Source organism: Centroberyx affinis, unplaced genomic scaffold (genome assembly GCF_046629955.1).
Source record: "Centroberyx affinis isolate AG114_WGS23_722 - 3 ecotype Tasmania unplaced genomic scaffold, CSIRO-AGI_Caff_v1 ptg003230l_1, whole genome shotgun sequence".
Classification (NCBI taxonomy): Eukaryota; Metazoa; Chordata; class Actinopteri; order Beryciformes; family Berycidae; genus Centroberyx; species Centroberyx affinis.
The window spans coordinates 1-72,089 of NW_027281265.1; the positions used below are offsets into that span (position 1 = coordinate 1).

The 72,089-nt window shown below is 40.4% G+C and overlaps 1 protein-coding gene across 1 annotated transcript; it reads right to left on the reverse strand.

Annotated features, from left to right (window-relative positions):
* Positions 1 to 320: 320 nt before the first annotated feature.
* LOC139660167 (E3 ubiquitin-protein ligase rnf213-alpha-like) lies at positions 321 to 59,911 on the reverse strand (the record flags this gene model as incomplete). The annotated part of the gene is made up of 54 exons (XM_071538239.1): positions 59,664 to 59,911; positions 58,680 to 58,804; positions 55,588 to 56,304; positions 54,286 to 55,002; positions 53,273 to 53,472; positions 51,940 to 52,104; positions 51,470 to 51,675; positions 50,610 to 50,881; positions 50,116 to 50,372; positions 49,033 to 49,239; positions 48,209 to 48,401; positions 48,000 to 48,055; positions 47,716 to 47,875; positions 47,110 to 47,247; positions 46,860 to 46,958; positions 46,647 to 46,769; positions 46,038 to 46,227; positions 45,450 to 45,623; positions 44,538 to 44,690; positions 41,616 to 42,235; positions 41,010 to 41,169; positions 40,699 to 40,916; positions 40,330 to 40,467; positions 26,658 to 26,819; positions 25,139 to 26,432; positions 23,495 to 23,679; positions 23,190 to 23,333; positions 18,797 to 22,375; positions 17,130 to 17,260; positions 16,772 to 16,867; positions 16,503 to 16,624; positions 15,628 to 15,741; positions 15,496 to 15,530; positions 14,737 to 14,887; positions 14,475 to 14,610; positions 13,997 to 14,182; positions 13,442 to 13,566; positions 13,152 to 13,312; positions 11,936 to 12,139; positions 10,916 to 11,103; positions 8,972 to 9,092; positions 8,243 to 8,343; positions 7,957 to 8,136; positions 7,195 to 7,340; positions 6,929 to 7,028; positions 6,358 to 6,472; positions 5,363 to 5,570; positions 3,996 to 4,186; positions 2,979 to 3,101; positions 2,593 to 2,703; positions 1,490 to 1,732; positions 1,050 to 1,137; positions 618 to 652; positions 321 to 424 (listed from the first exon to the last, which is right to left on the reverse strand). Coding segments are annotated over exons 1-54 (14,360 nt in total), but the record flags the coding sequence as incomplete, so codon positions are not given.
* Between the last annotated feature and the right edge of the window lie 12,178 nt (positions 59,912 to 72,089).

A 72,089-nucleotide genomic window follows, 5' to 3' on the forward strand; every position in this document is an offset into this window, starting at 1 on the left:
TTGTTGTTGATTATACGGATGGTTATCAACAAAATCACCAGAAACAGTCCATTTGAACGTAAACATTTCTTAGGATTTGCATGTAGGCTACTGAATAATTCTGCAGTATTCCACTAGAAACACTGTGTCGCCTTGTTCATTTTTTCCCCTTCACAATATGGAATGAGTGCGAGCGTAAATCTAGGTAAATCTTAATGCTGGATGCTCTCCAGTTGACGCAACGCAGCTAGCGTAGCAGATCAGCTGACTGTAAAGGGAGCGTTCACTCGAAGCTTGATGCCCAGTAGCTCCATTGTAGCTTGGCCGTAAACGATACTTACTGCTGTAGCTGTATCGGCATGAATCCAGGCAAGGCTGCATGATTCTCCCCTCCAACCTCCTCTCCACACTCCAGACACCTGCCTTTCTGCATGGGCAGGCCGCACTGCAAGACCAGATCAGATCAGTTGGCTCAGTCTGTCAGACTGCTTTCTCTTCTTACTGTGTCTTATTACTTCACTTCTGCATTTCACTACAAATACATCAACTGGACCTGCGTAAGCATGCAGTCTGACGGACTAAACCCTAACCCATAAATAAATAAATAAATAAATCAATAAAAAGTAGCATTAACTTACCTCATCAACAAAACATGGGTGATTGTTTGGACACACTGTGAAAGAAATCAGCCAGTTAAAGTAAGCTTGGATCACCTGAATCACTGCCACAGAAGATAAACTCAACTAAGAATCAAGGTGTTTAAATAGACTGTACTGACCAGGGTTAAGTTACTCTATACACAGAAATTTATAATTTTTAACATGCTATCATTTAAAAAAGGATTTGAACATGGCGTTAACAGAACAATTTAATACAATATATCAACATAGGCTGTTGCAGACTCAGAACAGTACAAACTGTCCAATCATGTTTTAGAAAATAAAATCCATTTAAGAGACACTCAGATGAATACCACTTAATAGACAAAACTAAGAATCAATTTATCTGTCAAGTGAAGCTCCAGCAAACCATGACAATCGTAGTTTACATATATACAGTATAATACTTACCATACCAAGTGAGCTGCCCATAGTCTTGCTGTATGACTGTCTGGGCAACAGCCAGCATGTCATCAGGCATTGTGGGTATAAAGGCCCGCTGTTGGGTTGAATAAAACAAGAACTGAAGAGTTGGCATGAAAGTAACATTTATCATGGATTATTATTGAAGCTGTGAGTAACTTTAAGACCTTTGTTTACAAAATGGTAGAATATATGATCAGTTGTATTCTTTAATTGAGCAATAAAATCAGGTAACAATGGATATTCTGAATTTTGGAATGAAACCCTTCATATGTATAGACTACAGTCCATCATGTCACACTTAAGCAATATCACACAAGAGGGAGTGCTGATATACTGTATATCAGCACAGCTGTGATTCGGCTGTAGAGCAGTTTACACTGTGTGAAGTGAAATAGTTTAGAGAGGAGAACATGAGAGGTGTTTACCAGCATATTGTCAGGAGACAGGCCGAGCTGCTTCAGAGGCGTCAGCAGATAGTGAGTCCCAGTGAGCAGCACAGCAGCCAGGTGGACAGTCAGCTCTATCACTGTGTTGTCCACAATACTGTGATCAGACCGGACGCTCAGAGCGCCCAACCTGTTGTGTACCAAGGCTGCAGCAAAATCCCTCACTTTTCTGTGATGCAGGTACCTTGAGCCCTGGATGAGCTCTCCAAATGCGTCACATCGCTGATGGAAGATAGAAACATTAAGTGGCAATAAGTAAGATTTTTACAGAACCATAGCCCAAAATGACCATAATGTATATACTGTATATATTTTTATTTGAAGGGAGGGGGGGGGGGTGATAGGGTTGTTGATCAATAACAATGACTCAGCCATTATTTGGACAGATCTCTGGCTTTCAAAACTAATTTTGGACCGTACTCTATTTTGAACAAAACTGTTGTGGAATTTCAAGACACTGCCAATAATTTTGGAGTTGCACTAAAACCCATTTGACTGAGGGTTAAGCAGTTGCGGTATGATGTAATTCATCATACCTGATCTATGCTAACAAACTACTTTAAATAGTCTTTGATTAAGTTGCACAGGGCATGGCTTTAACAATTTTAACCATAATCCATGGGTTGAACTCTCCACATTTGGAACTGCATCCTGTGTACTTTGTACACACGTTCTACTTTGTACACTTTGGTTACGGAGTTGTTTAATTTACTTGAATTTGTTTTTGTACCTATCCACGCACCCTTAGAGTGAGTGTAGCCTACTTCAGCAAATCACCTTAAAGAAATATTCAATTTTCTTTTTGCGTCAAAGTGTTTCCATAAAATGTTGCATGTTTCTGGTTGCTGCAACAAGTCAAGCTTTTTTTAGTTGCCCATGAGTCAATACCACTAATAAGGGATTAATTTCTCTTTCATTGTTCTTAGTGGGCACAACTTCAATTTATGAATATAGTCCTACCTGTATGATACGTTTTTCTGACTGAGATCAGTGATAGTGCTGATCTTCTATCTTCTACTGAAGATTTTTGACAGAATATTTTTTTCAGTTTCTACCTACGTGTTTTTCTTCATTGCTCTTACCTCGGCGCTGGGATGAAGGCCAGTGTTGGCAGATCTGTACAGGGTTGTAACCTCTCTGAAAAGAGCCAGAAGGATGAACAGCGTCCGTTTTCTTGGCGGAGCGGTGCATTTCTAAAACAAATCGAAACAAAACATTGAGCAATTCTTTCCCTGCATTTGAACAATGTCCCTGTTTCTACTAAACTGTTGTGAAACAGATATCAGGTTTAGAGAAACAACTGTGGAGTGTTGATAAGAAACCATTAAGTTAAACATACTGCCTGTAGTGTTAAAAATACAGGTTAAAAATAAAACACTGTAAGAATTGAAGGAATGGATCAAGAATATGAAAGATAATGCATGCTTACTTGCAGCAGTAGGAAGCTTGGTAAATTAAATTAAAATACCTCGCATACTTCCTCTATCTCGTCAACATTGCCCTCCACCGCTGCCTTGGCAACAGCATCACGCACCGCCTTGTAATCCTCTCCATACACAAGATACTGGTCCATGTGGCCTCCATCTTCATTCTGTTAACAAAATGTTGGTGTAGGAAAAGACATTTTCCAATTTACCCAAACACATGGATGTTAAAGTTTTTCATGAGATATCCTGGTGGCTCCCACCATGTGGCCTCGCTGATATCCCAAATGCCAGCTATGTATCTTAGGATCAAGTAAGGTCATTATAATGTTATGAGGAACCTTCTATGTGTGGAACAGGCACTAGCCACTGTGTGGCCATTCCCCTACAAGGCACCTCCGACCATCGAGAGGAATATACTATCTAGTGAAACCTTCTAGAGAAACCTTCTATGTGTGGACCAGGCACTAGCCGCTGTGTGGCCATTCCCTTATTACGCACCTCCAACTATCGAAGGAATATACTACATAGTGAAATCTACTGTGTGTGACCATCCCAATGAGCAGCTTCCAGGGGGAAACAACCTGCGTACCCAGAACAGACCAAAGGTAAGCTGCAGAAGACCAACAGCCCATTCAGTCAGGATAACTCACATATTGATATTAATAATATTTATAAATGGTAATGACATGCAATAAGTTTTGGTTTTGGCTGAATAGAGCTGCTTTATGTTTCACTGCTGCATTAGACTTTACTCACGGAGTACAGTGTATTTGATAGCTTAAATAGGCCGGCTTATTGCGAGGGGGGCGCTTAATATGAGTTGCGATGAGTAGTGTGTATATTATGTGTCTTGCAGCACGACTCGAGTTGTCTGCCTGAACTGCCTTCACAGGCTTCGCTTCATTACTTTTGCTGCTATTTTCTCTATGTCAATCAACAGTTTCATCATTTCTTATTCATTCATCATTATGTATGTATATTAAAAATCTGAGGGTTGGATACTGTCTCAGAAAGCACAAAATGCTAGTAGGTATAATAATGACTGAATGGCTGTGTACCTGCTGATGGATCTCTGCAGGGAAAAGCCAGCTGAACTCCGGTTCCTTCACCAGAGTCTGAATGAACTCGACGCCCTGCGAGCCGCTGAGCTTGCGGATCAGGTAAACACGGTACCAGTCGTTCCCACTCCGCTCACAAAATCCAACCACAGCGTTCAGGAATTCTTCAGCTCCATCTGGGACGTTGTTCTCTGCCGGAGCAACACAGACCAGGAGAGTCTTCATTTTGTATACTGACTGGATGTCTCATTTTGGCGTCATTGTTTTTAAAATGGTGAATTCTGGTCACCAAAGCGGCTTGCTGAATTTTTCCAACTGGCCAAAGGGCTCGTTGGCTGACTGTCTGGCAGACAAACGTTTTGGTTGTGTATTTATCTTCAATCAATTTTCCACTGCCACCACCTGTTTCCCTATATTTGGTGATTGTTATTTGTAAATTCATTATTCATTCAAAACATTGTAGCCCAATCCTAAAAACAACCATTCATTCCCCACTCTGTCAATGCATTACCTTACTCTGAAAACTGTGGGCTGAATGGCAATAGCAAGACAAACTGTAAAATTTAAATAAATATGCCAACATACTGATTGCAGTGTAAACAGGTCACACTACATACTGTATAACAGTGATTCTCAAAGTGTGGGCCGCGGACCCCTGGTGGGCCATAAAGGTACTGCAGGGTGAGCCGCGAGAGGTCATTTACGATAAATAAATAAAAAAAATGTTATTTTCAATTTTGTAATTAAGTTTGAAATTACCATAAAATATTTATGATTAAATATTTGCATTAAAAAAAGTAATCAGAACTAATAAAACAAAGCCATGGGATTTAAATTACGTGTTATTCTTCATTTATCTGACCTATTTTTGATCCCGCTGGAACGTATGTTATATCTTGTCATTGGCGGGGAATTGTAATTGAGGGAATACCTCATCATTGGCGGGGGAAGAGTAAAAATGGAGCGGTGCCTATCAGGTTGCAAAAGGAAAGCTGTTAATGGAGAATCAACCTCCACAAGCGAATCATTAGAAGATCAAAATGAATCCGTGAAAACAAAAAGAATGACTCCTAGAAAGTACTTAATTTCTTACATTTGTTGCTTTACAAATTGTTACATGTATGTGGATGGATTATTAATTTGCACTGCATTGCCGTATGCCCATGTTCACATGTTCTGTTTATGAAATAAAAAATATATAGGGAAATACTTCATCTTAGTCTCCTGTGTTGATCAGAGTTGTGATTAAAGGGTTGGGTGGACTGCGGAAGATTTTCAGATTTCAAATTGGGCCGCGGCATTCTTAGGTTTGGGAATGGCTGCTGTATAACATACATTTCACATCAAAATAAAGCAGCGACTCTCACCAGACAGCATGTCACTGATCAGCTGGGCGGCCATGGTGAGGGACAGACGCAGTCTTGCGATGTGCTGCAGGTGTTGAATAGACACTGGGGCAGGAGGCTGGGCAGCCGCGGCCAGGAAGTGGCGCAGGAACTGCGTCTCGTCAGTGAAAAACGGCCGCAGCTCTTCTGCCTTGTTGCCTTGCTGGGGCATTTTCTCCCACATGGAGTCCTAGACAGAAAAGAAGTTAAAGGAGCATTAAGTATTCAATGACTTGTGCCAGCCTCTATCGGCAACCAGCAGGAACTGAAACACCATCAGCAGGTCTCTGGCATCTATCTAGTTTAACCTTTTCTATAATCTGTTGGTTTGGCAATCTTAGCTTTAAGAATACAGCCAAACTCTGCAGTATAGTAGCTAGAAGCAAGTCACGCGACAGACCATCTCACTGGATTTACATCACCTTCAGTTCTAGCTGCTCATATCTGGCTGCAGGTTCGGCTTTCCCAAGTGTGGGAGCAATAGGTGGATGGAATCTTTCATCCAAGAAGCTAATGAGTCTTTAAATATTTTTTTTTATAAGAGGCTATAAACTAAAATTTGAGAGTAAGAAAACAGGAAAATACAACCAAAATAAAATTGCTAAAAAAAATAATTAAACCAACTAACAAAACAAATATTTGCCTGCATGTAAAAATGTGCTTTAAGGAGTAATTTAATACATGATTGCCAGCCAAAGTTCCTTAAGCAGGGCTCTCCACAGCTGAAGGGTCCGGTCACCTTCGGTCTTTAGAAAAGACCTGGGATGTCCAAGAGAACCTCTGGTTGCATCTTGGCTCATAAGGGGTTAAATAATCCCATATGTACGTAGGACCCAGACTAAGATGAGCCTAAATCGTAACCATAAAACGTTATGCTTATTTATGGATGAAAGTCTCTGTATGCCTTTATGAAACAGATAATATGACAGTGCTTTGGCTTTTAGGGGTTAAAGATCTCAGTTTGAAACAGACTTTACCTCCAGGCAGTTGATGTACAAGGCATAGAGCTCTGCTTTATCTCCCTCATCCACAATTCTGCTGTCTTCAACAGATGACAAATGCTGTTGCAAATATTTCTCGACTTCATCAAAGCTGAAACACAGTAGAGTAAGGTTGGTGATACACTAGGTACAATGCAGATGAGCATCCAACAAAGTGGCTTAAAGTTATTCAAATGTTTCCTCACAACCTAATCCTCCTATGTGATTACAGCAGCAATGCTCTGGCAACTCTCTGGGTACTGTTGCTGCAAAAGTTGCTCTCTGTATCACTGCTTTTAAGAACTGACTTGCCTGAGAGCTCTCTACATTGACAAATATCTGATCCACAATAATATTAATTCTATTCTTTACATTTCAATAATAATAACTTCTACACAATTTAACACATATCAAAATAATAAAAACACTGAATAAAAACAGTAAGAACACATAACAAAAAAAGCAAACAAATCATAAACTGCCACAACATATAACATACATGTACATATCAATTGATAAGACCAGACAGGAATTCAATAGCTGTTCTATTAATCTTTGATTCACCCACCTGAACTTCAGCAGCAGTTTGAGAATCACAGATCGCACCACTGGGTTCTTGTCCAGGGACTCGTCGAAGGGCGACAGATCCTTGGTGTGAATCTGATGTTCTGGTGTGTGAAAGTTAACACAGCATCAATAATAGTAAAATGTGACATGAGACACCTTAAAAGCAAGATTTAAAATATGAAGAGATTTGGCATCAATCTTTACCTTAAATAAAGCATGAGAGATTTTACTGTTAGCTATGTTTCATGATGGAGTAGGAAGTGGTACCTGTCTCAACCATCAGATAGGACAACAGGTGGGTGATGACGCCCCCTGTTGGTGGGGTGTTGTCCTTGAAGCACACAGTGGAGACCAGGTCTATGAAGAAACCATTGCAACGCCGGCTGAATTCTGTGTTTTTCTTGATGGAAGCCCTGCAGAGTCACAAAAAACAGTTTTTAATGTTGTTTGTCAGTTTGTATTTCTTTTCTTTTTTCATTTCATTTGTGTGTAGTGTTTTATCATTTGTGCAAACAAAATAAGATGAACTTAAGAATGAAATCACACTTTTAGCTTTTTTTGTGTAAGGGTAAAATTACTAAATTACTTGACACAGCTAACTAGCAACTGATAGATGTTTGCTTTTATTTCAATTTAGTAACATTTGCGGTATCAGCACTGCCACAAAATGTTTTATTAATTGTAGTCATGATTAATAACACCATGGAAGTACAAGAACTTTAAAATATTAACTTTGAGGAAGTGATCCATGGCACCTTACTGGAGCTTTTCAATGTGTACATTGCTTGGGGGTAAGGGCTGAAGGCAGGTTTTGTGTGTCATTGTTTAGATTTAGATGTGTTCCTCATCATTGTGCCTGCAGGAGGTGCTGTTTTACACACACATCTTACACAGTGTATGCTTAAGGCCAACACTCCTGGGAAACTCCTACAGTCAACTACTCATTAAATAAGTGTGCTAGTCAGTGAAAGTACACTGAATTAAAAATTCCACCTGTTGACACCAGAGAAAGAGAAAGAGAATTCTCACCTGATATCTTCAGAGACTTCTGGGATAAAGTTCTGTGGGATCTGTTGTCTGCACATGGGACAGGAAGTGTGTCCTGCATCAAGGCTTCCTCTGATGCAGGCTGAGCAGCAGACATGAAGGCAGGGCAGCTGCACTGGATCCTGAGGTTCTCTCATGCACACCACACACTGGAGTCCAAACCTTTATCAAAATGTGAGCAAACTGCATCAAATTCAAATACAGCTAAAGAACGTTCTTAACTATTTGATTTAAACAAAAAAAAAAAATCATATCAACAGGCTCTTACTTGCAAAGCTGTTCGCTCGCTCCTTGCTTGCAAGACTTCAGTACCTCAATCACAGCTTGAAAAGCTTTCACTGATTTTAAATCAGAGTTTCCCCCCAGAACCTTAGACATAGGACAAAAATATAGTATATGAAATTATAATAATGCAGTGATATTTTTACAGACTTTAGGTAAAAGTTGATGTTGTCCGTAAATGCATCATGAGTGAAAACATGGGCATTAACAAAATGCAGTTGTATGCAGGAGATGCATGCAGGAGATTACATAATATAGACATTTGTATAACAATGATATTTTCATGTCATTTTGAATAGGGCTTGACCGATATGGGTTTTTTGAAGGCCGATACAAATATTTTTGTATTGAAGATGCTAACAGCTGATATTTTGTGGCAAAATTCATTATCTTTAAATTGGACCATTTTCATGCCAAAAAAAGAATCTCTGTTTTCCCCAGAATTTTCAGGTGGAAAAGCCTCTGAAACAGCATTTAGACCATCATGGGACACTAAAACTCTCCACTGAAACCCAGACTAATGAAATTGTTTTGAGTGGATTAGCAGCTCGTCAAGGCTGGTTGAGGCAGGTTTCACTGCAGGTTTTATAGACTGCCCCCCTCCATCACATTGGAGATGGACTGATATCCAATTTTTAATAAAAGGCCAATATCAGCTCGATATATCGGTCTAACCCTAGATTTGAAGTGGATACAGCATTAAAAATCAACTCACTCTGCCTAAGGTGCGAATGTGATCAAGGACCAGGTTCCTCAGCTGCTTCTCTTCATTATCAAAACCCAGCAGCATGTGTTCCACAAACAACGAGAGGGTGTAGAGGCGCTTCCAGCCATTGCTACAAAACAATATTATCACAGACCATAATCTCAGTCACTTTGTTTGTTCAAGAAATAGGTCCAGATTCACTAAGATTATGTTAGGAGGGCAATTTCTTGCACTTCAGTTGCTTGAGCTAAATGTGCAGGTTTCATCTTATTCACTAAGATGAAAGCCCTTGAAAAGAGCACAGCACAAGCAAATAGGCTCCTTTATAACAGCAGTGTCTCTGATCTGATCTGAGGTTGTAGGATGGAAACCCTCTGCCTGCTGTCTGACCTGCTGCTGCTGCTGATGCACCCTGCAGCAATGACAGCAGCCGTTCTGAATGGACAAACCCTTCATCAAAGTCTTTTGCCTCCTTTCATAGTTTCAGACTGTTAGTGCATTTGGTGTAATCTCAATTTGCATGGCCTTGCCTACATATTGCAAGCAATTGCATGCAGGCAATTGCTCCATCCTCGTATTGCTTGACCTTAGTGCTGCATTCAACACGTTTGATCTCAGTATTTTAATTGATCGGCTAAAGCATTTTGACAGAAAAAAATCTCTGTAGATCTGGGGAATTCTATCTCTAAATCAGCACTCAATTTTGGGCCCCATTCTGTTTTCAATGTACATGCTCCCTCTTGGCCATAGAATTAGAAGACATAATGTCTCTTTCCATTGTTATGCTGATGATACTCAGTTGTATCTCCTGGTAAAGCCCAATGCTGCTGGTTGCTTGGACTCCCTAAAGCATTGCCTGGCAGAATTAAATCTTGGATATCACACAATTTTCTGCTATTGAATTATGACAAGTCAGAAGTGGTTATATTTGGCCCACCTAATAACATCCAAACTATTTATGAATCTCTTGGCCCCCTTTTAAAATACTCTTGGAGTCATCTTTGACTCAGACTTAAATTTTGAAGAACAAATTAAAAAAGTTGTGCAATCATGTTTCTGTCAGTTAAGTAACATTTCTAAAATCAGGTCTTTCCTTTCATATGCTGATTTAGAGAAAGTGATTCATGCACTTATTTGTTCACATATGGACTATTAATTAATTGACTGTATTCTGACATAGCCAAAAAGCTCTGTCACATCTACAGCTTGTACAAAACGCTGCTCCCAGGCTGCTAACTAAAACAAAGAGGAGAGAACATATTACCCCCGTATTGGCCTCTCTACACTGGATGCCTATTGTGTATAGAATTGATTTTTAAATTTTATTACTGACCAACGTATATCTCAGAACTTTTAACTCTCCTTGAGCAACAACACTCGCTGAGATCTACTGAAAAAGCTCTGTTGTCAGTTCCAAAGTCTAGACTTAAGACCAAAGGAGACAGAGCTGGTGAGGACAGTGAGGGCCCCCAAATATGGAAAGGCTTGCCTGAGACTATTAGAGGGGCTGAGTCTGTCACTGCTTTTAAATCACAATTGAAAACATACTTTTTTAAACTTGCTTTTCCCTAATTGATTTATTCTCCTTTTCTGCTGGCTTTTATTATTCAGTGTATTTTTATTCTATTTCTTGTATTTATTTTATGTAATTGTTTTAATTTTCTGGTGATCAGCACTTTGTAACTTTAAGAAAAGTGCTATACAAATAAAAATATTCTTATTCTTATAATTATATTAACTATTAGATGGGTAAAATAATGATGCAGAAAGGTGCAAAGAGGTTTTATTTTTGGATCAACACTATTCACTCACTGTGCATGGTTAATGAATTGCATGGCTTTCTGAATTGAGCATTTAATATATCATGTGTTCTTCCCTATGCAAACCTTTAGTGAATCTGCATGTGAGTGTTTCAAACCCATTTCTGTAGAAAAACACCAAACACCCCTTTACCGGATATTGTGTAGTCTTTCTTTGCATCGCTCTCCATATAGTCTGGTGTTATGTTGGGAGCAGATCAGCTCCATGGAGCCTTGCAGCCTCTTCACCTGCTTCAGCCAGTCCTGGCAATGAGCATCAGTATCTAATGGAGGAGGCTCCAGGCATTCAACACACGCCATTGCTGCATGGACATCCAAAATCTGGAGGAGAGTGATACAGGTTTCAAGTTGTTCAGTACTTATGCAAAATTTGAGACATCCTGTAAACAAAGCCATAGAGTGAAAAATACCAAAATAACAGGAATTAAAATTAGAGAAGGTAGATAGTGTTTCAATTGGGTTTTGGTGTGTGAGGGCATTGTTGAAGGTTCTCTTTGGTTTGGGGTTTTTGCTTAATGAAAAAGGGGTTCCACGATGCTCTTCAGGAAAACCTTTTTAAAAAGCTTTTATTTCAGGTCTAGTTCAAAAGACAATATTGTAAACAACCCTGCCGCATTTTGGAAATGGATCTTCCCCTTTTCACCATCTTGTTCTCCATACAGTTTGGTGCGTTACCTTGAAGACCACAGCATGGCCGAAACACATTGGGGTTGTTTTTAATATGTTCTTTTGAACTATCCATGAAATAATGGGTTTTAGAGTGCTGTGGAACTCCTTAACTCCTTCCTATTTCACCAAAATAATAGACTTGGGAAACAGCAAAGTCTCTGTGTCACACTAAAGCGTAGGAAAAGCCTCAGCATCATTTGCATGCTTGATGCTTGAGTTTGTTTTGGGGAATGTTTATGGTCAACACAGCTGCAGTGTGATGTATGGGTGTGCCATGAAAGTCCATGTGGGCTGGGCATCTAAGGTGCATGACACATGAATAGACATAACAAGATCATCATCATGTAGACCTCTTTATCGTAAACCAAAATAGAACAAGTTGAAGGGTGGGTCTGTATTCAGTTTTCACTTTCGCAAAACATTTGATTTCACCTATTAAATCAAATCTCCTCAGACAAAGTTGCTTAAGTTTAGAATTGTTTACCATCTCTGGACAGTCTCTAACATGTTGGTTCCTCAGCAAAGGAGAAACAACTTGAGGCTGAAGGGAAATCATCCGCGAGAGGTTCTGTAGACGACTGTGGTAGAAATGGTAGGCTCTGTGGATGTGAGGAAGAGAGGGGCTTTCTTCGCTGTTTCTTCGTCTCTGTAGTTCATTAACACAGCTGTTCAGGGCTTCACGCAAAAGCTGAGGAGAACATGCAAATATTTAAGTATATTTACAATATTCAGTTTTAATTGCAGCAATGTTATGAAAATTTAATTTAGGTTATTTCATTCAGATTGTTTAATTTAGTTGCACAATGGTAAAGTGATAAAGTACAATGACAAAATCAAGAGACATAAATGACAAATTTATGCAGATGAGTGGACAGTGTGAGGAGTAGGAGGAGTGTGTGAAAAGACATCAGTGTAGTTTATCAGACAGGTACCAATTCTATATTTATTACAAGATGGAGTCCGCACACTAGAGATTGCTCCAAAGGTGTTTAATTACCACCACATGTAACGTTTCGAGCGTACGCTCTTCTTCAGACATGTCTGAAGACACATAACAGTTTGTTCAGGTTAACTGAGCTGACTCTTCTCAAACTGTTTCAGAGTAGACACTAGGGCTAAAGACAAGACAGTTTACTGTGTTACAGTAACCTACATTTGGAAACAAATTCCCTTATCGGACCATTCACTTTTACTTAGAACATTACTGAATGGATATACAACCACACCACAACCAGATTTTTCTGATTGTTTTAGATTTAGACTAAAATTGCATACAGCCAGTTCTCCAGTGGACCTCCATGATGGCAACAGCCGTAGCTGCAAGATTTGTGACACAACTGCAACTCCTCTATTTCTTTTCTTCTTCTCTATCAGTGTTTATCATTTGTGCAAATAATAAAAGCTAAACTAATTAAGTCACATTTTTTGTTGTGTTCTGTAAGGGATCATTTCTACTGTAAATTACTTGTCAATAGTCAGTAGTGACTATGAGGTTTAATTTTATTTCATTTTAGTAATTTGAATAATCAGCATTCTTCAATTATGCGCAGTCAAAGTGGTGATAATTCAATTCATAATTGTTACACAGGAAGTTCAGATACAGTAAAATATACATTTTGAGGAATTGACTTGTGAATTTAGCCTTGCAAACAGGCCAGTGGTATTGATGGCGTTGATGGGCATGATAAATAAATGCTTACCCTTAATTCTTCATCTGTTGTCACTTTCATTGTCATGGAGACAAAATCCTGCAGGTACCTTTGGAAAAATTCCTTCCTCATTTTGTCATTCACCATTTCATCCATGTAAAGGCCAAGTGGCAGATTCCGAAAGAGATCTTCAAAATGACCATGTGTATGATCTGAAAATAATGTTTTGACAGGACAACTGATGTGTTAGGGGTCAATCTAAGAGATAGGCTTAGGTTTGTAAATGTGCACAACAATTCCATCTTGGAAAGCATTAAGGTATGACACTCGTCCTTAATTACTTTCATGTTTCAGAGTTTGCATCATCAGCACATCCAGAAAGTCTTTGATCCACCAGCTGAAGGGCATGACGCAGCACATGGTGTTGCCAGCTGTGACATGGCTTTGTACCACAAAGACCTTGGAGCTGTGTAAGAGGCAGGATGCAGACATTTTGAATATGATTTTGCAACAGGGGAAGATGACATCCTTTGGTTTACTAGTAATCTGGGCTGAATAGTTTCAAGTTGGCATTATGATTTATTTGCATTTACTTGCGTCCAAACACAACCAATTCAAAACCTTGGAGCAAATCTCACACACCATGTGGCAAGAAGCGGCTAGTAAAAATGGGTTCCGTTACACAGCCTTCTTTTTGAGAATACAAAAAGAGATATATGTGAAAAACATAATACTCAAAAGTTTGATTTTGACAATATCAATGGCAGGCTATGTTGTCAAGATTTACTCCAAGGTTCAGACGCAAGATGCAAGGAAATACATTTGAATCAAAACAACATCTTGAAGCTGGTTGGTTCTAGCTAGGCACCATGATCACATATTAATGAGTTACTCACTTGCTTTCCACTCTCACATAAGGCATATGAAGCATGTCTTTGCGGGCAAATATCTCAAGCCAAAGGTTCTTGATGTCCTCCTCACTATCCATCAGGAGGTCCAAATTGCAATCCCGATCAATGACTGAGACCAAGTTAGCTAGGAATGGTGTGACAACTGCTTGGACTTTCCTCCATAGGGTGTGTCTGTGAGAAATATTAATGCTTAATATAATTATTCACAAGCAACTCTTAGGATAAGTGTGACATTTCATGTATATTAAAGCCAGAAATCAAGTACAGTATGGGTTCTCAGTTGAAACCAATTCTCTGGACTGGCAATAATTGACAGCTAAACAGCTATAGCTGCTAAAATGCTTCTTTTTCATGAAAAAATCAAACTATTCAGGAATGTATGCAAATATAGCAAAAAAAATTGTAAGATCGTATAAAGTCTAGATTGAGGCTGCAAGTTAAGAGATATCCAGGAGAGACCTACATGAACGTTCCCCCTTCTTGAAGGGAACTGACATTTGATGCCTCCCTGAGAACCCAGTTTTTCGGATAGGAGATGTTGGCCTCATAGTCCTCCAACAGCGAGTGCAGACGTTTCCTCACAATGTTCACAAACAGAGCTTAAAAGCAAAATTGCAATCATAATGTTTTTTCAGTGAAATGCATTTTCAATGCATTGTACATAAATGTGTATACAGATAAGGCCTGATATCTAAATGTGATGCCTGAATAACTGAGTTTCCAACCTTGTGTCTCGCTTCCATCTAGAAGTGTGAGCAGGTTCTCAACTCTCTTGGTGCTGAGCTCTCCACTGTCTGCCGCATCTCTGAGCATGCTCACTGCACTCTGTACACAACTCCTCACTAGATCCGTTGTGTCAAACACATCTGCCAAAACCTGAAAGCATCGTAGTCCAATCATGGCACTGATAGGATACTGAAAATGTTCAAAATAGAACTCTAAAATCAAATCAAACCAAAGAAAACGTCAATCTGAACTAATTTAAACAACTAGGGCTTATATGCTTTCAATATATTAGAATAGGTTCTGAGGAAGGCTGTGGAAAAGTGGGTACTACAAAATGGTAAATTGCAACATCACAAAATAACTTCTGGAATGCATTGAAAGATTGAAAATATTCTTTTAAGCTGTGTACATCTGCGCAGAACAGTTTGGTTTAATCATTTATCACATTTGCCCACAGAAATTTAGTTGATGTGAACAAATTTCACAACTTTTTTGGTGGCAACAGTTAAACTTTTGGACTTGTGTTGGACTTAACCATGCCTCAGCGATCAGTGAACTCTATTTCGGTTATGTCACCTGACTGGTGACCATCATCATTTTCTTTTTCTCTGTGATGCTTGATTGTTATTGTATTGTATCAGGACGTCATTGTAAAAGAGGGCACCCACTCTCAATTGACCACCCTGATTAAATAAAGGTAAATAAAAAAAAATAAAAAAAGTTTTTTAGTTTGTGAATAGGTCCTGAATTACACTTACAATGGGCTCTCGATCACTCTCATCTGTCTCCATGACTTGTAAAAGAAAGAAAAGTATTGGTGAGTTTTTTTTTTAGCATTTTAAAATATATACACATTTTTTCTGGTACAAAATCTATTTATGATGAATTACCCTCAGACGGATCTTCAAAAAGCTCGCTTATCCGTAGATTTTTCAATGAATGAACATCAGATACAAACTCTTTAGATGTTCTGAGATCATCTATGTGAACTGACCTCCAAGGACCTGAGGAAAGAAACAAGAGGCCAGATTCTATAAATCATGCTAGTGAAGGATCTCAATGAAGAGCTTTCTTAGGTCTCTTAGCTTGGTTTAAACAGATTTAAAGATTTAAAACAATATTCCACTTAGTTTTAACATGGGGGTTATTTAGCACTTGACCCACATGAAAACCATAATATAAACTAATCACCAAGATTGGATGCAGCTGAGACGAGTTTGTAGCGTTCAGATTTTTACTTCCAATTCATTTGAATTAATTTTTATTGATAGAAGAGAACATAGCGGAGGTATGTATCCCTCCGCTATGTTCCCGCCTATCAATAAAAATGCTATTTGGTGAAATTATGTTCTAAACAATATGACCAAACGTCAGTTGAAAATCACAGTAGCGGGATCTGTTGTTGAATCTGTTCACAAATGTGTTAAATGTAAGTTTTCAGGCTATTTTCATGGCCTCATTCAAATTAATTGGAAGTAAAAATCTGAACACTACAATCATCCCAGCTGCATCCAATCTTGGTGATTAGTTTATATTATGGTTTTCATGGTTTTCAAGTGCCGAATAACCCTATGTTAAAACTAAGTGGAATATTGCTTTGAATAATCTTGGCCCATAAGTCTGCTGCTTTGGACTTCTGCCTATTAGAGCAGTGGAACTACCTGGTTAAACAAAGGTTAAATAAATAAAATAAAAATAAACCAATTTGCTATTGTTCATAACATTGCGTACATAATGTTCACCAATGATTACCAACAGGACTCACCGCCTTGAAATCCAACATAGGAGGTTCCACCCTCAATTCGAGGAAGTTTGGTGACAAAGTACACAAATGTCTTTGTGCTGTCACTATTGGCCCTTTTGTTTATTTCGTTGATGCATGAGTACCTGAAAAATCCAAACATTGAGTGTTAAGTGTAAGAAAAAAATGGCCAAATTTGAGCGGACACAATCTTGTGACATGAAGACAAAAAGTAAACCAAGTATGTGATGATCCTCAGACAGCTACATATTAGACAAATGCCTATCACTTACTTGGCTGATGAAAGAATATTTCTACTGTGGGGACCCTCATCATAGTCTGTTTGGATGATAAGCACTTTGTCTGCATGTGCTGAGCCAAGAAATTCCCTGATGTCAGGACATAGGCATTAGTTATTCACTTTGCGTAACTGATTTGCATTATTGGAAAATTATATACATTTGAGTAAATGTAGAGGTCACCGTACAGTAGTATGGAGGCCCACATCTACTCAATATGGGTCATAAATTTCATCACTGTACATTTTACAAAAAAGGGTAACCATAAGCATGTGAAAAAGTCTAGAATTTAGTAAGAGAAATAGAAACACCTCAGTAGATACAACATGCCCTTTATACTGTATTTACACACCTGATTTTCTTGAGGAAAGAGTACTCTGTGTCAAATTGATGCAGTGATAACAGCTTGATATCATCAAGCTTTATCACATTCTGGAGTTGTTGAGTGTCTGCTGCAGTCAGTAACCTGGAAAATGTTGTAACCTTCACAAAAAACAAAATTGTTAAGAATTACAAAATGTGTCTCCCTAATTTCTAGAGTTTGCCATTCTTATAGGAAAAATCCACCCTCAGATCACTCTCTTACACTGTTATGTATCACCAGTCTGTGATGTTCAATGCATTCCAGGAGTTATTTTGTGATGTAATTTACCATTTTGTAGTACCCACTTTTCCACAGCCTTCCTCATCTTCTTTAGTGATTTCCTACATTTTCCAGAATGTCTTTTGACAACTCCCAGACAATGGGTCTGAACTTCAGCATTCAACTGTGGGTTGTATGTGACCCAAGCTTAAAATTGAAGGTGAATATTTGCTTTTCCACCTTCAATAACTTGTGAAGCAAACAAGCAAAAGCACATTAAAGGCATAGTTCACCCAAAAATTAAAATTCGGTCAACATCTACTCATCCTCATGCCAGTACAGACTCAGGTGAGTGTTTTTTCTTCATACAACTTACCAGGAGTTCACCAGGTTCACTGCCGGAGGAGCTTTCTTCTAAACAATTGCAGTAAATGGGGAGCAATCCTTTGGCTTCAAAAAGTGCAACAAATGTCCATAAAATTACTCCATACAGCTCGTGCAGTATAATCCAAGTCTTCTGACGCCATACAATTGCTCTGTGAGTGAAGAAAGCTCCACCGACAGTGAGCCTGGTGAACTCCTGGTTAAGCTGTATGAAGAAAAAACACTCACCCGAGTTTGTACTAGCATGAGGATAAGTAGATAATGACCGGATTTAAATTTTTGGGTAATTCCATGAATCAGGGGAAGAATGTCAAAGCTCAGAATGAATTTACTGCCACTTTACTTCCAGTTCATATGGAAAACAAGCTATTGAAATTTCAGTGTACATTGAAAATTGAAAATTATTATTTTGAAAATATTGAAACCAATGGTTGTAAATTGTTCTTCCTCTTCCAGTAATCACAAATATATTTGTAAAGGTGCTTCCACTTGTTTCCATTACAAATATCCACTAAATAACCAATGGCAAGCTTTTACGTGTAGGTGGAGATAACAATACTGCTACCGTAAGAGGTTTTAGAGTCAGCAAAAAGCAACAGTTGTGCCTCTTACGCCTAATGTCTTGTGGCTGCATTGCATTCTGGTCTATTGTGACTACTGTGAGTGGAGAAATTGGTATCTCTGCCTATTCTACAATGGATTTCTCCCTGTATCATTTTTGAACATCGATGCACAATGATGGCTCTAGAAAGAAGCCCTTGCTCTTTGATTCTGAGGGACTGACATCAAAACATTATGTTTGCTGTTGATGTTTATGACCAATGAAAATAGATTTTTCCATTGTGGCTGCACTGGGAATATATCAACAAGACATGTCACGTCATCTGTGTTTGGCCAATTATACATGAGAATAGAAAAATACACCACCAAACAAGAAAATGGATCCAAGAATGCAAGGTCCCAGGAATGCTAATAGCTGTTTTTTAACAGTGTTAAAAAGTTTTAGGGTGGATTTTTCCTGTAAGATTTGACAGACTAGTAGAGAAAATTACCTCTAGGAAATAGAAGTGGGACTGTTCTGCCTGTTGCGTGTGAGAGACAATGAAGTCACCCAGAGATCTGTGCATCTCCCCTTTAACATATTCTTGCACCAAACGTTCTCTTTCGTCATCAGACAATCTGGAGTTATCCAAACGAACAACTGAGTCTGGAGTTGCACAGTGAAGCAGAATGTCCTTAGCTTTGTCCAGAACATTCTGAGCATCTGCTTCATCACTCAGTTTCTCTGTTAGTTGCAGGACCACAGAGGAGCATGTGTCTGTGTGATAGCCGATGAAGACATCACTTGGCACATATTGTTTTGTCACGAGGTGTTGACTGCTTGTGGAGACAAAATCATTGACCCATTTCTGTAGTTGTTTGACAGTGTCCCTCTGCTCAATACTGAGGACAGTGTTGATGTCAAGGTAGTGTTTCTCCAACCTGTTAATCAGTGGTATTGGAAACTGCTTGTAGACCACCTCTTTCTCTTCAATGACAATAAGCCTGAAGTTTTTGTGAACTCTGCACTTCACACGATGGGTTCCTAATCCAAGATCGACATACTTTTGACCTCCTAGGGTCACATAGTATTGGTTGAGAGCATCATACAGACTTTCGTACAGATTCTGGAGGTTCAGAAGCACAACTGTCTGTCCTGTCTCCATGCAGACTTTGATACGGTTGATGTTCCTGCAAATCTGAGTGTACTCTTGATCCTTGGGGAAACTTGACCCAAAGATGATCTCTGGATGGATTTGGTCAGAGAGGAACATCTCTTGGAGAATCTGAAGAGCTGCATAGTTTTTTGTGAGGATTAGAAGGTAACGACTTTCTTGGCAATCTGGAGAGATACTTTGCTTTACCAAATCAAAAGCATTGATGCTGCCGTTTGTGAAATCATCTTTAAGCTCTTTGCTGAATATGCTCATTACATTCACATCATCCCCTCCACTGAAGTTTCTCAGGACTGCCCCAGTGATTTGATCTGCAGTAGGGTTCTGCTTGGAGGCTTTGGTAACTGAAAATACCATCTTTACAAGGCTGTAGAAATCCCGCAAACCAAAGAAACCTCTGCCTTCTTTGCATATTGTCATATATGCATTTGCAAAGGGCTCGAAGAGGTGTTTGATCTTTTTAAGAATCTTGACATCAGATGAGCATATACCCTTTGCACTTTTGATGAGCTCAAGCTGGTTTGGATCTCCACGGGACACAAATATTCCACGATTCATCTTGGCAGGGTCCAATGCCCAATTTGAAATTCCAATGAATCCAACCCTTTTGTGAGGTAGTGGCTCATCATCAATGCAGCCTTCTTCCAGTAATGGATGCAGGGTTTTCAATGGCATTTTAGGGGAATCTTCAGCCAATCCAATCTCATCAAGAACTACTACTGAGATGTACTCATCTAGGTTTTTGCTTTCTTGAAAGCGGGCACATTGTTTGAATGTGTTGATGATGCCTTCTGGAGTCGAGTGAGGGCTGCACTGGAAAGACACCAGATGAATCTGCTTCAGTCTCTTGTAAAGTTCAGAATGTGATGCAGGGCCCTGCATTGCATCCGCCACCAGTGTTTTGGACAGAGATTTGGAGCTCCCAGGCTTCCCAACGATAAACAAGGGAATTCTAAGCTCAATACAGATCACCATCATGAAGACATTCTCTTTCAAAGCCTCATTTCTGGCTATTGTTTCACCCATTGGAACACCACTGAGCAGAAGGTCCTGCATGAGTTGGATTTCCTGCCGTACTCTCTCTGGGCTGTATTCACCACGAAGGATTTGGCTGATAGTATTCTGATATTGCCCTTTGGTCTCCAAGCAGGATTGATAGCACACTCCAGTGGCCATTAACAGTGACCAGATAACTCTGTCACTAGCAGGTGAAAGCAGCTGTTCATTTCTGTTTTTTTGCTTCTGGGATTGCTTCTGATTAAATGCTTTCAATTCCTCTGCAAACATGGGATGATTTTTGTGGAACCACACAAACACTTGCATGCAACGTTCAACATCCCTGAGACTGACAAAGCTGCATTCATCTTCCCTCTTCCTCATGAATTTTTGAGATGAGGACAACACCTCAGTTATCTTTCTGATATAACTCCTGTCTATCAAATTGGTATCCACCTGTCTTTGCACTATTTGTTCAATGTAGAGTTGCTCTGTGGAGTCATTGAGCTGCCCAAAGTCCCAAACAAGAGGAATCATGCTAGGAGGTAAGACTTGGACACGATACACCAGCTGGCGGAGAGGTATGGATCCAAGTCTGTCTTCTGTCTCCTCAGCCCTGACCCTGTAGCCCAATCCAGATGCCTCCAGCCTTTCAATCATCATGTCTGTATGTTTCCTGTAGGGGTTGCATGCAGCAATAATCTGCAGTCCTGTTTGAGAGGCAAGTTGTTGTCCCTGCACAGTGTTATCACAAATGATCTCCTTGATGCTGCTGATGGCTTCAGTTGTGTTTGCCTCATCAAAGAAAAGAACAGAGTCAAATCCATGTTCCTCCTTATTGGTAGTTGCAAGAGTTTCAGCATCCTGCACTTTGGCATAAATCATTTCTGATGTAGTGCCTCCATGAACCTTGACCAGTTTCATGTTTTCTGTAGGTGCTCCACACCTTCTCAACTCACACAAGAACTTGATGAGCCTTGTCTTACCACATCCCGTCTCACCCATAATGATGACTGGGATGCCACACCTAAATCTCATATGGATCGCCATCATTTTGAGTATATTATCAGTGGTGAGTTCATAAGTTTCATCAGGATCTGTTGGCCACTTGATACCAAGCACACTGCACAAATGCTCAATCTTTTCAGCTCGAGGGAGTTGATCAAACTCCATATTAAAAGGGACTCTCTGAACTCTCAAGCCAGTGTACAGTTTTCGAGTCATTATGTTTTTCTTGATCACTTTTCTCGTGGAGGGATTAATGGCATCAACTCCATTCTGGTCATTGGTCTGCAGGTGAAACCCAATGAAAGTCATGGACATGCGGTCATCATTGAAGAAGATGTATGGATGTGGTTCAGATTCCCACCTTTTTCTGATGAGGAATGGGGCCAAGTCTCTTTCATTAAGCCCGTTGAGGTCTATTTGTTGCCTCCCAGGGCTCTGGTCAGCAATGCAGAGTGAGGGGGTGGCAAAGTCTTTGGACATCAAGATCATGAATTCAACCACAAAGTTTTTGAACCCATGCAGAGTGTCTCCGACAAACTCGAATTTGCAGAAGTCTGAATTCTCACAGTCTTGCAACTGAAGATTAAGGAACAAGGCAAAGTTTCGCAGCTCTGCCCACGATGGATCAATTATGCCACAGTAGATAAAGAGGATTTGAAGGCACTCTGCATGAGTTCCTTCAATGCCACGGTAAATGAAGGTGTCAAGATTGTCACCGTTGTGAAAACGTGTTAGGTATTGGTATGGTCTTTGATAGGATTCACTCCTGAAACACTCGTCATCCATGAGGGGGTCATCACTATCCAGGTCAGGGTTGTCTCGTCTTCTCATTTCCAATGCCATAACCTCCTTTGGTGGACGACACAACACCTTTGGAAAAACCTCAAAGAATGCAAAGTTTTCCTTTTGTCCCTAAAAACAAACAGAGATACATCAAGTTTAGCATTGTTTGTAGAATCAAGTCTTTGATCTTGTTCAAAGATCTGGAGAGTTACACATACCTTCATCTCCTCCCACTTAAATTATTACAATTCCCTGTATACTGGTATTAGCCAGTCATCCTTGTCCCACCGACTGGTCCAGCATGCTGGAGCTAGGTGGATGGGTTCTAGGAATAGGCCTTTCAGCCTTATTCTGGCCTTTCTCCACTGGGCTTCAGTGTGTTTTAGAATTGATTTAAAGGTTTTGTTATTTGCTTTTAAAGCTCTGAATGGGTTGAACCCAGCTTATACATCAGACCTCTTAAGCCCATATACAATCTCTAGACTTTTTAGGTCTTACGTCATGGGGCTCCTGGCAGTTCGCTCAAGATCTAAGATCAAGGGTTCATTGTCATGGCCCCTAGACTGTGGAATCTCTGTGAATCTGTCTAGTACCGGCTCCAAACTCTGGCTTTTAAGACCTCTTGATTTATCTGGTTGTAGGTGTCTGTTGTGTTTTCTACAACGCCTTTTTGCAGCACTTTGAACTCCATTTAATAACTAAACTAATTCAATAATTTTGATTTAAATCAACAATTTAGGAAAATTAAGCTTTTGCTGGGATACCAATCACATTTCAGTAAATGCCTCTCTTTCCTTTCTCAACATATTTCTCTCCACTTTCTTTATCATTAGAGGGGATCAGTCAGGGTTCATACAATGTAGGATGAAAAAGAGATGTACAAATAGAAACTTGGCATTACATGACTTGACAAAATGGACAACATAGATATATTTCAACTTACAGATCCGGGCTGCTCATGCATGGATTCTAGTAACTCAATGATATACAAGTGTTTGTGGCTACATTGCCACATCAGTCCATCAGAGTCCATCAGGTACCGTAGAAAGAACAGCTTGAATAGGAATTCATTCAAGCCTTTCCGCACCTGGATAATATAATTTGTATTGTTACAAAATATTTAGGCTATATTTTAAAACTACTACTGTACAAAACAAATGTGTACATCTCAAGGGTTCTCTGAGAACCACAGTGTTGTTTAAAGCATCCAAGAAGTTTCACTATCAGGGTTATATAAAGACTCCTTACCGAGGATGTGACATCAAAGTGAAATAGCTTGTGATCTTTGTCTCTTGGCGTGTTGTACAAAGACTGGAGAATCTTGTGGTCATCAATCTCATGTTCAGTTAGTCGAATGCACTTTTTAAATGCAGTTCCTTGTTCAACACTTCCCTCCAGCTTTTCGTACAACCTTTGTACATATAAGGACTTGCCTGTAATAGTTTGACAACCATACATGAGGGCATCAAAGTGGTTGTGTTCTTACTAGTTAATGTAACTGACTTAATGTAAGTTTCTAATAAAGTTATTTCGTATTGTTTGCAGCCTAAATCGTGAAGTGGAATAGACTGGAGAGCTATTTCAATAAGCAGAAATGTTGTTACACGATTAGCTTTAATTAGTCAGTTGGTCCCAAATGTTTCAACACTACTATGCATGTGCCATTGCGGGACACAGCTACAAAGACTCTATGAGCCTGATTACTGCATCATTTGAGCTTAGCTTAGTTGGTAAAGCACAGGTTTGCTGTGCCAGAAATCACAGGTTCTAAGCCACAGTGAGTCAATTTAGCACTGCCATTTTTTATGCATGCTGCCTTCCCCAAAAACAAGTAGGCCTACACTCTTTTAAACAGTTGTAGCCTAATGCTTGAATGTGCATGCTGGTGGTTGCAATGTATGCCGCCAAACATCGTGGCCGACCTGGTCCTTCCCAAAGCACCAAGCTGGTTGCAGTTTATCACAAATTGTGTGCTTGTTTCCTGCACGAGAGGCTGTTGATGAGAATCTTTTCTGTCATGTTCACTTGAAAATATTCCCACAAAAATGCCACCAAATGGTCCAAAACTGCTGACTTGAAGCCAGTTTTATAAATTCTGCCTAGACAATGTATTCCAGAAGCTAATCCCAGATCAGCCTGCACACGTAATATCCCCTCCCTTAAGTGAATGACTTCCTTGTAAAGAACATTACTGGCAGCCAAGGTTTTGCTTCGATGGATTACCAATAATATCACAATCATACAAACTGAAGACTCCTAACAGTGTTTTAGATGAACTTCTGAAAACCACTGAAGCCAAATAAAAAATCTGAAACTAGAAATGCCATTGTTTATCTAGAGACACAGGCAAACATGCTCGAATAAGAAAAAAACTAGGCTACGTTATGCTTGTTTGCTCATGTAGACAATACATTTTTATGGTGCTTTAAAACACTATACTGACTTGTTGGAAGTTTGGCTCCGGTAGTGTCCTGTAGTTTCTCTGATAGGTATCTCTGTCCTGTGTGCAGGCTAATGCTTTAGCATACAATATGTGAAGTAACTATAGGTGATTAGCATTTTCCAAAGATTAAAGATAAACCTTTCAGTAATCCAAAGTTATCCTGTAGATGAATAACTTCTGAAAACAAAATTTCAATCTTCATCATTAGTGAAGTCCATTATGAATCTACAGTGCAAAATGTTTAGCTGTCTGGCTAACTTGACTCACTTCTTGTGTAAACAAAACAAGTTGTGCTCGAAGAAAGAGAGATCTTCTGCCATTAAAAGTGCATTCTTTTTGTTGAAGCTTATTTTCCTTTTAGGAAGTTTTGTTGATAATCTAATTCCCTTACTTCAAATTGGGCTACAGAGTGTCAAGAGGTGATATGAAGTGGAAAAACTAGGACTCACCAACTCCTGCTCGTCTGGAAGAAACAATCCCAACAGATTGTCCACCTTTGAACACAGAAGCAGTGCTGTTGTGATCTGAAGGGACAGAGTAATGTCTGGACAAGTACTTCTGAATCCTTTCCAAAGGCTCTTGTGGCACATAGTCTCTTTTGAACTGACTAAATGCAGTGGGAATATAAGTGTGTTCTCTGTCCGAGCTGCAGTAGATCACTAGCCTGTATTGGTGTTTCCGCAGGGAACTCAGTTTCTGAAAACACTTCTCCATTGCATAGCTAACATCATAGCTTAGCTGGTCTGCCCAGAGTATTGTGTAAATCTTCTGGCCAAGGTAACCTGGTGTGAGACATCTCCTCAGGAAAAGCTCTACTTGCTCATAGGGTGTTTCAGGAGTACACAGGAGAACTTCATCATAGCTGGGCAACTGCTCATAATCACTGGTCATGTACAAGCAGATACTTGAAGCCAGGATCTCATCATGTGGGCAGATTATGAGATTAGGTTGACTAGAGAAGAGGCCTTTTGGGAGATTTCTTCTGATTGAATTATCTTGTGTCTCTGAGAGCACTGGTTCCTCCCATTCATCTTGATTTTGGTCTTGTGTGACATGTGTCATCATTTCTAATAGAACTGCTAAACTCCTTACGTCCAAAAAGTCATGGAAAACGATTCCCACATTCTTCATGTAGTCATTCCACAACTCTTCTAGTTCTCTCAAACCAACAGCCTGGTCTACCTTGTCAGCTGGATCATCAACTGTAGCTTGGCTCTCACAAGCTGAAGACATATCATCCCTGTCATCCTGGTGATGAAAAAGACTTTGAAATTGGATGTCTTCATTCTTCCTACTGCCAGGTTCAAATTGGTTGTGAAACCTTGTCCATGTCCTCCACACATCTGATGCTGTGCAGTTTGGTTTGATGGAAGAGAGCATCATCAAAGCTTTGTCCTCTATTTCTGCATTCACATTTGTCGGAGTCAAAACACTGCACAGGTAGACTATCTGTTCTGCTGTGAAGTAGTTAAGGTAGTAGTGTTCAGATCTCTGTTTGTCCATGAAGTTTTGCCAATCATTGAGAAACAACTCCATCTTCTTTGACAGTGCTGTTAGTTGTTCAACTAGGTTTCCACATACTTTGAGGTGATGTAGGGTCTTGCAAAAGTTGAATTCCATGACAATACAGTGGTCACTCTGGGTTTTGCAATAAATCTTAGCTTCCCAACACCTGAATAGTGGGTTCCCTGCAGCATAGAGGTCTACAAATGCCCTGCCAAGTCTTTGGACATTGTCAAAAACCTGAAGATAAGGAAGACGAAAAGGGAGATTACAAGCCAAGTAAAAAATTGCAGCAAATCCAAAATTTAGGCTACTTGGACATAGAACAATACTAAAACTTCCATGGCTAAAAATATTAGCTACATAATATTTATAAGTATTTCTTTTATTTATATGCAATCACAACAGACTTCAAAAAATAAATCTAACAGGACAAATTTGAAAGATATAACCAATCTACAATACCTCAGCAAAGTGTTCTACTTCACTCTGATTTTGCTCCCCTCTTCCAGACATAAGCATGAGTTTATTTTGCAACTCCTTCAGGTCTTCTAATTCATAGGTGCGCATCATGTTTTTTTCACGTCCTTCCTGAATTTGCAGCATCAGGGAAGTCTCTAAATTCAGCTATTGAAAGAAACATAATAAATATGATATGCAGCACATTAGTATTAGGTTTATTTGAAGTGATTTGTTGACCAAGTAATATCACATGCATAATACAAAAAAGTCATATAATATGATTTGCTAATAGGCTGACTTCAAATATATTACCTAATTATATTAACTATACTGGCATTATTATTATCTTCATCAGGGCCGGTTTTACTTATTTTATCTTTAATATCGATTGATTGATTTGACCTGCTTGACAGACAGTGACAGAAAGGCATAAAACAAAAATGCAGACATGTAACTACTAGATGAAATTGTCCTGGTAGGCCTACTGATCACAGACTAGCCAATCCTAGCAGTTAGGAGTCATCTAGGACTTTTTTTAACCTAAACTGGTTTTAGTGCCACCCTGGGTTAAGGTCACCAGAATTACAATCTTTATAGACAAGAAACCCTGGAAAACTGTAAATAAATTGTTATATAGGTCATGAACCAAATGTATTTATTTTTGTAGCTGGTGACATCAAATGGTAAATGCAAGCGATTTTTTTTTTCATTTGGCGATGTAACTGATCTACAACCATACTAACCAATTTTTTTTTAAATTAATATTATCACCAAAGAGCTCAAGCAAAGAAATGCAGCAAACCAGAATGCCTTATTTGGGCAGAAAATGTAGGCCAGGCTGTGTGTTCTGTGGTATAGGAGAGAAAGCTGTAGGCGTCCAATACTGCCGCTAGAGGTTTTACCATGGAGTCTATGGAACACCCGTTGCGTCCTATTCAGACGCAAAAGGGTACCTTTAGTGTTGTTATAGCGACGCCATGGGATTTGACAAAGAGTCAACATAGGACGAGTTGGGAATGAGAACTGGTCGCCCAATTTACAATTTCCCATTTGGCAGACGCTTTTATCCAAAGCAACATACATATGAGATTTTAATACAACACAAGCAAGGATCTAGTCAGGAGAGAATGACGAGAGTAAGTGCCATAAAGCTAAGCTCTGGTCCAACAGGACATAGGTGCTATGAGGCAGTGCATAGAGGCAATGCATAGAGTGCATAGAGGCAGATAAAGTTTTTTTTTTGTTGTATTACACAGTCCATCAGTTGAGAAGGTGTTCGCTATAGAGCTTGGTCTTTAGCCTTTTCTTAAGGATTGAGAGGGACTCTGCGGATCGAATGGAGTAACCACAGAAGAGAAGAGTCTAGCTAGAGACTTAGGGCCTTGTTGTGGTGGCAGCACCAGGAGGCGTTCCTTGGCAGAGCATAGTGGGCGGGAGGAAGCGTAGACCTGAATGAGGGAGTTCAGGTAGGTAGGAGCCGTTTTGGTTGCTGCTTTGTAGGTGAGCATCAAGGACTTGAACTTGATGCGGGCAGCAACTGGGAGCCAGTGGAGGGATATGAATAGCAGAGTGACATGTGCTCTTTTGGGCTGGTTGAAGACCAGACGCACCACCGCGTTCTGGATCATCTGCAGAGGTTTGAGCGTACATGCCGGGAGCCCTGCCAGTAAGGAGTTGCAGTAGTCAAGGCGTGATATTACAAGTGACCTGAGTAACCAGCTGAGCTGATTCGAGCTGGATACTGATCTGTTGTTGTACAGAGGGACTGGCTGGGATGACAAGGAGCTCAGTCTTTGACAGGTTAAGCTGAAGGTGGCGTTCCTTCATCCATGGTGAGATATCGGCGAGGCATGCCGATATCCGTGCCAAGACTGTGGGGTCATCTGGCGGGAACGATAGGAAGAGCTGGGTATCGTCAACATATGAATGGTATGAGAAGCCATGTGAGCGGATGACTGCACCAAGTGAGGTGGTATATATTGAAAAGAGAAGGGATCCAAGCACTGACCCTTGAGGTACCCCTCTGGACAAGCAGAGGGATTTAGACACTTCCCCTCTCCAAGATCTCCCTGAGAGGTAGGACTCAAACCAGCGGAGAGCAGATCCTGAGAAGCCAAGCTCAGCGAGTGTGGAGAGGAGGATTTGGTGGTTAACCGTGTCAAAGGCAGCTGATAGGTCAAGCAACATTAGAACAGAGGACTGACCGGCAGCTCTAGATGATCGCAGTGTTTCCACTACAGACAAGAGCGCAGTCTCGGTAGAGTGTCCGCGTTTGAAGCCAGACTGGTTAGGATCATACAGGTTTTTCTCAGAAAGGAATTTAGAGACTGTGCGCTCAAGTGTCTTGGAAAGGAAGGTGAGGAGTGAAACTGGCCTGTAATTTTCAACCTGAGATGGGTTGAGTGTAGGTTTCCTTAGCAGCGGGGTAACCCGGGCTTGCTTAAAAGCAGTGGGGAACACACCCGTTGTAAGTGAGGAGCTGATGATGTGCGTGACTGCAGGGATAAGTGTGGGCGAAATGGTCTGCAGGAGGTTGGAAGGTATGGGGTCCAACGGACAAGTAGTGGGACGAGAGTCAAGCAGAGGTTTGGAGACTTGCTCCTTGTGAGATGGGAAAATGAGAGGAGTGAGGCCCTGTTAGCTGACAGCAGCATACTGAGTTGGTCAGGCTCAGAGAACTGATTACTAATGGTAGAAACCTTATCAGTAAAGAAGAATGCGAAGAGGTCAGCAGTGAGCAAAGTTGAGGGTGGAGGTGCTGGAGGGTTGGGGAGTGAGTTAAAAGCAGAAAATAATTTTTGAGCGTCTTTGGCGCTGCTGATTTTCTCCTGATAAGTGGTCTTGGCACTTTTTAGATGGGAGGAGAATGCAGATAGAAGAGTCTGATAGTCACTGAGGTCAGTGGGATCTCTGGATTTGCACCATTTCCTCTCAGCTGCTCTGAGCCCCGCGGTTGTTCTCTGAAGACACTAGGGCTGTCCCGAATACCATTTTTTGGGCCATACACAGTTTTGGGCCATACACAGTTCACCCGACAAAGTTCACATAGTCACAGTTCCTCCTCACAAAAACACAGCGCTGAAAACATACTTAACATACATATAACTTCAATTAATAGCCCGAGAGAGAGAGAGAGGGATGGTCGAGCGAGCTAGAGAGAGAGAGAGATGGTCGAGCGAGCTAGAAAGTGTTCTAAAGTTCTAAAGCGCAGAGAGAGAGAGAGGGAGAGAGAGAGCCCCGTATCAAAATACCGGTAGCCTACCTTAGAAAAAAACTTAAAAAAAAAAAAGATCAACGGAGAAATGTCTTGCTGCTGCTTCTCCTGAGTTTTGTTCAGGCAATTTGACAACTGACAGCTTGAATTTCAGGTTGTACTTTTTTCTCTGTGCCACCATGGCGATCAGCAAATGTGACTGACATTTGAATGCAAGTAAAAAAAAAAAAAGAAACTGCTTTGCAGCGTCAATGGCAACCGGCTTACGGATTCATATAAAATTACATGTAAAAAAACGAATATCCGAATCCCAAAATTGAAAACCGAATACCTACCCAACGAACGAATATCTGAATAGTCGAATATTCGGGTCCAGCCCTAGAAGACAGCCATGGACTGGGGGGGGGGGGGGGGGGGGGGTGTTACGAGCAGGTTTGGATGAGAGTGGGCAGAGATTGTTTAGAGAGGCGGCTAGCAAGGAGCAGAGTGTGTCTGTAGCCTCACTAACATGGAGTGAGGATAATTCATTATGAGGAGGCATGGTAGCCGAGACCTCATTGGAGAGCTGAGCCGGTGTGAGGGACCGGAGGTTTCGTCTGAAGGAGACCATTTGAGAACCTCCTCAAGCAGAACGTGAGGATGTTCCGGTAAGTAAAGCATGAATTGAATAAAGAAGTGGTCTGACAGATGTAAGGGGGTGACTGTCAGATTTGCTGTGGAGCAGTTTCGAGTCACAATCAGATCGAGTGTATTGCCCGCTTTGTGTGTGGGAGCGATGGAGACCTGTTTGAGGTCAAATGAGGACAGAAGTGAAAGGAAGTCAGCCGCTTGGGGTTTGCCAAGATGGATATTCATGTCCCCCATGACAATCAGTAGGGCGCCATCTTCAGGAATGGCTGAGAATAGCATGTCCAGTTCAACTACAAAGTTCCCCAGTAGCCCTGGTGGGCACCCGTGCCACCTCCACGTCCAATGGAACGAGGTGTGTGGGAGAAAGTAGAGTCAGCTGAAAGCGCAGCTAGTGTGGCTGTGTTTTCTGGATGGATCCAGGTTTCGGTCAGGGCTAGTACCTGAATGTCAGATATGTTTGCAAGTGCTTGGATAAATTCTTATTTACAGCAGACTGACAATTCCATAAGCCAAAGAAAAAAGCAGAGGAAGTAGCTGAGGCTTTTCTGAGAGAGTAGAGGTTCTCAGGATTGCGCTGTCTTTTATGACTGATGCATTTTTTTCGGTTACCCTGGATGACAGGGATATGTTGGTAGCACAAGGTCAGTGAGAAGGCAGGCCAAGAGAGTAAATAGTAGATGAGAGTAACTTATCAGTGCCATTGCTCAGTGGACTCGCACAGGTAGACTCGAAGGTCTTTACAGAATTAGGTCTACAGACAAGAAGGACTGACATACAAGGACTGACGCTACTTTCATGTTTAAATACCAGGAAATGCCACAGCTGTGCCTAGTCACAGCTCATTTCCCGGCCCTTTCAGATTTCCACAACAAAGCAACAGATAGAGGGCGTGACCCGTGTCAGCTGACCCACCTATCGAAACTCAGAGAGTGAAACCAGGAAGTGCTCAGCCACAACAAAGCCTGACAACAGCCTAAGTCCAAATCTAACCCAGAAACAAAGATTCACAATCCTTACTCACCGACTGCTATCTCCTATATCCTAGATCGGAGCTTGTTCCCCTTTTGTCAGAATGGCTGAATCATTGCCCACCTTTCGCCAGAGACTGAAGACATCTCTTCAGGTTACACCTGGACCCCACTTGAACTAAACATCGAACAAAAAGTTCGGAAATTTGTGTTTGGTAGATTATTTCTCTGTTGTAACAATGCTTCTTGGCAATACATTTTATACCGTTGGAAAGCCTGTTTATTTCCCTTTTAAATGGTGCCTCATTTGTAAGGAACATGCATTTGTGGGATGAGCAGCACAGCTGAGTATGTGGGTTGCGCTCATGTAAAATTTGCCAAATCTTCTCTGCCAATGCCAAACAGCTTATTCTGCTGTTGCTATTGACTCGTTTGGTGTTGTTTGGTGGATTGGATGATTGAAGTCTATCAGTAACAAGGAAGAAACAATACATATTGGCAACTTTACAATTTATTCATTTAACAAACAGTCAGGAGCCTCAGTAGCGTGTGGAAGAACCATACACAGCCACAACAGCCTGGCACCTCCTCCTCATGCTGGTCACCAGCCTGGTCACACACTGCTGTGGGATGGCATTCCACTCCTCAACCAGGATTTGTCGCAAGTCAGCCAACGTGGTTGTGTCGGTCACTCTAGCACGAACAGCACGCCCAAGCTGATCCCATAAGTGTTCAATTGGGTTGAGGTCAGGACTGTTGGCAGGCCATTCCATTCTCTCTACTCCCAAATTCTGGAGGTAGTCTCTGATAAACCCCGCTCTGTGGGGGCGAGCGTTGTCATCTTGGAGGATGGAGTTCGGTCCCAGACTGTGGAGATATGGGATCGCCACCGGTTGCGGAATCTCATCTCGATATCTCTCTGCATTGAGATTGCCTCCAATGATGACAAGCCTCGTTTTTCCAGTGACTGCCTCCACCAAAAGGTGTTACTCTATCGGTGCAGCAATCAGCATAGCGTTCTCCCCGTCTTCTCCACACTTTGACCCTATGATCCAACTTCCGTAGGCAGAATCTGGACTCATCCCTGAACATAACGTTCCTCCACATGTTCAGGTTCCAGTGCAGGTGCCAATCAGGTACCTGATTGTCAGCACCTGGGGGTACTGGAAGCTCAAAACAAGAGTCAATAGCAACAGCAGAATAAGCTGTTTGGCATTGGCAGAGAAGATTTGGCAAATTTTTCATGAGCGCAACCCACATACTCAGCTGTGCTGCTCATCCCACAAATGCATGTTCCTTACAAATGGGGCACCATTTAAAAGGGAAATAAACAGGCTTTCCAGTGGTATAAAATGTATTGCCAAGAAGCATTGTTACAACAGAGAAATAATCTACCAAACACAAATTTCCAAACTTTTTGTTCGATGTTTATATAATGATCTTCTTCCCCTTCTACTCCAAAATAAACAAAAAAAAAAAACCCCTCTGATTCTACAAATGCTACTTATTCCTATTAAAAGACTTGGCTGATGAAGACTGTGATACACAGTTGGTTTCACTACTGTTGACAAAATGCACTTATTGTAAGTAGCTTTGGACAAAAGCGCCTGCTAAATGACATGACGTAATGTAACATGGCACAGATGGCCCTTTATGGATCCTATTCTACAATGTTAAGTGTGAGTGATAGTCTATACCAGGCATCACTAACTGGCGGACTCCGGGCCGGATCCGGACCCAGTGACGGTTCTGTCCGGACCGCGACCAATTTCTGATCAATTAATGAATAAGATAATAATATAATAAGATTGACGGAGAATTGACGGCAGGAATACAGCAGCCTAGCTTCGCATAACAGTGCTACTTCATAGAAACAAGTTAAATTCACTTGAACACATTGTTTAATCACTCACATTGAGAAAATAGGAAAGAATGTCTAGTTTCTTCTTTCTCGACATTTTCACAACAACCTGTCAGCTCCGTGGTTCAGAGTAAACTATCTGTGCTTGTCATTTGATTGTGCATTTATTTAATGTCGCCCAGCATCCCGGTTGAGTGGAGTTTTCCATTTTTAAGCACTGTGATTGGCCTGAAGGTCCAAACACCACCCAGCCGGAAAACTTTGGTCATAAAATGAACCGTGTGATGCCCTTGGCTGCGCAGTGGGAAAAAGGCACATGAAAGTTCTGTTTGCACAATTTCAAAAAGAGGCACTTTCCTATTTTATTCTGAAGACGGTCTTTTTTTCTTTTACTTTAAATTAGAAAATAATTGTGATACTTTTAATTATGTTTAAGCTGCTTATTTGTTTTCCACGTGTTCAATGTGTGTGCATGGGAAAAGTTCTTGAAATTGTTCAATAAATGTTGTTGAAATGTACAGTGTTTATTTTATTTGATAGAAAGTCATACAACAACTACATATAGGCCTCCGAATCACAGCACACAAGTTAGACACTGATACTTCGGATCTTTGACGGGAAGAAATTTTAGTGAATTGAATTTTAGTTGAATACCCATGGTCTATACCGGTCATCCTCAAAGTCCGGACTCCGGTCCGGATCCAGACCAAACCACAACTCTCTCCAGACTCCGAGCAAATTATACTTTTCATTATGTATTATTTGTATTACCTGTGAGACATCGCCACGACGCAATGAGTCAAAATTCTCCGCTTTCTCCACCGCAAGCAGCGCTACTCTGCTTTGTTTTGGTCCAATCACCTTCAGCATCCTGTCATCTCCTTGACAACGATGGTCGCAGACGTGACGTCATAGAGCCGCGCTTTTTTTTTCAAACTTTATTTATACAAGCGAAGACCGGTGGAATGAAGTTGACAGCGCAGCTCATTTCGTCAGCAGTTAGCTAGTAGCCTAGATTTCGAACGTGAGTCAATCTAAAATGGCGTGTTCAAAGGTGGCCAGTAAAAGAAAAGTCGACAGTGAAAATCGGCAATTCAAAGAGGAATGGACTGAAAAATATGTGTTCATCCTCCCTCCAACGAGCACCAAACTGATGTGCCTAATATGCCAAGAAACAGTAGCTCTTGTGAAGAGTGGCAATTTGAAACGTCACTATGAAACAAAACACAGTTATTTTGAAGCAACCTTTCCTCAAAATTCACAGCTAAGAACCACAAAAATCAATGGGATAAAATCGTCATATCAAGCCGCAAGCAGAATTCTTGTTACATCTATGTCACAACGAGAAAAAGCAACTGAGTCCTCACTCAGAGTGGCATGGGTGTTAGGTAAACACAAGAAGCCATTCTCTGATGCAGAAATAATAAAAGAATGTATGACTGAAGTGATGGAGACCATGTTTGAAGGCAAACAAAAAGAGGAAATGACCCCTCTCAGATTCCACAGCAACCAGAAGAACTGAAATACTGGCTGGCGATTTGATTAAACAGCTTTGTGATGGAATAAAAAATGCACAGTGCATTTCCTTAGCTGTGGATGAGTCCACTGACACCACTGACAATGCTCAGTTGCTGGTGTGTGTGAGGTTTTATGATGAGGCAAGGGGGAGTTTGTTGAAGATGTGTTGGGCCTGACAAACCTCAGTGGACACACAAGGGGGAAGACATTTATGAAGCAATAATGGGAATGCTGAATGAAAGAGGGATAGATTTGAAGAAAGTGGTGTCAATTGCTACTGATGGAGCTCCAGCCATGATGGGGAGAGAGAGGACTGGTTCAGCGCCTGAAAGACCACCACCCTGACCTGATATCTTACCACTGCATAATCCACCAGTCTGTCCTTTGTGCAAGTCTTGGAGAAGTGTACTCTGAAATAATGGCAACAGTGATGAAACTCAAACTTTTTGAGAGCATCATCTTCACTGCAGCATCGCTTGCTGCGCACATTCCTGACAGAGGTCAATGCAACTTTTGATGATTTGCTCCTGCACAACAATGTCAGATGGCTGAGCAAAGGCAAGGTCCTGGAGTGTTCTTGGGCCACTAGGAAAGGCTGCAAGTGTTTCTGTCAGAGCAAAAGAGTGCAAAAGTAAAACAGTTCATGGAATTCATGCAAAATGAAGAAAAGATGGAAGCTGTTGCATTTTTGGCTGATATAACATCTCATCTCAATGACCTAAATCTCAAGCTACAGGGCAAGAACAACACAGTGTGTGAGCTGATCTCAGCAGTGCGTGCTTTCCAGAGGAAACTGGAGGTTTTCAAAAGTGACCTACAGGTAAGCCTTTTTAATCTTTTCTACAGTACCACACACATTCCCTGGATTCCAATGAACACCCTTTTGATACTGTCTTCATTGAAACAAAAAGATGTCTTGCAAAACCTCATCATACCCTTTTAAGCAGTGCTCCTTATAGTCCAGTCAATCTAACTCAAAAAAGGGCCCAACCCAGGAGAAATTGCAATAGTAATGTTTCATAGTTTTTATTGGTCCTAATACCCTCCTGCATCATATATTAAAAGTATACCTTCATGGATTTAGTGGAACATACTTTATTCAAGGTCAAAAGCAAAGTTTTGACGTTTTAGAGTGACGCGGTCTGGGTAAAATGGTGTTAATATTGGAGGGTCTATGTACACCCATCCAACATATTTGGTGTCTTTTCCTAGGTTTTTGGGGTCAATCTTTCCAATAAAACACTTTTTCAGAGGATATTCTAATGTCTTATACATGTATTTGGGGTACTACTACCCCAACACCCAATTTTTTTGCCAAATTTTCCACTTACAGTTTGTGCCACACTGCTCCTATGGGTTTATCCGCATCTAAACTGGGTATAAATTGTTCCTATGATTTGTCCCCCCCAATATATCACTGTAAACACAACTATGTAATTTCAATAGTATTAATAATATGCAATGAAAGCACTTGTGCTGATTATAGTATACAGTATACAGTATAGTGTATATATAGTGAAGTCTTACAAGTACCTGGGTGTTCACCTGAATAATAAACTGGACTGGATGGACAATACAGATGCACTTTACAAGAAAGGCCAGAGCAGACTCTATCTGCTGAGGAGACTTAGGTCTTTTGGAGTGCAGGGGGCACTCCTGAGGACCTTCTTTGACTCTGTGGTGGCATCAGCCATCTTCTATGGAGTGGTCTGCTGGGGCAGCAGCATCTCGACTGCTGATAGGAAGAGACTTAACAGACTGGTTAGGAAGGCCAGCTTTGTCCTGGAATGCCCCCTTGACCCAGTGGAGGTGTTGGGAGAAAGGAGAATGATGGCTAAGCTATCATCCCTGATAGAGAACATGTCCCACCCCATGGGGTGCTATAGGCCAGGTGCAAAGATGGAGGTCTGAGACTAGACAAGATGGCAAGACACATCCCAAAAGTGCAAGCCAACCAGATTGTGTCTCTGGTGAACTCTAAAGATGAGTGCATCAAAGCTATTACAAGAAAGACCGTCACTGCGAGTCATCTTCGGAGGCTGTGGAAGGCGTCGGGCAGAATAGGAGACAGCCCACCCTCGTCAACCTGTGATGTGTCTAAAAACGCCTTTCTATCAGGGCCAAGAGTGAATTTTGACTGGAAAAATGTAGGAATTTGAGAAATGGGTTAATCTCAAAGCCCAGGGTATGGGAATTACCAACTTCCGAGCGGACCCGATCAGCAATCACTGGCTGCAGAGTCCAAGTGATTGTAATATTGACGAAAGCCAGTATATCCTTGCCCTCAAACTGAGAACCAACACCTTCCCGACTAGGGCGTTTGGGTCAAGAGGCAAAGGTGGTAGTGAGTGTGAGAAGCTCTGTAGACTGTGTGGAAGAGCGGTTGAAACATTGAAGCACATTCTCAGCGCTTGTAAGAGCCGCTTAAACCAAACCGCATGGCAAGACACAAGTTGTGTGAGATCTTGGCCCAAGAGGCTGAGAGGCGAGGCTGGCAGGTCTACAGAGAACCACACTTGACCAATGCAGATGGTCAAACGAATGTCCCTGACTTGGTCATGATCAAAGCACGAGTTGCGATGGTCATTGACGTGACGGTAAGATTCGAGTCGGCTGAGGGGACACTCAAGGATGCATACCAAGAAAAGGTTCTCAAATACACACCGCTGGGCGAGGCAGTGCATCTGAGATGGCCACTTGTCAGAGAGTCAGAATTGAGGGTTTTCCCCTGGGAGCAAGGGGCAAGTGGTTAAAGAGGAATGAATGGGTGTTGGAGGGAATGGGAGTCCCGCTGCGAAGGCGGCAACAACTGGCAAAGCTGTTTAGCAGGAGGACTTTGCTGTATTCAGTGGACACCCTTAAGGTGTTCCATGCACTTGTTGCATGATTTATTCGATTGTTCTGTTAGACTGTTATTTGGGGTTCATTGAGAAAGTTCGTTTGTGTGTTCTTTATTAAATTATTCTGAACAATAACAGTCAGTTGGGTGCGTTCATCCCCGGTTCTTTTAGGGCGTTCAAACCCGGTGTTCGTTGGGCGTTCATCCCTCGGTCGTTTTGTATAGGGGTGGCCGGGCCAGGGAAGCGTTTAATAGTAGCCGAACTCTGTCACAGTGCCTTATTTGGTTGCGTTCAATAGTTTGGAGGAGCTTGGGCTGTTCTCCACCTCAGTGTGGGTGAATCCCCGACTATGGATGACGAAGGGGTGGGTGATCCCCTGAGGACGTGCCTCGTTAAACGTCACGAAATGGACGTATACGTTGGCTCAGTTCTTGAGTTCAAGTATACTCTGTGTCAGTCAATATGGAGAAGGTATCGGTGGCGGCTGGCAGAGCATCCATGGTTGTGGAGTTCGCTGGTCAATAGATTGGTATTGGTGGCGACGAGCGGGCTGTCCATGGCCGAGGTCCTACATTGTTGCAGCTCCGCCTCGGTGGGGTTGACGACGATGTCAATTCTGCCCAGTGCTTCTGAATGTCAAAGTGAAGAAATGCAATAAAGCGTGGGTAACGGTGGAAGTAACTATGCCCCTCTTAAAATCAGCAACATCTTTGTCTGCCATGTTTCACAACTTCAGAGTGTACCATCAGGTTCAGGAATGGATGGGTAACTCGCTACCACCGGAGGAATGGGGCTGGAGGATCCAAGACTCATGCCTCATTCCCATCCATTCCGCTCCTCAATCCTTGTTGGACCTTGTGCGCTGCAATTGTCAGGTTGCGTCAAGGACTTGATTGCTCCCTAGCCTGTTCAGAGTGCAGAGGTGTGTGCGCGAATATGTCGGCACAACATTTGGATGAGGACATGGAGTGAAGATTACATGTAGGCCTACAGTCAAGGCATGTTTCAAGCTTGATCTCATTTAAGGTTTCAATCTGTGTGCTGATATGCATCATGGTTTTCATGGAAAAACATATTACTAAGACAAATTTGTATGTGCAGAAAATTCAATGATAATAAATCGTTTATCACCTAATGTGATTGACTTTGTTTGATGACTTTGGTCATTTTGGGGTAAGGGTACCCCCAAAGTGCACATATACATTCAAAACAGGTTATATCTGATGGTTGTATGTGAAAGAACACCCTAGAAAACCAATGTATAGACATAAATTATATGAAAATAGCATGTTCAGAAGCAGAGATACGCACTTCTTTGTGTGATGCTGTGACATGAAGGCCCCACATTTCAACCCCTGAATTTACATTGATCCACTAAGTATATAATGGTATACTTTTAATATGTTCTTTGGATGTCTCTAGGGATCACATAAAACCTTGAATGATTACTATTGCAATTTTCCCTGGGTAAAACCACAGATTGACTGGACTATTATTCCTTTTTATTTTTTACCTACAGGAGGGACTGCTCCACTTCCCAAAACTTTTGGAATAGACCAAAGGAGAAGAACATCATCAGAATCATGTTGAATTCCTGGAGAAGCTGATTGAAAATTTCAAGACTCGCTTTGATGACTTCACATTAGGAAAACAAGTCCTACTGTACATTGAAAACCCATTTCTGGTCAGAAATGTCAGAGAGTTCTCTGCAGAAGCACAACAAATCTTCCCATGGGCCAGTGCTGCTTCTCTGCGAAGTAAGTTGATAGACCTCCAGGAAAACCTTGCACTGAAAGAGGCTGACTGTGACGCTCCCACCTTCTGGACAAAGATGGTTACTGCAGCTAATTTCCCTCTCCTGCATAAGATGGCACTTCACATTCTCACAATGTTTGGCTCAACATACAGCTGTGAGTCTGCATTCTCAACAATGAACATGGTGAAGAACAAGTACTCACCAATGAACGCTTGCATCAATGTCTCCGCTTGGCCATCACACCTTTTGTGCCAAAGTTCAAAGTCTTGGCAACAGACCAAAGGTGCCACTTCTCTCATTAAGCAACAGTGTTTGATACAATGTACAATAGTTCTGGACTTATTTGGACTTTGATTCTTGGGATAGTTTGATTCACCTTTGGTGGGTGGGTGGGTGGGTGAACCGGTTGGGGGGATGGGGAAAATGGGGAAATGGTGATTTGCAGATCCCATTTAATTTAATTTTCTATGTAATTTTATGTTTTATTTAATTTAATTTTATATGTAATTGTATGTTTTATTTAATTAAATTTTATATGTAATTTTACGTTTTATTTAATTTAATTTTATATGTAATTTTATGTTTTATTTAATTTCATTTTATATATTTTATATAATTTCATTTTATATTATATATATTTTATATTTAATTGTATATTTTTAATTTAATAATTTAATTAGAATTGTTTAAAAGCTTGACTGACCTTAATAAACGGACCTTTGTTTTTGTGGACCTTTAAGATTTGAATTTAGTACCCCTGGTCTATACCATGGGGGAGTTAAGGCTAAGGACATTTTTCTAGATATAAATCTTCTCTTTATCTCAATAATAACCCTTATATGTCCTCACTGAAGCAAAATTTCAAATTTCAATCTTTATTTATCATACCTTTTTCTGGTTTTGTGCCTTGATGATGTAAATTCCTCTCTCATTGATGGATGTAGCCAAGGACAGAGATGAAAGTTCAACAGATCCATGGCTTTCCTTGATGGTTTTTAACCACTCAAGATGGCGTGCGGTGTCCCGCTGTAATCACAGAGCAAACACAGAAGTCTATCAATGTATATGGAGATTGGAATGGGAAAGGTTGCTGGCATTAAATAATAATCTCACATTGTCTTTGTTTTCTACAAATGACTAATGAAATAATTTGTTGAAATTGTTGAAAGAGGTCTAAAATGTTTATTGAAAAAAATGTTGCTGTGCTGGTTGGCAGAGATGCAACAATTAACTGTAACATAAAGGATGGAATCTAACCAGCTTCTTTGGTATCTTCTTGTCATTTTCAAGTGCTTTCCACAATTTTGTCAATGACTCTTTGAAGGCTTGGAAGTCAGAGTTTGACTCAAGTCCATAAAGCATGGAAGAGTAACCAAGGACGGAATCATGGAAACAGGCCACTCGATCCACATCCAGGTCATTTTCTCCAGCAGAGATGGATGCCAGGTCAACAAACACCTTCAGCTCATTGATATCTGCAATGACAGCATTTTGTATCATTCATTGCTGATTTACATTAACTAGTACTAATGCTTCTGTGTACGTCTTGGTAACCAAATTATATTTACCTTCAAGTGCTTCTTTAAGCCACAGGACAAAGTTTTTGCTCAGACTGAGTTCCTGAAGGCATTCCCTGCGATCATCTGTAATGTCCTTAAGAATGTTTTTGGTCTCCATCAAGGTGTCGTCAATGTAATCCAGACTCTTTTTCTTAAAGTCAGCTGCATTCTGAAAAAAATAAATGGTATACAATTGCTGAGTATATGATGCATGATTTCAGTTCAGAAAGCTTTGTAAAAGAACAATGGTCTTGACGGCAGAATGGGAGGTCCATTTTACAATATATTCAATAAATGTAAATTTTCCTCAAAATTCAAATATCTAGAAGTGAGGGTGGATGTTCTGTCACAAGTAAATGAGTTCCATTTTCAATGTATAGCATATTTAAATTTATATTCTTTCAATACAAAAATAACACATATACGTATCCTCAGAGTAAAAGAACACATTTGAGCCTTGAACAACTGTACTCTAATATACTCAAAGAATACTCATAAACATCTGGAAAATCAATCTGCCATAGCTGAACACAGCAAAACATTCTATTATATCACAAAAAGTCTTGTTTAATTTGTGAGTTGAGGCCATGTGAGCAGTACTGTTTCACAACTCACCATTTCTAGCAATTTCTGCAGTACTTCAAAGTCTCCGTTTGGACATACTGTCTCCTTGATATTTATGATGATCCTGGCAGATTCCACTGCAAGATGAAGATCGTGGTAATGTTCAATCTGCTGAATCCTACACTTGATCCATCTTCTGTTATCAGATGGATTGATTCTGCACATGATCTCCAAATCTTTCTCCATGTCAACATAGCTTCCTTTGTAGACCTCAAAGATGCTGTCAACTTCCTCCAGTGATAGAACTCCACTCTTCAAATCGTTATAGAGCCCAGTGTACTTGTTGTAGCAGCTCTGGAATATTCTGCTGTAGATCAGATCTAGAGTGTAGATTTCTTCATTTCCATCCAGCTGTTCTGTGTCTTCTGTGTCCAGTTGGTCTCTTGACAGCTCATCCACTTGGTTTGTCCAGCCCATTTGGAAGATTAAGCTCTCCTTAATGGAATGTAGTTCAGATGCCATCTGTCGTGTCTCATCACTAAGGTTGAAGTATGTGACCAAGCCAGTTACAGCAGAGGTCTGTCCGTCAAGTCTGTTAACCTCCATGAACTCATTCAGGGTCATCATCTCAATGTTATGTTGAATTTTTTTGTCCAACCCCTTGAAGTCAACTGTAGATCAAAATGACATTAAAAAAAATATTACGCATAAGTTGTTCCTGTATAAATTCAACAGTAGAGTGTCATGGCACGGTCCTAGACAACATTTACTCTCTGTTCTCAGATCCAAGTCTGGAGCGAGGCTTCATTTCATCGACTCAGGAAAACGATCACAATTGGTACTGTGTCTCAACAATTTTGACCGTTAATTACACAGTGAAGTGAAATTCTGCACGAATTGTAGAAAAATTTTACTACTTTGATCTTTCTATCAACAAGCACAGATCCTGGGGCGTCCTGGTGGTACAGTGGCTCAAAAAATAACCAAAAAAATAAATAAATAAATAAAAATAAGCACAGATCCTGCACAGACCCACGGCACGTGTTCAATTCTATACACGGCAACATGGTAACTAGAAGGGCACTTGGAGAGCGCAAACCTCCGCCAAGGTTCGTGCTATTATTGCTTGTTCGTGAGTCGGATCCGGATCCGCTCCGCTCCAAAATTTAATGGGTTCTTCCTTGGCCCATGCTACACCCTTCCACAAAGTTTCATGAAAATCGGGCCAGTAGTTTTTCCATAATCCTGCTAACAGACAAACAGACAAACAAATGGCACCAAAAACATAACCTCCTTGGCGGAGGTAATTACCTAAATCCACTAACTTTACTTAAATACCACAAGATAATAACATTACCTACCGTTAAAGTTTGTTAGGGCAGAAGAAGACGTGTTACAGTTTACAAATCCGTTACTAACACAGCTGAGTTTGGAGTAAAATGTGGAATCTTAAGTTTCACTTTTTTTTTCACACCAGGAGATTCTGTGGATTGAGTACAATGCTGCTGGTCTGTGCATCTCCAAATGACAAACATAACGTGATGCGCACATCAGGCGCATTATAGATTGATTTAGATCAATTTCTCTACACTGACCAAATTTTGATTTTGTGCCCCTGTTTGGGAAACACTCCATCTCACAGTCAAAGACACCCTGTAGAGGTCATCTGACAAAATGCATCATCTCACAAAGCGACAGGTGACGGACTGACTGACTGCCTGACCTGAATTTGTCTTGTGTTGCCCTTGGCTGTGGCATGGGAAAAACTACTAAGTAACTACTAACTACTAAGAAGTGGTAGTCAAGCACAAGCACAAATTGTCCCCTATCTGAAAGGACCCACTACATGTGATCCTTGAGGTTTAGAGTTTGCATTGTTTCATTACAAGCATATTAAATCATGCAGACTAAATGTTTCTAACGACACTGAAGACCAGTGTTGGGGCGGGGTTGGGCAAAAATTCAATATTGTCTATCGTCTTTCTTTCTTGTATTTCTGAATTATCACATGGCCTTGTTTGACTGAAAATCTTTAATGAAAAATTAGAAAGATTATGTTGTGCCTGTTGTATCATTGGTCTTCAGTAGTTTCATCTTCTTCAACATAATTGATGTAAGAGGATGACCAACACTTGTCGGCAACATAAAGCCAGGCTGTTGGTTTAAGTAATACAAAAGTAATAGTCATCATAATAATATAATCATAATATAATGCATTATTATGCACAATAAGTAATACTGCAACATAAACACACTACTTTTAATTGAGACTAATAAGTAATAAGCACTATATTACATTTTGGAAGTAACGTCCCCAACACTGATGAAGACACAGTCAAAACTTAATTTTGTTTACATTTGGAAGATAGTGCATCAAATTCCATCCATTAGCTGCAGTTATTACACAGCTTTGTTGAGTACTCAGTTCTGGTTGGCCAGTGAACACTACGCTTTAGCTCCCCCTTATAAACAGAAAATCTAATGGACTCACCTCTGGCTCACTTACATGAATCAATCAATAGGGTTTGTGTAAACAGTAAAGTGTAGCTCTTTATAGCTAGCTAGCAACTATAACCAATATTTCTGATAAAATATTCATGTTCTCTCCTTCGTCTAAATTACTGCACTAGTTTTTACAAGTCTCGTCCCCAGATGATTGTGCGCTACGCGTTGGCGGTTGCTAGGTTACGCTTTAGGTATTAGCCGAACAGCATTCCGACGTGGTTGTTGTTTCAAGGGGGACAGTAAACGACGACGGCAATTTTCGCATTTGCCTTGCTGAATTCCGGATTGGCCAAAGCCACTAGCACGTGAAAACACATGCTTCAACTCATTCAAGAAATACACATTTAAATAAACTATACTAATGTATGTGGAAAAACATTATGTAGCACATTATTCTCATCCTAAGGCATGGTTTTGGGAAATCGTGTTTTAAACATTTTGCTCTCACAAAGTGCCATGGCTACTTACCTCTGATATGTTTTGGAAGCTCCTGGCAGATCTGTAGAAGACCCTTGACCAGCTCCTTATCAGTGTGGACAGCTTCTGCTTCCACTTTTCTTAGTCCCAGTAATCTTCTCATGTTTCTCTCATCTTTACAACGTCCATCATCACACAAGCCATCTAGGATGAGAAAAACACTTGCATGGATGAATAAAAATACATAAGTGAAATTAGTCCCTAGTACTTACTAAACTAGTGGTGGTGCTGTGGAGCTCAGTGGGTAGAGCAGAGCACTAACACCACCAGGGTCAAGGGTTTAAAGAATATGCATGCAATGTATTTTAATGTGCTCTGGATGATAATGTCCACAAAATGGTGTATATATATATATATATACACACACACACACACACACACACACGCACTCACAAGTACACACACACACACACACACACACACACAGGTGTCATACCACACACATACTTCAAATAAGGTACTTTGGATAAAAGTGTCCTCTCTGTGTGAATTCAATATTGAATTTTATAAACATTTGACTTTAACCAAATGTGTTCTACATCACCTCCAGAGGGTGTACTTGTGTGGATTGGAGTAGTGTTAAGAAGAGGAAAAAGAAAGAGAAGGAAGAAGAGCAACGGAATAAACAGAGGACTTCAACAGTCAGCACTAAATTCAATAGAATCAAACAGCTGAAAACAGGCAACAGTGTCAAACATTCACTGTATCTTGAACTGGATCCTAGTTGACCTGAACTAGTTGACAAAACTGGTGCTAAATATGGAACTGTTCATTTCCTTAGTAGTAGTAGTGATATCAAATTTTTAGATATTAATTGGTATCAAACTCAAAATTCTCATATCGTGAAAACAGCAATATATACAAAAAGCTTCAACCTCTAAATTAATTATTGGTCATAGTCACCTATCTTCAGTAACTCAGCAAATTCACGGTCATTCTGGAGGATTTGGTTCAGAGTTTTCATTTGGATGTTGCCACTGAGGAATTTCTCTGAAACAGATTTGAATGCTGAACTCGCCACAGTCATCATGATTTGAGCATCAGCAGACAACTTGTCCATCAGTTTTTCTCTTGCACCTGAAAAACAGTAACATTTCAGTAGTCAGCTAAAATGTGGTTGCGTATGCTGAGAAAGATAGTACAGATGCTTAAGGTGAGGCGGGGCTAAGTTGTAAAAAAACACACTTAGTTTTCCACCAATAGCCACTGAATTTGGGGTACACCTGTAAAATGCCACTGAAATAATGACGTGACCAATTTTTCGGGCCAAAATAACTCTGCTTGCTGCGTGCACTGATGCACTGTCTATGTGGACAGCTTATTTGAAGCTTCTGGCAGCTATTGACCGCTTGTTCGCTCTCTATATTGTATATTAGGAGCTAGTATAACAGGCATAAAGAAAGACCATTAGCAACACTAGCCAGTTAGGTGTCCCCCAAGTACTAAGTAAGTTGTGTGCATCTATGGCATATAGTAGATAAAAACATGCACCTGTCATTTGGAAGATAGTTTTGGCCATGGGCCAGTTTAGAAGGTACTCCATCACAAACTCCTCGCCTTCAATGTAATGTCCATTGATGTCAATGGGCCACAACTTGAGCACAATCACAGACATCAATTTCCCAAACTTGCTGATATCATATTTCTTCAACAGAGCAGAAACGGCTCCCCCAGATTTATCCTAAACAGAACAAAATTAAACATGAGACATGAATGAATGTATCAAAATAATTACAAACAAAAAAACATTACAAACTGAACTAATGAATCTCTCACATTTGTACTGTCTTTTGACTAAAAGGTGGCCCTGCCTACCTGCCTGAATGGTTCGTTCAGTCCAATATAGCAACCGAGCTGTTAACCTGTACATCAACAACTGAACTATAGAATGAACTTAACAAATTGGACAGTATTATGCTTCAGCCATGAGCCACCAAGTCAGATGTTTTTTGGGTATCACATAATGAAGAAGAATTTGCTAACACTTGTTTTGTGTTTACAAGCGTGTCAGCTTCCTTAGACTGTTTGGGGGCACAGTCAAACCAGACACTGACTGATTAGGAATTTCGATTCAGTTCCCTTGGTGAAAAAAAAACCTACCTGACAAACAGCAGCAACTGCCTCCAAAGCACATTTCTCCACTGAGTTGTACAACAAAGATTTTGTCTCACTTAGTTTTTCCATCTTGTCACAGTAGATTCTAATTTGATCCGTTAGAGTTTCCTAGAACACAAGAATCCAGATGGTCCTGGCAGTTTTGTTGTAGAAAGTGCAATGTAAGCAATGTCAAGACAAACACAAAGGCCATTTTACCTGCTTTAGTTTTCCTTCGAAGTCATCGTTGAAGGTGGTTCTCCAGACTGAGGTGAGTTCCTTATGATTGAAGGAGAGTGAGATTAACCTGTTCCATACCTAGAAAGTGAGACAAGACATGGATTTGAATAGTTAACACAGAAGGGCTAAGTAAGAATTGTCAGTGCTTGGGCCATATGAAAATGTCTTTAATATGAGATATGTGCAACCATGACAGAGAGGATAATTATTCATTGCTGTTAACTCTTACCTCAATTTCCTTTGCTGAGGCAAACTGTGTTTTGTCATGCCATACATTCAGCAATTTGTTTGTGAATGTATATCTCCGCCATTCCCTCATTATTTCTAACGTCTCCCGAACTGCCTCTTCATGGATTTTTGCTCTTGACTGGAATGACAGTGATCAGTTTTTATGGATACCTCAATATTTTGATTTGATGATTTTAGCTGGTTATGTTTCATCACCAAACACTTGTTTTAGGGGAAAACACTTTACATTACTCCTGTGATTTTCCTAACTTGGTTAGCATTTTAAGCATTTCTCACTGAAACCAAGAGACTCCTTGTGTGCCTTCCTTTCAATGAGGAATGCCAACAATAAATTGTTTTAGGGAAACTGGAAGACAAGTGTAGAGACTTTTTCCCCGAATATGTCAGATATTTGGGAGAAAAATAACTAATGACAAATTCACAATATCTAGGTTTACATTTAGGTTGTATTAATCATTTTGTCTACACACAATAGACAAAATAATGAGTATGAAGCTATTGCTGTGGTCCAAAGCATCTGAAGTGCTCACTATGCTTTGGTATGAGAATAGGGACCCATCAGACTGAACTGATGGATGAGTCTCACCTGGGAATTAGCACAGTCATATTTCTCGGTAATCAGACAGAACAGATCAAGGAAGTGAAGGGGAATTTCCCAGCGGTCTGAGTTTGTAGTGCGGTGGCAGATAATACTAAGAAGTGTCACTGCGGTTTTCAAGCAAAACTCTCCGTACTTGTCATCATAACTATGAAAAAACAATGAGATTATTTTCAGCGTATGCATGAAGATTGCCACAAATTAGAAATTTGTTGAAATTAGTAGATATACCGCATTACAGTGGTAAATTTAGTGCATTACTTTTTTTTTACCTGTTTTTTTGATGGCTTTCTCTTTTGATGAGATGAAATACCAAGTCTTTCATGGCCTGTAAAAGTAGAATCAACTTTAGCATCTGTAATCTGTAATTTGTAGACACAGTTCAACAGGGGAGAGATGGTATGCTTTGACAAGTTACCACTTTAAAAAGTTAAAGCAAGTGGTACATTTCAATGGAAAATATGATGATATGGATACATACCACATAGTTGTAGTTTGTGATTCCAGATTTGAGATGTAACAGCATGTGATGAAGAATGTCCAAGAGCTCCACGCGCACACTGGATATGAAGCTCATTAGATCATCCAGACTCAACAGAGACATCCAGGAGTGCACAAGCAGACGATCAATGTCCGCCAAGTGTGCATTCTCTTTCATCATCTTGATCAGACTCCTATTTCAGAGTCAGGTCGATGTTTGTGTTAAGAGAAATTCAAACAAAAATAAGTGCTTCCTGTTCTGACAGGCTGCTTATCAGGCAATCACTTTGTATTTCAACAGACAATCATTCTGCATTTAAAGCTGCACTGGACAAGATTTTTATGTAAAAATACACCCATCTTCTCCATCTAAAACAAGAAGCGGGGCTGCAACAGAGAATAGCTTCCCATCCCCAGTATCTGATTCACTACAGATTGGGTCTTATTTTTAATTTATTTTTGTCTCCTAAACAGCAGTGAGTGAGCACTTTCCAGACAAAGCTGGACTCACCAATGTTAGATCTTTTGCCTCTCTCGTTCCTTTTGTATCCTTTGGTATAAAGCATCACAGACTGGCCCGATCGGTAAACATGAGCAAACTGTGTGCAGTTTAGTGATGTCACATTACAGGATTTGTGGGTGTTGAAGTCAATGCTGCCAATGAGCAATGTTGCCTAGTGCAGCTTTAAATACAAAATGTTTTTGCTTTTGAGGAAATTCTGTCCAAACTCTGTTATGCATATTTCAAACGGGTTCCACAAAAAACCTGGAGCAAAACATCTTTTTTGCATTATTATTTCCAGAATCCCTTTTTTTGTGACATACCTAGCATTATGGTCCCTGTAGACATTTGTTCCTTTGCTTCCTTTATGTCCTGTCCAGGAGTCAAACTGTGGATTCCAGGCAGGTGGAACTGGCTCAAACGGCTTGCTGTCTCCTCTCAGTAGGTGAATCAGAGGGATGACCAAGACCCACTTCTCAATGTTGTCTCGTCTAGCGCAGCTGCAAAGTTCCTCAACTGCATCTGCAACACTACAGCAGAGGGGGAATCAGTGTTTAGCTCAATGATATCAAGAGGGGAAATGTTTAAAGATGTTACACCAATAACCTATAAAAACACTTGGAAAGTTGACTATATTTTTGTTAAAAATACAGTATACTACATATACTTAGGTTTTTACCCTGGACTGAATATATCCTCTCTCTTGTAAATGCAACAAATGTATTTTATGATCTCATGTCTTTAATGGTCAAAGTGCTCTAAAATTTTCCTCATTTGCAAATTCTAATAGTTTTGGTTCCGTTTTCCCACATGATATGTTAAGTTGCTTCAATAAACTTTGCTTGTCAGCCCTTCGATGCTATTGCTAGAACTAGATCCAAATTCTCTGTTAGTATATCTCCTTGGATAGTTGAAAGCATTCATTACCTAAAAAGGGACTGTAATAGGGCTGTACAATGGAAAACTACTAAGCTTCTGGTCCATTACCAGTAAAATCTTTATAGCTGTGTCCTGCAATGGCCCATGCGCAGTTACGTTTTTTTTTTAAACCTTTAGGAAGAACGATCAACTGAAAGACTTATACTAGCTGGTGGTCACAACTAAAAATTTAAGGTGTAAGAGCAAAATGTTTCTTGGAGCTAAGCACTACCAACCAGCATGAAATTCCAGTCTGGCTTTTGCACTGCCCCTGTAACATACTTGCGTACTGATGAATGCCGATGCAGACTATGTCTTATTATTGTTATTTATTGTACTTGTCTTATCCCTATAGCTGTGGCTTTTTTTTTTATTTTCCTTGGTTTAGAAGTTGTAACTTTGCTTGAAAAAGTGCCATATAAAGATTATTATTGTACTGTATTGATGACTGCTATTTCATGGTTTAACATTAACCGTAGATTAATTACCCCTTATGATCTGGTAAAGGACTTCTGAAGTTTTCCCAGTAAGTGATGAAATGGTCAGGTGGCTGCCTAGGCAGGCATAGAAGATCGCATAGATTACATAGTTGATCTGTGATGCTCTTTTTCAGATACTTGTTGTAAACAAGCAGAGCAATAACTCCGGCATGCAGAGGGGGTAATAAGACTTGAGGTTTTTCACTCCCTTTTCTGGGTTTGGGAATGATGTGTTCCTCGAGAAAATCTTTCAGCAGACTTTCCACCTGGAAAAAGAACAGGAAGCAGTTAATGTCTGATGTCCAATTCAATTATAAGCTGTTATAACCTGTTAGATTCTGATGAACAATTCTTGCTGAAAATTGTTTATATTCATTGACATCTGGCATTTTTATGTGACCGAGTTTGGCTCCATGATATATTCACCATTTGAAAAAAGTGGCATCTGCTCTTTCAAAGTGACTGGATGTATATCATTTTGGAATATAACCATTCATATTTACCTGCTCTCGACCATATGGTAATCCCCACGGTCTTTCCATGCCATCATGAAGAAGGGGATATTTGTATGTATGAAAGAACTGTTTTAGCAGGACAAAGAAGTTCTCCACATTTGGTTTATTCCAGGTTGTAAGAAGATCAAAGATGATTCTCAGCATCTCCCCTCCAGCTAGTTGTCTCCCTTTCATTACAGCTTTTTTGGTATTATCCCACATTCCAAAGAAACTTTTCTTCAGTTCTGAATAGATCACGTCATCATATTGGTGCCACTCCCCTTGAAAATCAAACAGTTTCACAAAATTAATGAAGATACATAAATTGTTACATATGCATATCATCTTTATTACTATAAGTTGGTTCACAGAACTTGATGTCTCTATACCACAGGGTGGCCGAGATGCCTGAAAATGCGAGTCTCAGTCCTATAACAAGAACTGTGGTGCGGTTTGTTAGGAGTGAGAATGTAATGCAACCAACTACAGGAAACAACCCCAAAACACAAGGGATTATGGGTAGAAGGAGACGGATACAGTTCCTGATGCTTGGAAAGCCGAATTTAACAAAATTAACTCTGGGCTGATGCTCAGCTATTTCTTAATGTGTTCTTCGTGTGGTATAAACACCAGAAAAGAAGATACAGATAAGTCCATCATACCTAGCTAAAGTTAGTGACTAGAATCAGATTTGTTTTGACACCCCCAGTAAAATCTCTAACCTGGCAGGATGACAGATCACCAAAACTCTGTCCAATAAATTAGCTAATTGTTGAGTAATTGAGTACAGCAAATCAGTCTACATTCTTCTGTAAACATAATGAAAAGTTGTTGCTGAATGCCAGTGTAGAGAACTGATAGTAGAATACCTTCATGTGTTAAAAGCTCCTGCTTGATGGACAGGCACCTGTTGATGTATTGATTCTCGTCTTTCTGGTAGATGACCTCAAACCTGTCCTCAAAATACTTTCCACCATGCTTGTAAACAATGTATTTATAAGGTATGCTGTTATGAATTCTGCTTTTCTGAATCATGAGCCGTCCTTCAACAAGGAATCTGTTGTCCCCTAGAGGCCTGTGCAACACAAACAATTATTATTAGAGATGGGATATGCAGTAATGTGACAAATGCAGAAACAATCTTTCATCATTCTGGTAATTAAATAATTAATTAATTGGAGTAATTAATATGTATTTTCATATCGAAATGTAAAAATAACATGAGAAAAAACATTAGAATCTGATTTAATTATTTTTAACTCTGTTTTGCAATGGAGAATTTAGGAAATATTCATGTTTGTATTATTGTGAAACCGATATATTCCAAAAGAAGCCATACTTAGAGAAGGACATTTTCAAGCCGCCTGTGTCCCAGTTTCCGAACAAGTATTCAGATCTTAGGAAAATCAAGTCCTTTGATGGATCCAGATTGAGATCTTTGGATGTGACAGCATGGAAGTACACCGTCACACATTCACTGCTAGGAGTGTGTGTACTTGGTAAACTATTCAGAAAAATAGAAGCATAAACAAATGTCAGTTTTGTATTTTCTGTATAGAATAACAAAAAATACAATGCTAAAATGTTTTGTATCCCGTAGCATTACTGGGTCAGGAATAAAGTGCTTTGTATAGTTTGTTCTGTGTAGCTCAATGGGTAGAGCCAGGTACCAACACTGCAAGGGTTAGGGGTTCAGTTCCCACTGGGGTCATCCATCCTAAAATTAACTGCATTCATAATCTTGTAAAGCACTTTGGACAATGCATCCACAAATAAACATACTCGTTATTGTATAAACATTTATCAGTGTTTGTTGTAGGGCAAGGAAGCATGTTGACCAATTTGAGTTGTTGTACCATATGAATGTAATGTATACTATTGACATGTCCATTCAGACTGAGGAGGCACAATATCTAACATCAGATATAAAACAAACTTTGCTGTTGCTTTTCATTTGCAGTATTTAGTTATGATGTTTCTAAATGTGTCTGATCATTCACCAGTTCTCTCTGTTCCTCTTCACTCCACAAGATAGCCTAACTGTATTTGAAAATGCAGATACTGCCAAGCTGGCAGTAGATGCACCTATTCATATGTGGTTTTATTAGCAATGTTCTCATATGATTAGCACTGAGGCAGCCTGATATTCAGACTGAATGGCCATATTGCTCAGTCTGAGATTGCCTCCATCTTAGCCATTTTCTGTGTAGGTTAGAGTTCGATCTTCCCCGAACCGATCACTAGTGACTGACGTATCCGTCCACTCTGACATTACTTTCAGTGACACTGATGCTGGCCGTATTTACTAACTTTACCAAGAATGTTGGTAGTTTTTCACAAAAATATTGTCTTTGCAAATACAATATGTTGGTTAAGGAATGATTTAAACACCAGACACTTTGAATTGCTTGACCAACCTTGAAGAGTGGGTGGGTCGCAACTCAGGAGTCTGGAACCAGGCTAGAACTGAGGAGATGTTTGTCTGAATTTGTGCCTGGTTGAAAATTTGTGTGCACTATGTACATCCCTTGGAACATACAGTATATGTAGTTCAAAAGGAGGTTCCAAAGGGTCAACTTTAAAATCTAGGAACTTGCTTTCTTGACACTCATTGAAAGCACACTTTAATCTAAAAATCCCCAGAGTGCACTGAGGGTTAATATTAAACTTACGCCTGTGGTGCTTGAGGTTGCTTGGATCTTGTAATGATATCTGCTGCCACCAGACGGTCTGTCTCCACATTGCTCTGACTGGCAGGTGAGGAGGAGGAGGTTGGTGACCTGGAGACATCTACACCACCCGTAACTGGTTGCTGAACTGGTTTCTTTTCCAACTGTGTGTTTGCTTTTCCATCTGCTTTAGTATCGGCAGCCTGTGAACAAGTTAACTGTTATTGAAGCGTAAACAAAGGCATCAGCGATGGGCTGTTAACATCAGACTATAGAGAGGCTGAAACTTTAGGTTGCATAAGTAAGTTTCCCATTCTTTTTTCTCATAGGGAATTTGACTATTATCCATAATGGTTAATGGTTTTAACAGAGTAAGGTAGCAGACTTACCATGAGCTGCCAGATTGTTAAATGAGTATATGAGTTCCTTTAGAAACCACCAGCCAACCTGATTTAAACTTCATTATTAAGCAATTGTGTTTTATTCCTGAGTTCCTTATGAAATACTACACTACCAACAATCTTCAGCAAGCTCCCACCATTCAGAGACGTCAGTGTTACCATGAAAATGATACCAGCTCCGATATTGTAGGTAATGCAAGTAAGGTAATGTTAGCCGGTGCCGCTCCACCATGGTTTTACTATCAGACATGAAAATCTTTACAAATCAGTAATCAGTATTATATTATCATATATTATTAGCATCATTATTATTAAGTATTGTTGTTGAAAATGAGGTTAAGAGAATTAATTACATTGATGAGTAGTTCATTCCCTCTTAAATACTTTATGTACACAGTCTTGTACCCTTGCCGTTGTTTTTTTTTATATATATTTTTTCTCAATATATTGTTAAAATCTCATGATTCAACTGGCAGCTGTTTGGGTCAGTTCAAAAGGTTAAAACTCTTTATATTGGGATTTTCTAAACAATTCAGCTCTATTAAGGATTTAAAACAAAAAAAAGAATATGATTATATCTATGAGATGTAACTTTAGTGTTAGTTTGAGTACTACCTTTGTGTTTTTGGCTGTCTCCTGTGTTGATGAAGTTGGGGCAGTAGTACGCTCTGTTCGTCTTGCATTTGGCTCATTTGAGTGACGAACGGTTTCATCTCCTGCAGCTTGGCCTTCATTCCTGCCAGTCTGTTTAGTGAATGACTGCTGTTCATTTTTGATTTGATTCTCATTACTAGACTCATCTTCTGGCCTCCTGGACAGCTGCTGTGTCTCATGGGAGGTCTTCTTATCTCTATCTAGTATTTCAGAGGAAGGCTGCTTTGCCACTGGGTCACATTGTTCAGGTCTTTGCTTTGGCAACTCAGGTGCAGTAGAACCGGTTTCTTTGGTTGGCGTTGGTGATGACGCAGGGTTAGTCAGAGGTTCAGATTGACTGCTGCTTTGCTTTTCAGCAGGAACTCGCTCTGCATCAGGGCAATCATCTGCATTGGTCTCTGATGGAGCCCTGGTCTGTTGGTCTGACAGTTTTTCACAGGCAGACGTAGGAGAGGATGGTGAGGAGGAAAGGTTTGATCCAGGGGCTACAGCACATGGCTGAGGGTTACTGTCAGGGGGGCATGGTGTACCAGGTAACCTCTCTTCCTCCGTCCTACTCTCTGCGACTTGTGGCTTCCTGGTTGTGACTAACTGGCCGTCTGAGAGCGTCTGTTGGGGGAATGATGGGGTGGCACTGGTTTCCACTGTAGCTGGACTGGAAGTGTTGTCTGGTGGGTCCTGTTGGGGTAACACAGGTAGGTATAGGTATAAAGTATAACTTTTAAGTTATTCTAAGAGGCAGAGCTGTTCTAAAGGCAGAAATAACTACATCTACACCACCCGTAACTGGTTGCTGAACTGGTTTCTTTGCCAGCTGTGTGTTTGCTTTTCCATCTGCTTTAGTATCAGCAGCCTGTGAACAAGTTAACTGTTATTGAAGCATAAACAAAGGCATCAGCGATGGGCTGTTAACATCAGACTATAGAGAGGCTAAAACATTAGGTTGCATAAGTAAATTTCCCATTCATTTTTCTCATAGGGAGCTCCTGTAGAAGCCACCAGCCAACCTGAATTAAACTTCATTATTAAGCAATTGTGTTTTATTCCTGAGTTCCTTATGAAATACTACGCTACCAACAATCTTCAGCAAGCTCCCACCATTCAGAGACGTCAGTGTTACCATGAAAATGATACCAGCTCCAATGTTGTAGCTAATGCAAGTAAAGTAATTCAGCACAATTCAGCTCTAATAAGGATTTAAAACAAAAAACAGAATATGATTATATCTATGAGATGTAACTTTAGTGTTAGTTTGAGTACTACCTTTGTGTTTTTGGCTGTCTCCTGTGTTGATGAAGTTGGGGCAGTAGTACGCTCTCTTCGTCTAGCATTTGGCTCATTTGAGTGACGAACGGTCTCATCTCCTGCAGCTTGGCCTTCATTCCTGCCAGTCTGTTTAGTGAATGACTGCTGTTCATTTTTGATTTGATTCTCATTACTAGACTCATCTTCTGGCCTCCTGGACAGCTGCTGTGTCTCATGGGAGGTCTTCTTATCTCTATCTAGTATTTCAGAGGAAGGCTGCTTTGCCACTGGATCACATTCTTCAGGTCTTTGCTTTGGCAACTCAGGTGCAGTAGAACCGGTTTCTTTGGTTGGCGTTGGTGATGATGCAGGGTTAGTCAGAGGTTCAGATTGACTGCTGCTTTGCTTTTCAGCAGGAACTCGCTCTGCATCAGGGCAATCATCTGCATTGGTCTCTGATGGAGCCCTGGTCTGTTGGTCTGACAGTTTTTCACAGGCAGACGTAGGAGAGGATGGTGAGGAGGAAAGGTTTGATCCAGGGGCTACAGCACATGGCTGAGGGTTACTGTCAGGGGGGCATGGTGTACCAGGTAACCTCTCTTCCTCCGTCCTACTCTCTGCGACTTGTGGCTTCCTGGTTGTGACTAACTGGCCGTCTGAGAGCGTCTGTTGGGGGAATGATGGCGTGGCACTGGTTTCCACTGTAGCTGGACTGGCAGTGTTGTCTGGCGGGTCCTGTGGTGTAACACAGGTAGGTATAGGTATAAAGTATAACTTTTAAGTTATTCTAAGAGGCAGAGCTGTTCTAAAGGCAGAAATAATCTCATTGGTTGAGTTAAATCTCAATGGGCGGAGCCAAAGAACCACAGCTAAGTGGCAAACTTGAATGGCAAAGAAAGAACTAAAATATTAATAAACAATATATGACTTCTTTTATCATTCATTCATGCATGGGCGTAATTTTAGGTAGGAACGGTAGGGACATGTCCCTACCATTTTTGAAGGCCTGTTTAATTGTCCCTACCAGTAATTCTGATCAATGATCATAAAACATTTTAGGCTGAGGCTTGATGGGCTCCACCTGTTTTGCTCCCGTCACATGCGCTACCTTGACTGATCAAAGCAGAGCCAGCTGCGCACAGTGTGCAGTCTGCTGGTGACGTAGCGAAGCTCGTTACCGGCGGGACTGGAGAAAATGCAAGATATGGTCCACTCCATCCCAGTCTGTGGTAGACTCAGGTCATCAGCTAACATTACATATTCACTGAATAAACCTTATAATATTATGAATGAATTCACATAAAATATTAATTACATATGTAGCCAGGTGGGTCAATAGGACTGTTCCCACTAACTCCAGGGCAGAGTGGACAATACCGCGAGACTAGACCAGGAAGAGTAGGAAACCATTTTCGTGATCGCCACGTTGAGCGGCAGTGGAAGTCCAGAATTCTAGGTTGGTAAATATCTGGTAAAATATGTTGTATGCACAAAATATCAATCGATGTACATTAGTAATAGTGTGTACAAACATATATTGACCATTAACTCGCAGGTGTGGTTGGATGTCAACAGATTTTCCCGGAGTAATCCCGTCAGCTCATGGCCGCCAGTCTATTGAGAAACTTATAATGTAGTGGCATGTGTACTTGGATAACTGTACTGACATGTCGTAGTGAGTATCTTTACAGAATTCTTACATACTGTCAAACATGTTGTACAGAACTGTGAATGTTAGGTTTATAACTGAATGTGGTTGTATTTTATTTAATTTTCTCAGGAAAGAACCACTACAGTTATTTGTACTCCAGGATGTTAAGCTAGTTACTGTACTTAAGAACCATTCATAGTGTACTTAGTGAAGTTACAGTGCATTTAGTGTATAAGGCGGTGTGAAGAGTATACTAGTTTAGGTTGAAGAGTCCTCTCAAGCGCCTTAGGTTGTGTTTTTTATATACAACGACTGTGCATTGAAGATTTTGTCTTTTGCTTTCAATCTTTTTGGAGACTGATTTTATTTTTTATTTTTTTAAAAAGCAGAACGGAATCACCCTTGTTTCCAATTTTAACTAATTTCCAAAATCAATCATTTGGTTCAGAATAAAGAATCCTTAAGAGATTTTTGTGTCCTGCGCTGGTTTAATTTCGCCAGGCTACACATACAAGCCAGTTGCTGTTTTGGCGACTTGTTTCCAGTTTCCACTGTATTTTGCTAACAGCTAGCAGCACTGGCTCAGCAGCTTGTGGCCAACGTGTCAGTGTGTGGCTGAATGTTTTGATATTAGAACTAACAACAGCATTTCACTCTAGGATAAACATGCAAGTAGGCCTAATGGTACTGTTTAAGTCATAGAAACACTAATCCTATTCCCATAGTTTTCTATTCATATTGGATTCATATTTTATCAGATGAGTGAAGCAATTAGTTGCGTTGATGTGTGTTGATGATGTATTCATGTCCATAGCATTCATGATGTTGAAGGTCAGCAGCTAGCTAACTAGCTTACCTAGATAGCTATAGGCTAGTATGGCTAGTTTGAACTTGGAAGGTCAGCTAGGCTAACTAGCTAACCTAGATAACTTAGTATGGCTATATTGTATTTTTTTCAGTTCATAGCAGAGCGCTAGGCTTCATAATATTAGCTTCCTCCTCTGTTGCCTCTTGTCTTTTTCACTGGGATTTAGTCTGTTACTTAGCTAAAAAAAAAACTGGTTCTTTGTCTCCACCCACTGAGGTTTAACTCAACCAAAGAGAATATTTTGGCCTCCGGCACAGCTCTGCCTCCGAGAAATGTTTGTATTAAAAGTCTAATGGGCATTAGCTGGAAAACACGGGGATTCCTGCCATAGGAGAAACCTGTTCCCTTTCTTTATGACCTTGATTACAGCCCTAGATAACAGATATAACTCGAGGTTGGTGTAAACTTGTATGCGGAAATATGCCACAATGTCAGTAAAGGGAAGTGGTTAAATATGGCTTGTGAACACCACACTAGAATGGAATGCTCTCTCTCTCTTTCGATTTCTTTAACCACTATGACACAAATTCAAAGCTTAGTAACAGTTTTACTGAGCAAAAAAATCATGAAACAGTTTTTTGGCCATTTCACCTTTTCCTGGGCATTGTCTTCTGGTTCTTCTTTAGAGTCTTTGTGTGATGGAAGCTGGTCTTCATCCTCTCTCTGGTGCCTCCCCTCACCAGTGACTGAGGCTTGATGTGCTGAGGTGGTCACATCTGATAACAATATGTGTTATGTGACATATTAGCAATGATAATAAAACTAAGGAACTTGAATGATACATTTATATAGCACTTTTCTTCTGTCTCTTCCATATTGGGTTCCCAGCTATCAATAAACTATACTATTGCAGGATAATGACAGGAAAAGAAGATACAGTGTAGGGTCACAAAAACGGGACTCATGATTTCTCCTCTTATTAGTTCTGGTTAAACATGAAGCTGCTACATTGTGAAATGGTTGCACATGAGAAAGCTTTATGACTAAGGCAAGACATAAAAAAACAAGATATGATATCAGTATAAGACATGATCAAAACAGCTGATGATAGCTCTAAACCATACTGCTGTATGAAGAGAGCTTTTAGAGAAATAATCAGGTCAAGAGTAATATGAACTTTGAACATTTTTTCTGGGTAACAGACCATTTTATTGTACTTGTACATGACAACTGGTTGAGAATTCACTATATGAAGAAGTCATATCTAAAATACAATATATGCATGATGCAAGATATGCAATATTCATTCAGCATATTTAAAAGAGGAACCACTCAGAAAGATGGTGAGTTCCCTCCTATCCTTTATAAAGTGCCATAATATGTTTTTGTTGTCACTTTCTTCATATGGTGGCTGTCTCATATTAGAAAGAAAGTCGAACTACTAACATTCAGTGAATGTTATTGGCAATTAATACGTAGCTCAAGATCAATGTGGCATGAGCCAGTGCAGGACCTTTCAACAAAATGCCTACTTGTCTGGAGTCAGATGTCCACAAAAATGATACAATTAACAGTAATCCCTCATAAATTTCTGTCAGACATTTTGATCATCGTTAATTTCGGTGGGAAACTTACCTTGGGTGGAAACGTTGGTCTTGGCAGATAACTTGAAGCCACATTCACGGCAGAATTTATCTGATCTTTCCACTTTATGCCCACAATCGGGGCAAAACATGTTGGTGTGCCTGTTTAAAATATTAGCATTAAAAGCAGTATTCCTCCATGTCTCTTTTTTGTATAGTATTGGACTTCTTTCTTTTATCTTCATTGTTCTTTACTTCCTTCCTCTGCAGGATAACGATGTCAGTAGACCAACTGTCTTAAGAAGTAACGGGAAGCCTTTCCTGTAGCTCATGCATTTTTTCATTTACAAAAAAACAAAAAACAAAAAACTATAGTAATCCTATAATGAATTTTACACGGCTACTATACAGGTATCACAGCAAATCATGTTATACCATGGGAGATAAAAAAAAAAAAAAAAAAAAAGTACGACTATAAACTCAGTCACACTATCAGTCCCTGTAGTCCCTGTTTCATAGGGTTAAACCTCATAATACATCATCAATAAGCTCTATTGATCATTTTATCAATTACATCGATGGATTGGTTCAGATGACCTACCTTGTTTGCGCTTCTTCACAGCATTGTCGATAATGGAAATCTGCGCTGAGTCTGAGCACATTATATACTGGGTCATGCATTTACTTTCGTTTTCTATTCCTGTGATCTGACAACATTTATTGAAAAAGGTGTGGCTGCTTTGGCATTTTCTGCCCGACTTGTTTTTAACCAAGTTCATATGTCACACCATATTTAGTCAGCCTCCCTAACAAAAAGAACTGCAGTAATCCTATGATCAGGTTTAGAAGGATACTACACAAATACCACAGTAAAACTATAAACTATTTCTATTGGAATATTATAGTGATACCATAGCAAAGTACCATAAGATCACTATAAACTCACCATTGAGTACCACAGTTTAAATACTGAAAATCGTTCGGCTTGAGGGAGTTGTCATATCCCATCAATTAAGAAGCAACTGTTAAGAAATAATTCAGAATCAACCATTAACTATCAAATTATGGTAAGGCAATGAATAGTATTGATTGAACTGAAACTGAATTGGACCTTTTGGAGATAAAACCCCATAGATTATGTCTGTTCATTTTCCCCACTGAATATAAATTGTTATTATATCGGTATTATTATTATTATGCTTAGTGATTTAACAGTACATTGTGCACATGTTAAACGTTCTTCTACAGTATTTAAAAAATAGAATGATACACACAGTAATCACCAGGTGGCGGTATTGTTGAATCTAAAACACTTCTTCTCCACCTTACTCACTAACAAGACAGCACAGTGTTGGCTGGAGAACAGATCTGCTCCCACCAGGGAAACTTGTCTCTATTGTAAATTAATCTTTAAAACAATATTGTACACAAAATGCATTCAATATAATACAATTAAAATAAACTATGTAGGCTACTGGAAAAAAGCAGTCGTGGTACTAGTGGTAGCTATAGTAATAGTAGTAGCAGTAGCAGTAATAGTCCTAGTAGTAGTCATAGTAGTAGTAGTAGTGGTAGCAGTAGTGTAGTTATAGTAGTAGTAGCAGTAGTATAGTAGTAGTAGTAGTAGTAGTTGTAGCCTAGTAGTAGTAGCAGTAGTATAGCAGTAGCAGCAGTAGCAGCAGTATAGCAGTAGTAATAGTAGTAGTATAGTAGCAGTAGTAATATTAGTAGTAATAGCAGTAGTAGCAGCAGTAGTAGTAGTAGTAGTGTAGTAGCACTAGTAGTAGTAGCAGTAGTAGTAGTTACCATATTAACAGACATTTTTTGTTTTTCATATATTCATATGATGCATATTTTCATCATTCAGTTTTTCTTGGTCTCAGTATGTTCCACTGCTGTTATTCTGCTCAGCCTCAAAATGCTCTAGCTCATGTTATTCCATGTTTTTCATTCACACATTTCTACATAATATGTTGTTGACATGTTGGGATTGTTAGTTCCATTATGTTTAATACCCCCCCCATTTGCTATAGTCTTATTTATATTCTATTTTTCCTTCGCTGTATCCCATTATTATTTTGCTGCTGCAACAACCCAGTGTCCCTGCGGGGAACATTAAAGTTTCATCTCATCTCATGTTGTCAAACTGGAATTTTATTGCAGTGGTTTTATGGGACTTTATACAGAGGCCACTCCCTCAGGCCTCGCAGGGAGGCGTCATTATAAAATAACCAAATAAATCACAGTCACCTGGATTCCAACCAGTTTGGCAATTTAACTTCCCAAAACACAAACACACTTCTCTTTTTCTGGAAATGATGAGGATGGGATTTCTGTATGTTCAACAAATCTCCTTAGCTGGCCAACAGTATATCACTTTACAAAGTATTTTCAATGAATATGAAAAATATCTCTGTTGCTGCTATCCAGTTGATGAAAGCTTTTCCATTGTCTGTTAAAAACAGCCGGTGTCTGGTAGCTCTTTCCTGGGAAACATCCTCTGCCACACAGGAAGTGATGCGTTATTTGTTTTGCGTTTCCGGTTTGTTTGGAATCAACAGAAGAAGAAGAACTGGGTAGTTAGCATGAGCAGCGATAGCCACCAGACAAAGAAAAGAGAAACTCAAACTGCATCAACAGAAAATCCAAGCTCCGCCCACACTGTTTGACTGACAGGTATTCTGCAGAAACACCACAGCAATGAGCGTTGAGCAACAAAAATGGAGACAAAAAACACAAGGATCTCGCAGATCATTACTTTAACTTCCCACAACAAACCCCAAACAAGTTTCTCTTTTTCTGGAAATAATGAGCATGAGACTTCTGTATGTTTCTGTACTGTGCTGTATAAAAAAGTTCCATAGCACTTGGTCAAATGAGCTGACCTGGTGATCCTCTGGCGGGCGAGGTTAGAAACCAGCAAAATGTTGTCCTGGATACTTGACTCTCTGCCAGAGAAAACACTTGCTGCTAGTTTCCTGCCTGCAGAAATTGTGTTTTGTTTAGTAGCAGCTCTTTGGGAAGCCTCTGGAAGCGTCCATCGACAGACGGTTCAGCCTAATGAGCTTCTTTTCTCGGCCTTGCAGGCTTTTTTTGTCACTGTTTGCAGAGGCCTTGTTTTCTGCAACCGTGGTCCGAAGGGCTTGTTGAAGTACTGGTAGAAGTTTCTGCACTAGAAAAACAAAACCAAGCTGCATGAACCAGAAAAAGCTGGAAAAGAAGAACAAATCCAGCTACTCTTGGATGTTCTGTGTTTGAACCCTTTTGAAGGATTTCTCCTGAAACACATTTTTTCTCTGACTATGAAGACATTACTTTTAGGATATCCATCGGCATCCAAGAGCAGCTGGATTTGTTCTTCCTTTCACAAGTTTCTGCACAGGCAGGGGAGAAGAGTAAGCCAGGTTTCTCTCTAGTCTGTCTTTCCCTCTGTCTGTCTCTCCTTCACTCTGTTTCTCTGCATAAGTCAAATTAAACTTTATTGATTCCTGTAGGGAGATTGGGTTGTTTGTAGCAGCAAAAGTCACAGGATTGAGGAGGGAGGAAAGTAAAATCAAATATATAGGCCTACCTAAAATAGAATCTAACAATAAAAAATAATATATTATTATTTTTTTTCCCTTTTCTTTTTTTTTTGTGAGGGTATATTGTCATGTCATCATATTGTCGTGTGTTATGTGTATTATTTGCCTGTAATAAAAATAAATAAATAAAAAAAGAAAAAAGAATATAAACAGTTGTGGGGTAATAATACACTGCTGACAATTACAACACGTTACGTATGAGTATGGATTATGAGTATGGAGTATGGATTACTTGCAATATGGATACATTTATAGTTGTTACTTTGTTACTTATTACTAAATATTAAATATGTTCATATGAATATGAGTATGTTAAACATTGCATTACAAAAACAGAAATCTATCAAGTGAAAAAAAGAGAACAAAAATTTAAATAATTGCGAAAGGGAAAGGGAAAGAGATTGTGGTAGAGGGATGGTGTGTGTGTGTGTGTGTGTGTGTGTGTGTGTGTGTGTGTGTGTGTGTGGGGTTCCTGTACCAGGATGTGCCTCAGAGCTGCCAGGTCCAGCGATAAAAAAGGAATGACTTTCCACAGCCAGAGTCCAACTCCCTTTTCTTCAAACTGCTCCAAGCCTCACACTCTGCTTTACAGAGTGATAAGCTTTCAGGAGAACACAATAACAAACACAACACTTCAAACAGGCAGCAACAACTGGCTGCTTTACAGTGGCTGGAATATTTCACCCAAAAATGAAAATGTTGTCATTATCTACTCGCCCTCATGTCAGTCAAACAGTTGCTGTTTGTATGTCCACATAACACACAGCGAGTTAGCTAGAGCAGCTCCATGTCAACCTTATTCAAAACAACTGTAGTGGCCTGGGATTGGTTCTTTAGCATTCCAAAAAGGGCAGAATACGACCATAAAATTCCTCTAAACTGTGGGTCCAAAATACCTATATTTACATCAGTATTAAGAGCAAGTCTTCACACTTCACACCAGAGTCCGGCTCCAAAAAGACTCCAAACTGCCCAACTCCATAAATTCAATGGGACTGCAACCAAACTTCTCACTCAAAAAGTCAATACATTTTTTCAACAAGAGATTATGGTCTCAGTAGCGAAGTTCACATCTTCTAATATGTGTCCATATGGTGATTTTAAAATAATTGTGTCATTAACGGGATATGACAGTTATAAAAAGGGGTTGTTTTCCTAGTGATTGACAGGTTGCCGATTATGGACCAGTAGCAGGCGGAGCTGCGGCTCTGTGGACGACCCTCTGCTTCGCTCTGTTGGTGCTGGCTCCAAAAAATGTCAACATGGCGGCGACCGTAACCTGCTCTTTTGGCTTCAAAACGGCCCTTCAGAAACCTATGGGTGACGTCACACTCACTACTCCGTCTTTTTTTACAGTCTATGATCAACCGGGGACACGCGGATCATCTTCTCGTCACTTAACGGGGAAGCCGACCAATGGGATGATCTCCCAAAAAGGAGAATACCACTGCATTTAAAGGGTAACTTAGGTATTTTTCAACCTGGACCCTATTTTCCCAACTGCGGGTGTCTAAGTAACTAATGGGGACAACAATTTTTGAAATTTTGAAAATGTAATCCGACGGGGCAAATGTGAACCGTCAATGTACGTCCACTAAAAGTGCTTGTTTTGTTTTTGCCACTGACAGGCTCAGATTGTTATTATAAGTGTCTGACAACATTATGGAAAGGACTCTATACAGAAATGAAACGCACTTCTTTACCTTATGCTTGATCCGGTCTGTGTGTAACCAAGTCTCGCTCAAGTCTCGCGAGAGCTTAGTTGTTGCAGGAAGTGAGTGAGAGTTGGAGAGAGGAGTGCCGGGGGGAGTTTGTTGTGTTGGAGTACAGAAATCGTAGCTCAGTGTTATCTAAAATATTTTCTAAGTCATGGCTGAATATTTAGCTGATTTCGACAACGTGGAAGAGGCCTTTGAATTCGATGGCCGTCATTCGATTTGAGCCAGAGTATACAGATGAAGAGCTAAAGGCAGAACGGCTCTGACTAAAGGTAAGGAAGTGCGTTTCATTTCTGTATAGCGTCCTTCCCATAATGTTGTCAGACACTTATAATAACAATCTGAGCCTGTCAGTGGCAAAAACAAAACAAGCACTTTTAGTGGACGTACATTGACGGTTCATTTGCCCCGTCGGATCACATTGCAGCCCGTTTCGCGGCTGCCGGCTGAAGCGATCTCGCTCAATACTGGACCAATTTCAAAAATTGTTGTCCCCATTAGTTACTTAGACACCCACAGTTGGGAAAATAGGGTCCAGGTTGAAAAATACCGAAGTTACCCTTTAAGAATCCATACTGCACATTACATTACATCTTTTAGCAGATGCTTTAGTCCAAAGCGAATTACAGTAAGTGCATTTAGTCAACAGTAGTGAAACCAACTGCGTATCACAGTCTTCATCATTCATCATTTACAAAATGGTAAATATCCATTTTTGAATAAAAAAAATTACATGAAATTAAATTAAATAAGGATCCAGTCTCTACTGACTGGCAGGGATTTTAGAGGAGACTGGGGGAAATAGTGATGCTAAATGGAAGAGATGGTATGAGGAGACTGGAAGAGCTGGTAAAAGAGAGAGAGACTCGGGGGAGAACAACCTTTGAGATGTAATTAAATTCAGCAGTAAGGCTTCGCCAAAGCAGCTGCATTGCCAACAGGTCTATTTTTGTATACAGGACTGAAATACCAGGCTAGTTTGAGTTAATCGGGGGGAACGTGGGGAATATTTTCCCCAGAAAATGCATGAATGCATCATATTGAAGTCGGGAAGAAACACACATTTTCCTCTGCATCTGAAGTCAGTGTTCAAGGAGCGAGTTTAATCAAATCATCTCATTGCTAGGCTAAATTGTTGACCGTGATAACAGGCTTGGACTGTGTGTGTGTGCGTGTGTGTGTGTGTGTGTGTGTGTGGGGGGGGTCATCTCAGTTCTGCGCTATTGAGTCCTCCTCTTCCTCTTGCCACCCACACATCTCTCCCTGCCACACACACACACACACACACACAGACCACTGCAGCCAATCACCACCTCGCTTCCTCTCTACTGCTTTCACCTGCGTCACTCTGCATGTGTTGCCATGGTGATCAGTGATGCCCCCCCCTCCTCCCGCCTCTCTCTCTCTTTCTCTGAGTATCAGGATGAAGCCGACTTGTGGCTGCTGATGCAGGCAGGCTGCAGACGTCATCACTTCCCTCGGGAAACTGGCCTATTTTTACCACCGGGCACAAAGTATACCAAGCTGCCCGACGTATTTATGGAACCGCATCTAATCCCGGCCTGCCAGGAAAGCGTTTTCTCCCCCGCGCTCTGTCTTTTCTCTCTCTCTCCATTCATGCTTCAGAGGGAGGATTCTTCCCTGCGCCCAGGCAAGAACTGTTTCAGTTTCTGCGCTGTTCAGTTCAACAGTTTAATTTGTTATACTCTATTATCCCCAAAAGAAGATTCTCTTTTCTTTTGCCCCCCACCCACCACAGGGAGGTCAGAGGCCAGGCTCAGCTAGCTGGCAGGGATTCAGTCTCTTGCTCAAAGACACTTCAGAAGGGCGAATTCTTGTTATCCCAGGGGGTTTGAACCCAGGACAGTCTTTCCTACTCACTACACCACCCTGCTGCCCCTGGTCAGGAAGACATTCTGCTAACACAGAGTATAAAAGAAATGAAACAAATTCAGCGACTCTTGGATAACAATTGACAAAGCTTTATTATTAAAAATTGAGTCCCAAGTCTTGGGGCGTCCCACACATGGGAGGAGTGGCTTATGATGACTTACGAAGCTTAAGCTTATGATGACTTATGATGACGTATGATTATCTGAGGCCACAGACACAACAATAATGGTATTCATTTACGGTATTCATGCTAACTTGGAGCGCTGATGTGGCGGCTGATCCTGGTGCCTTCGGTCATATGAAAGTAGAAAACAAAACTTACAATATTTATGTGCTGTGGCTGGGCTGGGACAGGTCCGGCCTGGTCTGAGTTCTGCTGAGCTGGTTCTGGCCCTGCCTGAGCTGCTGGACTGGGACTGGTCCGATCTGGACTGGGACCGGTCTGGTCTCATTCTGGTCTGTACTGTCCTGATGCTGGAGTGTGTTGGGTTGAACTGGGCTGACCTGAGGTGCTGCTGCTGCTCCTCATTGGCTGAACTCTTCATAGTATTCTGTTACATAAACACACAGCCATTTTTGTAGGAAAATAACAGGTGTTTGTAATAAATTAACAGGTGAGTATTATCAGCTGACAGCCACAGCCAATGAGCTCTCTATATAATACGGCACCATATTGGTAGGAAATATATGTGATATCATGGGAATATTATAGACACACTGCAGAGCGTGGCATACTTGGAAAGCCATGTCCACCGTGGGGGAAAACTGACAAAGTTTTTCCTGTTTTCGAGTACACAAGTATGTCAAAGAATTATTTTGGCACACTGCCTCCAACAGAGAGGGAAATGTACATTGAAAAAATGAACGTAATTAGCCTCCATCAATGTCCTTTTTCATTGGTCCAATAAAGCTGATAAATGATCCCACACAGTGGCCTGAAGTGAAATACTTTTACCACTACTTAATTTAATCACCAGGTAAGATAATAAATTGACCTTGAATAATTTCACTTAATATTTAAAAATCTGAAATACAGCTATGCTATTCATACTGTAAGTTTCAGTTGCTAAGTTAACTATCTTATGTTAGCTAACAAGTCAGTGAGATTTCTCATTACTTTTGCACCCTGGAATGCCAGTCGGTACAGAGCAAACTATCCTGAGACACATGAACACAACTCATCTGTTTTATAGAGAGGAATTGGCTCAGTAATGTTAGCTTAGTAGCAGCCTAATGTTAGGACAGCATGCAGCTTTTAAACACATTTTAACATACAGGTTATCTTACAAGAATATAACTAGATATTGGTAACTTACTTACCAGTGACAAAATACTGGCCACATTATAAGTGTAACCTACTTAGTCTCGGGGTCCCAAAGTTTCCCCCGTCTTCTACCATGTACCACTGTCAGCGCCTCTCTCCTCATGGCCTGGATCCACATTTTTCCTCTTAACGGCTCCCTTGTTTTGCTCAGGAGCACGAAAAACTGTAATTCACAGTTTTTAAGTTTGTTGGCTGTGAAGTCCACCACTCAACAGCTTTTAGGCATGTTTAGTTTGGGTGGAGAGCGGTGCAGTGATTTCCCCCACGATGGACGTGGCCTATTTTACGCACTGTCTCTATGAATAAATATGTCCTAAAAAGTGTGTGTTGATATCAATGATACATTTGATTTTTTATATATATATACACTCACAGCCTAACTGAAACTTAAATAAAACTTTGTGACACATGGAATACATTTTTCAGCATGGTTGAAGGAACAAGCTGACCATGTTTGGGGAAAACAAATACCCTGTGATGAGAAGCCTCCTCTTCTCCACTTTCCCTATCCTTACATCCATTTCTGTGACACACACAAGAGACAGCTCATGTTTCATCTTTCAAAAGTAGTTAGCTAGCTAGCTAGACCTAGCAAACGTTAGCTAGTTTAACCTAACCCATTTAGCCCTTAGGTTAGGTAGCTAGCTAGTTAATGTTAGAAGTGCTGTAAGTTAAAAAAAAATGTAAATACTTTAAGAGACCAAGAAAAGTGGATTTTTTAATGACAAAGTACTTACTAAAGTTATTCACGTCAAATGAGGAGTTCAACTGCCATTCTCATCTCCTGCGTCGAGTCTGTCAGACAACAGTTTGCGCGTTTGTTCATCACGTAACCGACGTGGGAGATTAATGCTGCATTCACTGACACTCGGAAATTAGGAATACTTATGGAGAAAATACCGTATGCTGCATTCTCTCAAAAAATTGTTTTTTATCTGATAACATGGCATGAGACAACTCAACAGGTTTAGATTTATCTTTTTTATGGGGGGTCCTGACCCCCCTATGCCCCCTCAATTCGAACCCTGCCAACATTTCAGCTGTAGTATCCCTCATTATGGCTTGTCAGGATTGTTATCTGTAGAGCAGCTGAATTATTTTCTTTTTCTTTTTTTCTCCTTTTGTTTCTCTTTTCTTTGTCTGCAAAAAAGATGGCTGTAGTGAGTGTGACATCACCCATAGGTTTCCGAAGGGCCGTTTTGAAGCCAAAAGATCGGGTTCAAGATCGCTGCCATGTTGACATGTGTTGGAGCCGGAGCAGCCAGAGCGAAGCTGAGGGTCGCTCACAGCACCACAGCACCGCCTGCTATTGGCCCGTAGTTGACGACCTGTCGATCACTGGACAGACGACCTGTCAATCACCAGGAAAACAACCTCATTTTATATCCACTAGTGCAGTGCCCGTTCGTGCCGCTGCTGCACAGAGCACTGTTCGCTAGTTTATTAATATTGAACGTGTCGCATGTCCAAATTGCACCAAATCCGACACTGCACTTCCTTGGGTCCCCAGCAGTACACCCGCCAAGTGTGAAGCCGATCGGACGAACGGTTCTCAAGATATGCGATGGACACACAAACAGACAGACAGACAGAGATTCCTTGCTTTATAGTATGATGATTATATCCCGTTAATGATGCAATTATTTTGAAAATTGCCATATGGACACACATTAGAAGAAGTTAAAAATTAGCTATTAGACCAGAACATCTCATTGAAAAAATTTCTTGATTTTATATTTTGAGTGAGAAGTCGGGTTGTGGTGCCATTGACTTACATGGATTTGGAGTCTTTTTGGAGGAATTGCAGCTTTCAGCCACTTCCCTATTAGCTTCAAAATGCACCCGTGGTTTTTTGGCCACTTAGCCATGGTGGCTATCGCTGCTCATGCTAACTACCCAGTTCTTCTTCTGTTTATTCCAAATAAAGCAGAAACGTAAAACGCATCACTTCCTGTAGCAGCAGAGGATTTTTCCCAGGAAAGAGCTACCAGACACCGGCTGCTTAGAACAGACAGTGGAAAAGCTTCATGAACAGGTTGGATCCCCACTGTGTTATACCGAACACATAGAGAGCGATAGAAAGTAGCAGAACGAACATTTATTTATATGAACATGTCATGAATTGTCCCTTTAACGGAGCAGCCGGGCCTGCATGGGGGCTGGCAGGAGACAGGTGAGGAAGGCATCTGTGGAAATCAGATCCCTCCTCCGCCTCCTCAGCCTCCTCCGCTCTGTCAGCACACATTCACCCGCTCTCTGCCTCTCTGCCTCTCTGCCTCGCTGCAGTGCTCCGTCTCCCGGCACTTCCACAAACCGCCGAGTGTGAAGAGCCGTGACGTGTCGACCGGGCTGGAAGACATCAAGGCGGTGTTATGAAAGATCTGGAACTCTCCCTTTTGGTGTCTGACTGAAAGGTTTCAGAATCAGAATCAGAATCAGAGTCAGCTTTATTGGCCAAGTATGTACACATACAAGGAATTTGATTCTGGTTTTCCGTTGCTCTCAAGGTACTAACACAGAATAAATATACAGCTAAGGACAACAAGATGAACAGAGGTAAACCTAAACATTTAACGACTATGTACAGGACAATAGTGCAATGGTGCAGAGTGCAAAGATGCTGGGATAAATATGGAGTTGTTGGTGTAACAGGTTACATTATATACTTGAGTTATTACACATTACATACATTATACACACATTATATACACATATACACAATCAGAGATGATGATGATGATGATGGGGGAGGAGGAGCAGGAGGAAATCCCTGGTCTGGGCCTTTAATGATGGCTTTTTATTTGCAGTGGACATAAACAGTCTACACACACTTTCAAATGTGTGAGTTTTTATTGCCTTGAGGCCTGACATCAAAACCCATTAAATCAGACTGTTTTTTTTGTTTTTTTTTAACTTTCATTTGGATATTATAATAACAAAAGCCTTTTCATTTCTGACAATTTATCAAAAATGGAAAACTAAAGCACCTTGGTTGCATAAGTGTGCACACCCTTCAATTAATACTTAGTAATGGTACATTTTGCTGTGCTGAATAAATCTACTGTATATAAGTATGTGTGCCTATCTATCTATCTATCTATCTATCTATCTATACTGTATACTGAACATTGTGCTGTGGAGAAAGACAGGAAAGATGCAGGAGAAAGAGGAAGACATCCAACAAACATCATGAACACATCTGAACTGATGATACTGTAAACACACGTGATGAAGCTCGGCCTGCTGAGCTGCAGGTAACACAGCCTCTGTCTTCCTGAAACACGAAAACTCCTTCAGAGCTTCTGCTTCTCTGTCAGGACGGATAAACGGCTGAAGCTGTGGCTGTCAAACCCAATTCAGCGTTTGTCATCATGGTGACATCCACCGCCTCACAGAGATGAAAACTGTTACAGGCTGGAAAAAATGTCTGTTCTTCCACAAGCTCGAATTTGCATTTCTCTGTTTCATATTAGAGTTGGAAAAAGGTTAGAAACCTCCGTCTGAGGGTTGTATTGCTTGACATTTCCTCTTAATGTCACTTAAATGTAACTTGATTACCTTGAGAAGACAGCTGTAATACTTATTATATAAGTATTACAGCATCATATGTAGAGCGAGACACTGCAGGGTTGAGGGTTTGAATCCCACCGTAAAAAATAAAATAATTCCCATGGAAAATTAGATTGTTGTTCATTTAACCTCTATTTCAGGTAAGTCAGCTAAGAACAAATTTGGTAACACTTTACATTAAGTGTTCATGAACTAATGTTAACTAATGCATTTACTAACATGAAATAAACATCAATAACAACATTAACAAAGATTAGCTCATGTTAAATGCACATGAACAACTGTATTAATTAATGCTGTTATACGTTTGTTAATACATGTTTTTTTAATTAGTTAACATCATTGGCAAGAAGCAAAATGCCTCTTGATGGGGAACTGGGGGAGGGAGA